At 39.5% G+C, this 72089-nt stretch overlaps 3 protein-coding genes and 1 long non-coding RNA gene across 4 annotated transcripts; all 4 read left to right on the forward strand.

Annotated features, from left to right (window-relative positions):
* Positions 1-11848: 11848 nt before the first annotated feature.
* LOC104085104 (uncharacterized) lies at positions 11849-18106 on the forward strand. Its single transcript, XR_683765.2, has 3 exons — positions 11849-12148; positions 14066-14134; positions 17670-18106. It is a non-coding gene; the product is annotated as an uncharacterized lncRNA (long non-coding RNA).
* Positions 18107-19744: 1638 nt separating this feature from the next.
* LOC138900326 (uncharacterized) lies at positions 19745-20299 on the forward strand. The gene has a single exon (XM_070187054.1). The coding sequence runs from the start codon at positions 19745-19747 to the stop codon at positions 20297-20299; it is 555 nt and encodes a 184-aa protein (XP_070043155.1).
* A 13100-nt stretch (positions 20300-33399) lies between these two features.
* On the forward strand, positions 33400-34140 carry LOC138900327 (uncharacterized). The gene has a single exon (XM_070187055.1). It carries the CDS (start codon positions 33400-33402, stop codon positions 34138-34140), a length of 741 nt encoding a protein of 246 aa, XP_070043156.1.
* Positions 34141-34250: 110 nt separating this feature from the next.
* On the forward strand, positions 34251-34817 carry LOC138900328 (uncharacterized). Its single transcript, XM_070187056.1, has one exon. It carries the CDS (start codon positions 34251-34253, stop codon positions 34815-34817), a length of 567 nt encoding a protein of 188 aa, XP_070043157.1.
* Positions 34818-72089: the final 37272 nt, after the last annotated feature.

The raw sequence follows: 72089 nt of genomic DNA on the forward strand, positions 1-72089 counted from the left end.
ATAGTTTTTAAGGAAAATCGTTCAATGAAAACGTATAACGCGTGAGAAATTCGTAAGAGGAACACCATTATTCCGTGGGAAATCATGAAACTTGCGAAATCTCTACAATAGCAAGTCTATCACTCTACGCATCTCTAGTCTCAAGTCGTATTGCGAAATAAAAGAACTTAACAAGCAAGGATAATCCCTATAGTACAAGTACAACATGGTGTGAACCTAAGTCTACCCGGACAATAACATAAATCTAACTACGTACGGACTCTCGTCACCTCATGCGTACGTAGCCCCGCAACAAGTAGCTAATATCAATTACAACACCTAGGGGTAGTTTCCCCCTGATAGAATTAGACAGGAGGCTTACCTCGCACTGAAGTTCCGTAACCGGCTCCAACGCCAATCTAACATATCAAACCGGTGCCCGTTGCTCCAAAACTAGTCAATCAATGTGCAAATCTATAAATATATACTCAAATGTTTGTTATAGATCAAATTATAACAATTTTCAACTCCGCTCGAAGAATCGATAAAGCAACCCTCGGGCCCACGTGCCCGAATTTCAAAAATTTTTGAAGAAAAACATTACCTATAACATTAGAACTTAAACATATAATTTGTTCTTAATCACGTGTCCAATTTCGTGATCAAAATCCAAAAATACCAATTTCAAGGTTTCTTTCAAAATCCCCAAATTTTTACCAATTTTCATGCTTGAATCCATGTGAAAACCATGTAGTAACAATGTGAAGAAATCACTTACCCCATTATAGTTGATGAAGATGGCACTCCAAAATCGGCTTCCATGGACCAAATGAAGTGAAATTGAGCCAAACCCTCATTTTAAAGAAGCACATTGCCCAACCCGACCTTTGTACTTGTGGTCCAATAGCCGCTTCTGCGTCTCCGCAACTGCAGAAATTCCATCGTAGGTGCGGCTCTAGCTCGGCCCAACAGTTCCTGCATATGTGCCCCATGTAGCGTATTTGCGCTTTTGCTTCTGTGGTCCTCAAGAGTTCCTAGCTCGCGCACCTGCGCGTTTATGCCCGCTTCTACGGCCCAGGCCTTTTGGCCAACTTGCGCTGTTTCTACGGCAGTCCTGTTTCTACGGCGAAATGATCGCATTAGTGATCCCAGCACTGCCCAGCCAGGGTCCACTCCTACGCTTGCTTTGCCTCTTTTGCGGCGTCGCACCTGCGACCCTTTTTCCACATGTGCGATTGCACCAGAACTCAGGCCCTTCAGCACTACAACCAAGCTCCAAATTATTCCGTTGACCATCCAAAACCACCCCGAGGCCCCCCGGGACCTTAACCAAACCTACCAAAGAGTATTAAAACACAATATGAACTTAGTTGAGCCTTCAATTCACATCAAACAATGCTAAAACTATAAATCGCAACACAATTCAAGCTTAATGAACTTTAGAACTTCAAACTTCCACTTTCGACGCTGAAATCTATCAAATCACGTCTGATTGACCTCAAATTTTGCACCCAAGTCCTAAATGACATTACAAAACTATTCCAACTTCCGGAATCGGGATCCAATGCCGTTATCAAAAAGTCCACTCCTGGTCAACCTTTTCAGAATCTTTTAACTTCCCAACTTCGCCAATAAATGCCGAAACGACCTACGGACCTCCATATCCACATCGAACGCGCTCCTAAGACTATAATCACCATACAGATCTATTCCCAGGCTCGGAATCCCAAACGGGTGTCGATAACATTGAAATTCCCTTCAACCCAAATTCATGAAATTCTCTCAAAATACCAACATTCCACAATAGGCGCCGAAACGCTCCCGGGTCATCCAAAACCCGATCCGAACAAACTCCCAAGTCCAAAATCATCATACAAACCTATTGGAACTTTTAAATCCCGATTCTGAGGTCATTTACTCAAAAGTTAAACCTTAGTCAAACTTTCCAACTTAAAGCTTCCAAAATTAGAATTTTCCATCCAAATCAACTTTGAACTTCCCGAAATTCAATTCCGACCATACGTGCAAGTCATAATACCTGAAGTGAAGCTACTCATGACCTCAAACCACCGAGCGACGTGCTAGGGCTCAAAACAACCGATCGGGTCGTTAAAAATTCCGAGTGGCAACTCTTAAAAAATAAATAAAATAATCTCATTTCAATAATGTCACTTAAAGTAAAAAAAACTCCTCCCCTTACACTTGACAAAAAGGAGGTGTGACAGCTCTGGCGACTCTGTTGGGGAACACCAGAATTTGAGCTCGTATATGTCGATTTTTATTTGGCTTTATTATTTTGTATATACTGTGATTTATTTGGACCTAATGTGCCACTTGTTTGCTTTTTACCACTTTGATATTGTTGAACTGTACATTATAAATTGTCTTCTCACGCATCCCTCTGAGTCTTTTTGAAATTAAAATTGGGCATTTGCTTGACATAGCCCGTGTTCTTTGAGATAGCCGAGGTGCTTGCCACCCGGTGAAGGATTTTAGTCACACATATTTTAGGCGGGGAGCACCACCAGCTAAGGCGGAAAGAAATGCTACCGGTACGCTGACCGGCTCGAGTTGTCCGCTCGGGTAAGCCAATCTAGGTACCTTCTCCATCATGATTTAAACCTAGAAGAACAAACCTCATGCCGATATCCCTAGCAAGTTCTCTTTATTTGCATCACGTGCATTTGACTTAGCGTGGCTCGGCACAGGGGCCGAGTTCTCTTTTAGGACAGGTACCTTGTTGAGACCATTATGTTCATGTTATGTGCTACTTGTTGCATTATTTGAGAGGCTTGCATGTTGGTCGACTTTAGCATAAACCAGTTGAATGAACAAAGAAACAAAAAAGAAGAAAAAAAATGATGTGGTCTAGTGCCTATAGTTTTTAAAGTTTAATTTTCATAAAAATTAAAAAAGAGAAAAATGGTTGGTTTTACCAAACTACGCAGGTCTGATTCTCACCGGATGTGAGATACGTAGGCAACCTTTACCGTGTTCGGCCCCCAATTTTCAAAAATCCAAAAATATTTTTCTTTAAATATATCTTTGAGACATCAAATCAAGAAATTTTAAAAAATAAATCCAAAAAAGATAGTTGAATTCCAAAATATTTTTTGTTCTGCTTCAAAAATATTTCTTTCTGAATTTAAAAAGAAAATTCAGAATCCAAAAATATTTTCGGAAATTCAAAGGAAAAAATTCAAAATATTTTATTTTTTCTTTAGAAGTCTTTCTTTCGAAAATTCCAAAAAAAACAAATCGAAATCCAAAAAAAATATTTTTTCTTTCTTCTTTAGAAATCTTTCTTTCAACAATTCCCAAAAAAATCCAAAAATGTTTTCCTTGTTAGGAGATATCATGGTCTAAATTGTATAAGAGTAAGAGTTAGTTTATTTACTTTATTCACGATCTTCCCTGAACTACGCAAGATCTGATTCATGTTCCCACATGATACGTAGGCAACCCACATTAGGTTTGATCGAATGATTTTGAAAAAAAATGTGAAAAAAGGAAAGAAAGAGAAAAAGAAGAAACATGAGAAGAGTGTGTTCATTCTAACATGCTTGTTATTTGAAACAAAAGCTAGTTAAAAGTGGTCGGTTTGTTGGTTTGCAATGGTGAATCACGAAAACAATCCAGGATCAGTCTATTATCTTTTCAATCAAGGGAATAAGCACTGCTATTGTTGATCCGACTAAGATCACGAAAAGGCAAGTACACAATTTGGTGGTGAAAGGTAGAGGCAAATGTTGGTTGACTTTTACAAGGTTTGAGCAATAAGACATGCTTTGTGTGAGACGATCTGTGATGATAAGGAGACATGCGAATTCTTCCAAGTCTTTTGAAAAATTTGTTGCGATAAAACTTCTCATTCCGCCAGTCCTGAAATCCAATAACCAATATTGGGAACCGTTTGATAAAAAAGTCAAAATTTGAATGTTGATTCCAAAGCAATCTTATTGAATTCCGTAGTAATGCTGATGTGCTAATGTGTAGCTAAGATGTCGAGCTTGGTAATTGAAAATTCACTCGCCTCCTTGTTGGGAAGGATTCTTGGTAACTTATTTTGTCATAATTTCTATCATCTGAATTACTTCGAGGTTGCGATCCAGATGTTGTTTGTTTGTCCAGTAATCAAACCTCTCTATCCTTTAATCAATAAAATGTAATTTTTCGCTTTGTGTCATTTTAATCCATTGTATTTAGTTCTTCTTGCATATATAGTTCTTTTCATGCCGATTTTAGTGACATGACATGCATGTGAAGTTTTCGGCTAGATTTTGAAAAGCCTGTCCAATCTTGATTTGAATCGAGGAAGAAGACTTGGAGTTCAAAGGTTGAAAAACTTTGATGATAATCCTGTGTCAAGATCACATGGAACCAAAACATTCTTATCCGTAGAGGTTAAAGCTGCTTATCTCAAACCATCATGAATACCGACTTAAGGATAATTGAAAGTTTTGAAGTCTGGTTGGACTAATCGATAAAACTGTTTGGGCCATAACCTACCATAATCTATTCATATTAGGGAAGAAAGCCAAAATCTCCAAAGAAGGTATATTCGAGGGAATTTTTGAATGGATTAGCTGGTACTGAAGTGCGTCCTTCCACATCAAGAAAAAGAACAAGAAAAGGTGGCTCCAAATTGTTAAAGGTCATTTGTTACAAATAAGATATTGACTACGGAGCTATGCAACTGCCAAAACCAATAAGACAATCATGTCCATCAATGCCGAACTTGAGAAGAGATAGAACTTTTGGCATTCTTGAGGCTGGGAGGCCTTTTTTCTGCTACCTAAATACTTTAACCCCCCTCCCCTAGAATAAAGTATAGAGTAAAAAAAAAAAGAAACGAAGATCCATTCTACCAAAAAATAGGAGCTAGGGCAATTTGATTTTTTTTTTTAAAAAAAAGAAAAAAAAAAGAAAGAGAGAAAAGAAAGAAAGAAAAAAAATGAAAAAGAAACAACGATCTTTCGTGTTAGTTTGAACTACATTTGATATGATTCCTTTAAAGGATACTTAGGCAGCTCTACATTAGGGTTCGGTCTAATCAAAAATAAAAAAATCCCTAGTATCTGAAAATGGGGCAGAAGTTTTCTTTATGAAGAGTCGATTCCAAGAGTTGTAAGTTACAACCCCCTCATCTTGAATCTATTTTGACCCTTTATGCAACCATTTCTTTCGAACCCTATCCAAAAGCCTTCCAAATAAAGACCTCCTAATTAGTCTTTAAGAATGCCAAGTGAAGCGTGTAATAAGCAACAGTTGTCACACGACATTGAACAATGTGAAGTTGCTCGCACAAAATAATAAATGGAAATGAGAGTCTTATTAGTGAAAACCTTCATGGGCATTGTAAGGTGATGGTAACTAAAGATAAATAAATGAGAGGCCGGTTGGTGAAAACCTTTCGAGGAACTACCAGTCGAAGGTGAGCTATGATTTGATACAAATGATTGACGCAAGGAGGCCAACTTCAAAGAAAGGGAATAGCAAGAAGAAGGAAGGGTAGATTTGTTGGATAGATTTGGTTCCTCAGTCCAAAATGCATGTCATGATCATTAGAGTTGGTTACCACATTCAAAACAACCCCCTTCTCCCCCCCCCCCCAAGAAGAGACATTTTTAGTTAAATACTATTCATTCTTACTTCTACATCCCGTAATTGTGTGAATTTGCATTATTATTTTGCGTCAGCCTTTGTTAAAACAAACAAGAAATGATTTCAAAATCTGTTACCAGCTTTCTCACTTTACAAAGCAAGTTCTATCCTAGCACATCAAAGAGAGCATACCCGGGAAGCAACATGCATAATAAGTTGTTGAAGTAAACACGATCTAAAGGATCATGCAGAAGGAAGTTTGTTTACTGGTCTATTTCTTTAGAATCAAACAAAGAAAGGGCTACAAAATTGACTACCGTTTCCCGAAAGTGCAAAACAAAAAATGTGGGGCATATGCGGCATTTTCAAAGGCACACATCCATCTGTGATCTCCTCTGATAAGCCTAACAAAGTGATTCAAAGAAATTGAAAAGCCGCTTAGCAAGACTTTCTTCATGGGAAAAATTGATAGCATTCTGGACACAAACCGATATCGGGTAAAAGATAATCAAGTTTGATTTTTAAAGGAAAAAACTGCCAAAGTAAAGACTTGCTTTATAGACAAGGTTAGCGGTACCATGGAGTATGAAATAGTTGAGGGCAATGTCGGAAAGCCAAGATCTCCAGAAAGCAATACAGAGTATCCGAGCGTCTCGGTACCACACTAACATAATCGGTTTTTCGACAATAGTGACCGTGAACTCAAGCTACTCAGGGCATCAAGGCCACTAACCAACCACCACTTTGAAAACTCACAATGTTTCTTTGTTTAAAGTAGTAACAAAGTAGTGTAGAATGGCGATTCATAAAGGACGAATGTCACTAAAAGTAAGTTTCCTCAAAATCTCCATTTTCTTTATTTTTAGCATGCATCACTACCATTCATACATCTCATTTACGTAGCTTAACCCAGGTAGAACCTTTTTACCCAGGGGAATCTAACTCATATTTTCGGGTAGAAGTACTCTTCGCTCAGACTGTTTTATGTAGCTTAACCCAGTTAGAACCTTTTCTCTTAGGGGGATCTAGCTCAGATTTTCGGGTAGAAGTACTCTTTGCTCAGGCTGTTTTACGTAGCTTAACCCAGGTAGAACCTTTTCTCCTAGGAGGATCCAGCTCATATTTCCTGGTAGAAGTACTCTTCGCTCAAGCTATTTTACGTAGCTTAACCCAGGTAGAACATTTTCTCCTAAGGGTATCCAACTCATATTTCCGGGTAGAAGAACTCTTCGCTCAGGCTGTTTTACGTAGTTGTGATAATCCGATAGGTCATATTTAATTTTAACCTTCACTTCTATGAGACCTCGAATAGCTCCATTCAGCCTTCCTTGATTAGCATGCACAGTTCGTATCTTTTTCCGGAAGGTTTTTATGAGAAAATTGATGAAAATGTGAAATCATGCCTTAAAAACTTATTTGAGTTGACTTCGGTCAATATTTTGTGTAAATAGACTCGGATCAGTATTTTGATGGTCCCGGTGGGTTTGTATCATAATTTGGTACTTGGGTGTATGCCCTGAATCAAATTCGGAAGTCTCTAGCTTGATTTAACGCCATTTCTCGAAAATTAGAAATTTAAATGTTTAAAGAATTCCTAAATTTAGCCATAATTGGATTTTGTTGATATCGGGTCCCGATTTGGATTCCGAGAGTTCGAGCAGCTTTGTAACAATATTTATGACTTATGTACAAAATTTGAAGTTATTCCGAGGTGCATAGGCACATTTTCCGTTAGTTTTTGAAAAACTAAAAGTTTTGATTTTATAAAGCCTGAATTTCTAAAGTTTGACCCAAGTTTGACTTTGTGGTTAACGACCCACAAGTTGAAAATTTTGAAGTTCTTGAAATTTCTTTGAAATCTATGCGTTTTGGCATTCAATTCTAAATTCTAGGTATTATATTGGTGTTTTGATCGCGCGAGAGTTCATATCATATTTTAGGACCTGTGTGTATATTTGGTTGAGATCCCGAGATGATCGGGTGAGTTTTGAATAAGTTTGAGCAATTTGACACTTTGGACCGCAAAACCTCGAATATGTAGGCTTGTTAGTCTGACTTCGGAAGTTATATCTTTTAATCTATAAGAAATTTGGAGATGATCCAAATTAAAAGTTGTAGCCCTTTTAGTCTAGTTTTCAGAAAGTTAAACCATTCATCATTTGGATATTTGTACAAAAAGTTATGATTGATTTATTGAAGATTAGTACTACTACAGTTTGCATTGCAGTTTCTGCTTGGAAAACTGTTGAAGCATGTCGCCTCTTTAAAATGCGACCACCCTGGAAATAAGGTGAAACATGTCGCATTTTAAAGGCGACATGCCTGGGAAACTTAAAAATACATTCCAACTTCATTTCTTCATTTTTGTTTTGAAAACTAGTCCGACAATGGCGATATTTTGAGGGTTCTTCAAGAAAATCATTGGGGTAAGTGATTCTAACATGGATTTGATTATATTTCATAATTCCATAATTATTTTTATTGATAAATTAGTGGAAATTGGGAAAATTATAAAATCTTTCAAAATTGTAAAATGAAGAGTTGAAGGGCGATTCGATATCGAAATTTGTGAATTTTGGTATGGTTGAACTCGTGTCGGAATGGGTATTCGGGTTTTGTAAATTTTATCAAATTTCGAGGTGCGGGCCTAGAGGGTTGACTTTCATTGACATTTTTGAAAATAATTACCTCTTTCGAATTGTGAGTAGTTTCTAAAGTTTAATTTGAATTGTTGGCCAATAAATTTCTAGATTTGGTTGGTTTGGAGGCTTGTTCGAAAGTAAAGGTTGTGGTCGAGTGATTTCTTGAGTTGCGAAGCAAGGTAAGTATCGTGGTTAACCTTGACTTGAGGAAAATGGACTTGTTTGCCTATTTTCTACATAATTAAATATGTGGGTACAACGTATATGTGAGGTGACGAGTACTTATGCGTTGTAGTTGAGTTAAAGCATGCGGGTGGAACTTGTTTCTTTGTGATTTATTGCCTATTTAATTACGATATCTATGCTTAGGTTAGGCTATTACTTATTTGATAATTCTTTATGTATTTATTGCTCATTAATAATTGTTGAATATTTGGAAGTTGAGGTTGGTACCCTGGTATCATATTAAACGATAAATACAAATCCCCGCATTTAAATTATATTTTCAAATTTATAGTATCCTTGCTCCACGGTAAGGAAGAGTGTAAAAGAACGAAGGGTGATGCCGTGCCCTTTTTATATTATCATCTATTGATTTATATAATGAGGAGGAGAGTTAAAGCACGAAAAGTGATGCCGTGCCATTTATATCATTTATTCATTATATTGTGGCAAAGAAGAGGGTTAAAGCACGAAGGGTAATACCGTTCCATTTCATGTTACTTATGACACCATTTTATGGTAAGAATGAGAGTAAAAGCACGAACAATGGTTCCGTGTTATTTTTATATTATCAGCTACATGTTTTCATTGTTTATGATGTAATTAGCTGCTATGTGATATTTCTCCTACCGTAATTATCGTATATTTTCCCTTTCACATGTTACCTCCCAATTTGTACATTGTTAATGACTATGTTCGTTACTGCTTCGTATATGTGTATACTTGCACATGTTGTTTACGTAGGTGTCCTGTCATAGTCTCGTCACTTCTTCGTCAAGGTTAGGCTCGACACTTATAGAGTACACGGGGTCGATTGTACTCATACTATACTCTGCACTTCTTGTGCAGATTTTGGAGTCGGTTATAGCGGGGGTCAGTAGATTGCTTGGATTGATTGCAAGTTCGGAGACTTGAGGTATAGTTGCACGACGTTCGCAGCCCTGAAGTCCTCTTCCACCTTATGCTAGCTGTTTATTTCATTGGGGGATAGTTTCTTTTTAATTCAGACCATTATTTGTAGAATTCTAGTCGCTCGTGCACTCGTGATACCAGTTCTGGGATAGTATTTAGACATTGCTGTTATTGTTTGTTTACTCACTCCATTTAAGATTTATTTTAGTTATGTTGGTTTCTTTATTATTATTGAATTTGAACGGTTAAAAATGGCAAAATTTATTCTAACGTTGGCTTGCCTAGCAAGTAAAATATTAAGCGCCATCACGGTCTCGAGGGTGGGAATTCCGGATCGTGACAAGTTGGTATCAGAGCACTAGTGATACATAGTACCAACCTCTGGTTGCATTCCTTCCTAGTAATAGGAGGCGCCAACCCATGGCTACAATTCTTTTTAGTGATACAGGGCGTCAACCTCTGGTTACATTTCTTTTTCAGTAATATAGGGTATCAACCCTTGGTTACAATCCTTTTCAGTAATACAGGGTACCAACCCCTGATTTTCTTCCTTCCTAGTAATATAGGGTACCAACCCCTGGTTACATTTGTTTTCAGTAATACAGGGCACCAACACTGGTTACATTTTCTTTCAGTAATATAGGGTATCATCCCCTGGTTACATTTCTTATCAGTAATACAGTGCACCAACCCCTGGTTATATTTTTTTTCAGTAATACAGGGTCTCAACCCTTGGTTACTTTCCTTTTCAGTAATACAGGGTACCAACCCTTGGTTACAGTCCTTACTAGTAATACAGGGCATCGACCCCTGGTTGCATTTACTTTTCAGTAATACAAGGTACCAACTCCTGGTTATATTTGTTTTCAGTAATACAGGGTACCAACCCTTGGTTGCATTCCTTCCTAGTGATACGGGACGCAACCCCTGGCTACATTTTCTTTTAGTGATACAGGGCGCCAATGCCTGGTTATATTTCTTTTTCAGTAATATAGGGTACCAACCCTTGGTTACATTCCTTTTCAGTAATATAGGATGCCATCCTCTAATTCCATTTCCTTTTGGTAACGCATGGTACTCTCCCGTGGTTGCATATCCTCACATAGCTAGTTTATATTGATATCTTCGTTTTTCTTTTAATAAATTAGATAATTTATAGCTTTCTCTAATAACTCACAAAAATTTTCTAGTGCAAACTTGTGGGCAGAAAATATTGTTCGTTTTGTTCGTCTTTGATGGCTTTGCATGACATTACTGTAAAACACAGATTGTAACGATTAAAGCTTGCAGTTTTAGTTATCTTTAGAAAATAAGAGGTCTTTCGATCACAAGATTGTCAGAGTTAGTTTTGATAATATGTGAGCAACCCAGCTTTCCAAGAATCAAGTTCCAAACTCTGATTAAAAAAAAGAAGATTTTTCTAGCACAAAGACGGTTGGGGTCGAGCTTTGACGTAATGCACACATCGACCGACTCTCAATATCTATGTTCTTGGCATCTAATTAAGAAGTCAACAAGCCCCAAGCTAAAGGCACTTACCTTCCAATGCGGGTTTACAAGGTTTCAAGTGAAGATGCACGATGCAAGACATGAAGAGTAGATAGGACCTTGTATTTTCCTTTTTTCTTCAATGTAATTTTACGTAATAACAGGATCGCGGTCCAGAACCTCGATGGAACTTCACTCGACTCTCCAACCCATCATTCTATCACTCTCTTTGAACTACACGCGACCTGATTCCCTTATGACCTGGAATATGTAGGCTAGCCGAAACTAGGAACCGGTTGCACTTTCGCACTCTTTTCTCTTATTTCTTCCCTTTTGAATAATGATATGGTCAAAAATTAGTCACATGTCTCACCTTGTCTTTGCCTGAAATTTTTTCATGTTTTCAAGCAAAGAGGAGCCTGCTGTGAGCACCTAATTTATTACCATACTTAACTTTTTATCACCTTCTACTATGTAAATATTTTTAGGGGTTTAATCTACAGTTTTTATCTTTGTTTCACCTATTTTATATGGTTAATAAAAATTAAAAATAATTTAAAAGGTTAATTATTATTATTAATATTATTTGTTTTTGTCTTTATTTTTTTTTTAAAAACCAAAAATATTAAATAAAAAATTCTTTTAAAAAAATAAAAATAAAATTCGGGTGGGAATATAAAAAAGAGGGAAAGGGAAAGTATGGAATTAAAAAATAAAATTAAAGGAGGTGGGAATTTAAAAAAATGAAAAGTAAAAGAAAGTGGAAATAAAAAAAGAAAAGTAAAGGTAGGTGGGAATTAAAGAAAAAAAATTAAAAGCTGGAAATTAAAAAGAAAAGTAAAGGAAGATGGAAATTAAAAAATAGAAGTAAAGGAAGGTGGGGAATTAAAAAGAAAAGAATGAAAATGGAAATGTTTTTAAAAAAACTGAAAAAATTCCGAAATTTTCTCTATAAATAGAAGAGAAAAATGTGAGAAGAAAGGGAGAGGAAAGAGAGGAGGGATTCTTTTCTTTCTTCTCCTAAGATCTACATCTAGTAGCAAAAGACATAAGAATAACATCAATTTCTTCTAAAAAAAATTCCAGCAACTTTACCCATTCTTCTCCACCTCAAACAACCCTTCTTTTTTTTAACACAAAATAACCCATTTGATATCTGTAACTATCGCCCAACTCATTAGATTTTAATCCTTCGAGGTTGTTGATTCCGGTTTGAGTTTTCGGGTCCATAGCTCGACTGAAAATCGGTGTGTGTGGAGTTTCCCTTTCTCTGTAATCGTTTGCAATTTCGAGCAATAAAGGTTTATTTTTTTATTCTTATTCTCCTAACTATTTGATTACATTGAAATTATTTGGAAGATTTGTTTCTATTTTTTTTTTTCTTTCGCTCTTGTGTTTCTTCGTGAAAATGGCCCACTGTTTTGGTTGGTTTAGTTGATGTCTTGTTGCTTGAATCTATTATTCACCTTCCTTCTTTTTGTTTTGTTTGAGGAGCATGAGATTTAAGTTTAATAATCTGTTAGTTTTGTTTAATGAACGCTAGAAATATGAATAGAGATACATGTTAAATTATTGCCCATTAGATAAACCATTTAAGCTGTAGTACTAATACGTAATTAATTAGGAAGATCTAATTTTCTGTGAGTACTTTATTGTTGTATTCTTGTTCTTTTAGTGACGAATCAATGTATTGTGATATTGTTTTATTTCGTTGGAGTGACCCCAATTTTGAGACGATAAGTGTAATGACACGACCGGTCGTTTTAAGTATTACAGTCCTGTTCCCCCATTTACTGCTTATTGTATGCTGAACTGTTGTTATGTAACTTGTCGGGGTAGTTGGATTAGTGGTGGGGATGTTTCGCAATGAATAGTGGCACTTAGTCCCAAGGTTGGAAGATTAAGTTAAAAGAGTTGACCGGATATTGACTTATATGTAAACGACTCCGGAATAAAATTTTGATAGTTTCGGTAGCTCTGTATGGTGATTTAGTACTTAGGAGTGTGTCCAGATATTTATTTGGAAGTCCGTAGTTGATTTTGGCTTGAAATGTCAAAAGTTGAAAAATTTGAAGTTTGAAAAGTTAAGAAGTTTGTCTGAGGGTTGACTTTGTGGTTATCGGGCTCAGATTTTGGTTCCAAAAATTGGAATAGGTCCATCGTATCATTTATTACTTGTGTGTAAAATTTGAGGCAATTGGAATTGATCTGATAGGTTTCGACATCGATTGTAGAAGTTGGAATTTCTTAGTTCTCATTAGGCTTGAATTGGGGTGCGATTCATTTTTTTGATGTTGTTTAATGTGATTTAAGATCTCAACTAAGCTCGTATCATGTTTTAGCATGTGTTGACATAATTGGTTGAGGTCCCGGGGGCCTCGGGTGGATTCTGGATGATTAACGGATTGAAATTTGGACTTAGAAGGCCACTAATATGCTAAGTCTGGTTTCCTTCTTCGCATTCGCGAGGGAGGTATCGCGTTCGCGAAGGGCATCTACAAGCAGGTAAGAATTTATTCTTCGCGTGCGCGAAGAGGGCAACACGTTCGCGAAGATTTGGGTGAGTTGTGCATCGCGAACGTGTGAGGGCAGTCGCGTTCGCAAAGGAGAAAGGCAGCCTGGGATGGGACTCATGCGATTGGTCTAGGCATTCATGTGAATGACTTCACGATCTCGAAGCTTGGGAACATTTTTTGTCATCGCGTTCGCGAGTGGATCCTCGCGTTCACGAAGAGGAAATTTTGGGCAGTAGAATTTTGTGTTTCACCAACGCGAGGCACCTTCCGCGTTCGCGAAGGGTAATTTCCTGGGTATCAGAACTTAAGTTTCCATTTTTGGGATTTTCAGCTCGGTGTGAGGCGATTTTTCGGGAGATTTTCAAGGAATACAATGAGGTAAGAATTCCTAACTCGGATTTTGTTAAATTACACGAATCCATTATCATTAAATTAGTAAATTGGATTAAAAATGGTAGAAGTTTTCTAGACTTTAAATTAAAGATTTGGATGTCGAGTTGATGTTAGAATTTGGTAAATTTGATATGGTTGGACTCGTGGTTGAATGGGCCTTCAAATTTTGTAACTTTTATCGGGTTCTAGGACGTAGGCCCACATTGACTTTTGAGTTGACTTTTCGGATTTTAATTTGGAAACTTAGCATTTTCATATGGAATTGATTCCTATAGCTTGTGTTGATTGTATTGAATTGTTTGTGGCTAGATTCGAGACGTATGGAAGTCGAATCGCGAGGAAAATATTTATTGGAGTAGAGAATTTGCATGGTTAGAGGTAAGTAATACTTCTAAATTTAGTTTTGAGGATATGAATCCCTGAATTACGTGTTATATAATTGGTATGGAGGCGACACACATGCTAGGTGACGGGTGTGTGGACGTGCACCATAGAAATTGTGACTTAATTGATTCCGTGGAGTTGTGAAGTCAAATAATATTGTCATTTTCCATATATTCTCCACTTTGTTTGAGAAATTAAGTTAAGACTCAAGATAAAATCATGCTGAGGTTATATGCCGGTATTATTGGGACCCATAGAGGTCGTGTTGCTATTGAATTATTTGCTTAATTTGCAATTATGTACTCAGTCACATTCATCATTTGCATATCATATCTCAGTCTATGTTTTCATTCATTGATATATCATATCATCACGTTGGGCTGATATTTATGACATTGTGAGCCTGGTAGATGGAGGTATTGATGACTGAGTGAGGCCAAGGGCCTAGTTGTGAGGATAATTATGAGATCGGGCTACAGGCCGCCACATGTATTATTGATCCATGCCATGATTGGCTTATTATAGCACTTAGGATGGATCTGCTGCTCCGAATCTTTCACACCCACAGTGAGCGCAGGTGTGCAACTGCCGAGCGATTGGGAAGATTGACTAACTGTGAGGAATGAGTGACTCTGAGGATTGAGTGACTGTGAGGATTGAATGGCTAGGAGGATTAAATGCATTGATACTCTGAGTGCATACATATGATTTTTCCACCGTGGGGCATTACAATTGGCATGTATAATTGACATGTAGAGGTAGAGATGTATCATCTCTCATTTCAGCCATACTTGGCATATTTTACATGTATTGATCTTGACTGTTGAACTTGAAAGCATGTCTACATTTCTATACTGTTATTTTCTATATTTGGATTGTACCTATTGAGCTCGTCACTACTTTCAGCGTAAAGGTTAGTCCTGTTACTTATTGACTACATTGGGTCGGTTGTACTTATATTACACTTTGCACTTCGTGTGCATATCCGGGTACTTTCGGATACGGCGAATGCTAGATCTCCGAAGTTTTATCAGTTGGAGATTATCAAGGTAGCTGCCTAGGCGTCCGCAGACCTTGACTCTCTTTCCTTTTAGTTATTTGTAATGTTCTACATTTCTAGACAATGCTTTTATCAATCAGACTATGTTGTCATTTAGATGCTCTTGTACTCAGTTGCACTCGAGTTTTGGGAATGTATTTTATTGAGTCACGATATTTTGTATCAGTATTTATGAGATTTCACTCTTAAGTTTAATTTATTATGTTTCCAAACTTAAAAATACGTGGTTTATTGTGATTTTCGGCTTGCCTAGTATTGCAATTGTTGATACTCAATTTATATATATATATATATATATACACTTTCAAAATAGTATATATGCATCATCATTTAGTTTATAAGCATATACAAGTATTTTTCATAATTTTTCATAATTTTTAAAGGCTTTAAATCGATTTATTTCCGTATTGTTATACCTAGTAATTATCATTCAAATTATTTTTATGATGATTTAATCATCTAAACTTATCATTTACACCAACATGATGTTTTAAATATTTTTAGTGCATTTTTTAATTACATTTGCATTTCTAAGGCTAATTGCACATTTTTGCAATAATAGCCCATATTCATGTAAATATTTTTTTAATGTTAAGTAATTATTTTTAATCATTTTAGTGAACAACTAATATTATGTTATTTATTAATTACTTTTATAAATTATTATTTTTATTAAATATTAGGTATTTAAAAACTAGCCTAAAATCCTACCTATTTTTGGACCAATTACTGGCCCAAAATCTAACACCCTAGCCCAAATAACCCCCAGCCCAAATCAATTAACCCAACCCCACAACCCGGTCGCGACCCGTTTTAACCACCCGACCCAGTTCCCCTCTAATCGTGGCCGTTGATCTCTGAGATCAACGACCCACATTAAACCTTCCCTTTTAATTATCACCCTCATCCCTAACCCTAATCATTTCCCACCATCCGTCGCCCCTATATCCCACCTCCCTTCTCCCTCCTAAGAACCGTAGCCGCCGCCCCCCTAAAATCTCTCCTGATCCCACACGATATGGGATTCTATGGCTACCCTTTCACATATACGGCCTCTCTTTGTTACGGGTTGTTCTTCTATACAGCTTGCCTAAACATGGCAAGCAGATCTCATAAAGATCGAATCAAAATCGGTTTAAATCCTTGACTTTTCTGATATTCTGTCTACATTCATCATCTTGCTCTTTGTAAGTACGAATATTTGTGTATCTCTTATGGATTCTTACTTACCCTAAAATTAGGGTTTTCAGATCTCTTTTAATCGAACCAAAATAGGTTTGATTCTCTGATTTTAAGTATTATTATGTCCATATTCGTCCTATATTCTACTATGGTCTGTTTTTATTATATTTTTGTCGATATTTGTCTTACTCTAAAATTAGGATTTTCAGATTTTCTTAAATCGGACCAAAATTAGTTTGACCCTATGATTTTTAGTGCTATTTGGGTCTATATTCATCATATGTTATTATTTTTGTGTATATTCTGGTAATATTTATTTTCCTAAAAACTAGGGCTTCTTGACTTCTCCTAAATTGATGAATCAATTTTGTATGTTATTCTTTCCTTTTCTTTTGAGGTTGATTGATTGTTTTCCCTGTCTATGTGTTTAATTTTTACCACTATATAAACCCATCCCCTTTCCCCCCTTTAGACAGAACTGGAATCACTATTCTCTCACTAAAAATTGAAGTTTTCTACTCTATACTTGTTCACTATTCTATTCTATTTGGTTCTTGGCCGGCTGAAAGCCAAGGCCACCGGACTTCTAGTTTCTAACTTTTGCAATGTTTATTATGTTCTAATTAGCATGTTTTCTGAATTGCATGATCTAATGCATTTCTTTGACTCTTTTCTGCCCAATTCTGCTTGTAATTGCTTGCTTAATAATGCTTTGCACCTAGCCTAATTAATTTAGAAAAAAATGAAGCATGCTTAGTTTAGTTTGTGATAACCTGAAAATCTATTTTGACTATATGGTTCAATCTATGTTTTCTGCCTAATTCTGAACTTCTAACGACCAATTTGATGATTTAATATGCCCTTACTTGTTTAAGACCTTTACTCTGAATGTTATATGCTCTTATGACTATGGTTATCACCCTATGTATTCTTGCCATATCCAATCTATACCTCTGACAACTTGTGATCCTTTAAAAAACCAGTCTGCCTTAACTGACACTCTCTATGTTACCTGATCCTGTTTGTATTATAATGCTTAACTCCTATGTTTGGTATAATATGATCCCTTAAGTCCTAAATTAGTTGCATTACTTGGTTTTAATAGTCTAATACCATTGCCTGTTAACTTGGAATCCCAGGCTCCTTGTTCCTTATCATACGTCACCCTGCCCAGTGTGTTAATTTGCTTTTGGAGTTCATTATGTGATTATCTTACAAGTTTGCAAATGTTTTCCAATCCTATTACCCTACTACTATTTTAACTGGTTGTTTCTTGTTTAATTCTAGGGCTGGCTGAAAGCTAAAGCCCTTCCCCTAAGTTTCCTCTATCAACAACCTCCCTAGTGTGAGTACTGCCATGGGTTCTTGAAGCCCTTGAAAACTCTGACACACTAGGGCTCAAGGTTCTTTGCCACCTTTTTCCTAATTGCTCAACTTTGCCCCCTCTTCTCACATACTGAATAAACCAATTGGTTTGTGTAAATGTCTATACCTCTGGGACTTGATGGCTACTGGATGAGGGCTATTTTATGTGAATGGAGATTGTTTCTAGGCTGTTGTGAAACTGTGTTGAAGGCCTAGCTAGGCTAGGTATACATTGGGCCTGCCTTAGGCCCACTATAGCTATTCTATAATTCTGTAATTTATTTCACTGAATGGGCTTGTAATAATGTTATAATAACAATTTGGGTGTTAGTCAAATTGGAAAAAGGGGTTTATTTTAATATTTGCATCAAACGGGTAGAAATCCTGCCTATAGGTGTTTACTTTGCTCGAACATGTTCTGCTATTGTGTGTGTTAGATAACCTGCCTATAGGTATTTAATTCATTTAACATATTCTATTTCTACATGCTAGATGTCATGCCTATAGAAAATAAAATGACCAATGTCTCAATGTGCATTACAGCATATTCATTAGGTGCTATGAACATAGGGTTCTGTTAATTTATGTTCTACCAAATCTGCATTTTAGAAATCATGTCTATATGGTTTAATTGGTTAATGTGTTGTTGTTATAATTGCTCATTTAGGAAACATGCCTATAGGAGCTAAAATCAGTTTCAATCGCTAATCGTAGAAATCTTGCTTTAAGTGCTAAAATTTAACTTTCAACACTATTTTATTGCTTAACTCTGCCGCTATTAGAAATCATGCCTATAGGATCAAACTGGGAATTCTAAATATCTCCTGTTATTATCACTGCCAATTAGTGCGTAAATCATCTAGATAGCATGTCTATAGGTTTAATCGCTTATAACCTGTAATTAGTAGGCAACTGTGTAGTCACTTAGAAATTATACTTTGCATACAAAACTGTCTGCACGTTCAAAATCCAGGTCACATAGAAACCATGTCTATAGGGCCTAATGGCTTTAATTTGCCCCAATCCTGAAATTGTCTAACGTTTAATGTGAAAATATGTTTGCGTGTATTTGTTGTCTAAGTGTGGAGGCTAACTTGAGCCCTTAGTTGCTTTTACATGAAGTCCAACTTATTTTGTATGTCGCCTAGTTTTATCATTTCAGAGCAGCCTAAGCTAAGTCTAGAAACCATCCAAAATAGAGGTCTAAACGCCTCCTGTGCAATAGGCATGGGACGAGTAGTGCACGCATAGGGCACAGTTTAGAATCAACTAGTGCGCTTTAGGTAAAAACTTAAAGATAGTAATTGGGTAGCAGGAGATGATAGTCTGTGCCTGCTGAATAATACGAGTAACACCCCATCTCGACGGAGTTACGAAGTATTATTTATATTGCACGGGGTGATCCTTTAGGCTAAAAAACTTAGGACCCCCCATCTTGTCTTTAAACCAATTATCTGTGTTTACTCAAGGACTTTCTAATAATGATTTTTTTTTCAAACTTCTTATTTTTCTTTCTGACTATTTGACTAATTCATATAATTCAAGTTCGGTCGGGACCCACAGTTATGGACCTCTCGAAACTTCAGATGGTCGAAGTACTCCGGCGCAGAATGATTTGGTTTTACGGTTAGAGCAAAAGATACTGGAGTTACAAGGGGAACTTGTGCAGGTCCGTAACTTGGCAAACTTTTCCCTTACCCTAAATATTCCGGACATCAACCAACAAAACGCCCAAAACCCAACACCTCCTCAAAACACACAAAACCAGCACCCGCAAAATCCTCCCATACCTCATCAATACGCCACGCCTCACCAAAATCCTAATCCTCCACTAGTTTCAACTCCTCCACAGCATCATCATCATCCGACCCAGCACCCACAAATTATCACCTACCACACTCCTCAAAATGCACCACAACCTACTCCTGATCCCCAAAACTCAACCAATGATTACCACTACACCCAAATCCCTAGAGTCCACCAAAGTAATCCCATATATGTGGAAACCTTACCCCACAATTCACAACAAACCTCGTATATACCGGAATCCGCCGAGAAGGACCTGCTCATCAAGAACATGGAGGGAAGAACTTAAGAAGCTTACAAGTAAAGTCCAAGGTATTGAAGGTGCTAAAGGCATCGAAGGCTTGAACTATGAGGATTTATGTATTCAACTGGACGTAGAACTGCCAGAGGGTTACAAACCTCCTAAGTTCAAAATGTTCGACGGGACAGGTGATCCAAAGGTACATTTAAGGACGTATTGCCAAAAGCTCATAGAGGTTGGTAAAGATGAAAGAATTCGCATGAAGCTGTTCATGAGGAGCCTCACTGGAGATGCCCTATCCTGGTACATCAATCAAAATCCAAAGAAGTGGATTAATTGGGTAAGCATGGCGTCAGAATTTATGGATCGGTTCACATTCAACACAGAGAATGTACCAGACATCTTCTATATCCAGAATCTTAAGAAGAAGCCGACAAAAACTTTCCGCGAGTATGCTACTCAGTGGACATCAGAGGCTGCAAAAGTAAGGCCAGCATTGGAATAAGAACAAATGAACAAATTCTTTGTCCGGGCCTAGGATCCGCAATATTATGAGAGGTTGATGATTATTGAAAATCATAAATTCTCCGACATCATCAAATTGGGAGAAAGAATAGAAGAGGGAATCAAAAGCGGGATGGTAACAAATTTTGAAGCATTCTAGGCTACGAACAAAGCCTTGCAGTCGGGGGTTATATCTAAAAAGAAGGAAGTAGGGAATATGATGGTAGCCCAAGGTCCGAAGTCACCTCTCACATACCAAACACCTCCACCCATATTTCAGCCTTCACCTCCTAGATATCAACAACCTCTACTGCCTACCACACTTACAACACTCAGCCAGCATATTACCACTCACTACTAGCCTGCCAAAACTACCAAAAACCCAGGCCAAATTTCGACCATAGGCCGCCCAGACAATACACTCATATTGCCGAACCTATTGACCAGTTGTATGAGATATTGAAAGCTACCGGTTATGTTACTCCCATTCCTGCTGTCACCATGGAAAATTCCTCTCAATGGGTCAATCCGAATAAGACATGTGCCTACCATTCGGGCATAAAGGGTCACACTATTGATGAATGCCGCACTCTGAAGGATAAGATCCAGACGCTGATTGATACCAAAGTTATACAGGAAAAGGAGACTGCACCTAATGTCCGCAATAATCCCCTCCCGGATCACAGGGGCGAGGGGGTAAATGTGATAGAAACTGATGAAGAATGGGACCCGGAGGGGTCAATTGGGCTTATTCGAGAAGAGGATGATCCCAAAATGCCTCCTGTCACTCTCATGCCTATTGCGGTACAGATACAGTCACCGATTAAAGTTGAGGTAGCCGCACCGACTCCGTTCGAGGTTGAAATAACAACTCCCTCAGCCACGCCAACTCCGTTCGAAGTAGACGTGACCACACCATTCGCCGTAACGGTAGAACCCACACCATCCTTTAATTCCAATGCTGTGACCTGGGACTATACTGCAGAAGAGAGAAGGAAAGGAAATAGGAAAGTGGAAGAAACCGGTGCAGCACAAGGTATGACCAGAACTGGTAGGGTTTACACGCCCGAGCATTTGGGGGGAACAAGTAAAGAATTCGCTTCCAGGTATCCTATCATTGAAATTGGCCCGAATGATCTTTGGATAAAGGTGCAAGCAAGGGAGTATTCAGTGGTTGATCATTTGAACAAAACCCTGCCCAGATATCCATTCTATCACTACTGCAGAATTCTCAGGCACATAGGAATGCGTTGATGAAAGTGTTGAATGAGGCTTATGTACCCAACAACATTACCAGTGGAGAGATGGCCAACATGGTAGGATAAGTATTGGAAAGCCATAAGATCACTTTCCACGAAGATGAATTTCCAACAGAAGGGTTGAGCCATAACAGGGCGTTGCATATCACAGTACAGTACGAAGATAAATTCATTGCTAGGGTCTTGATAGATGGGGGTTCAAGTCTCAACATCTGCCCGTTGACTACTTTGAAGAGGTTAGATAAAGGTTTGAATGAGATACGAGTAGGAACTATGAACGTAAAAGAGTTCGATGGTCTCAAAGGGCCACATCGGAGAAACCAACCTCTGCTTACAAATGGGTCTAACTTGGTTTGATGTTGAATTCCGAGTGCTTGACATATCTGCCTCATACGATCTGCTATTGGGACGACCTTGGATACACGCCGCTGGGGCTGTAGCGTCTACTCTGCATCAGGCTGTGAAGTTCGAATGGAATCATCAGGAGATGATTATTCATAGAGACGGGAGTAACCTTTTTACACCAACCAGACTGTCCCAGTTGTGGAGAATAGGAGGAAGTTAGGGGGAGAGACTTACCATCGCATTAAGCATGTTAACGCGATCGAGAAGGACAAATGGTGGAGTAGCAAAATAGAAATCATATTGGCATGGACAACGTATGAACCCGGCAAGGGTCTCGGCATGAATCTCCAAGGGATCACAAAATTAATACAGTTAAAACGTCACGACACGACCTTTGGATTGGGATATCAGTACACATGGCACGAGTATCAGAATTGGTCACCACCATGGAATGGTCCTTATTACCATCTCGAGCAGTCGATACCACATTTGAGCCAAACCTTCCATCAGGCTGATATGATGTAGGGATCTGAAGAAGATGAAGCACTAGCTGGTTTAAGGAATCTATTCTTGGAAGATGAAGACATGGACTGCAATGTAATAGTTGAGGAGGAGGAGGAAGAAGGCCTCATCATCCAGACAGTGGAGAAGGGAGCTGTTCTCGGGAACTGGAATGCCACACCATCAAGGGCTCGCCGAGTTTCGAGGTAGCCTGGCTGCTAGTGTTATTTATTTTGAAAACAATTCTTATGAGCATTTTTAAAACATTTTTAGTATTTTGTTTTGAAACATTTGTTTGAATCATTAAAAATCGCTTTTGTTTGACATCTTGATAATTATCAATGGTTTGCTATTTTATTATTTATTACTATTCTCTACATTTTTCTCTCTACATCATTACTATTTCTTATAGTGTTGAACCAACAACTGTGATATGTAATGAGACAACACAACATAAGAATAGTGACTCAAAAGAAATTGAAGAAGAGGATATAATACCCGAGGAAATTATTATAGAAGTTGAAGATTTTGAGAACAAGCCTAAGTCCAACCTGGACGAAACTGAAATAGTCAACTTGGGAGATTCCGAAATAGTCAAAGAAACTCGCATAAGCATTCACCTATCACCATCATAGAAAGTAGAATACAACCATTTGCTAAAAGAATATGAAGACATTTTCGCATGGTCTTATGATGATATGACTGGTTTGAGCACGTCCATAGTGGCTCATAAACTACCCACCAATCCAATGTGTCCGCCAGTAAAGCAGAAACTCAGAAAGTTCAACCCAGATATGAGTCTAAAAATCAAATAAGAAGTCACCAAGAAGATCAAAGCTAAGGTTCTTAGAGTGGTTGAATATCTAACTTAGTTGGCTAACATCGTGCCAGTTCCAAAGAAGGATGGGAAAGTCAGAGTATGCGTCGATTATCAGGACCTAAACGGAGCAAGTCCCAAAGATGATTTCTCGTTACCCAACATACATATACTGATCGACAACTGTGCCAAGCATGAACTCCAATCCTTTGTGGATTGCTTCGCGAGATATCATCAGATCTGGATGGATGAAGAGGTTGCCGAAAAGACAACTTTTATTACACCGTGGGGGGTGTACTGCTATAAAATGATGTCGTTTGGTCTGAAGAATGCTGGGGCCACTTATATGAGGGCCATGGCAACTAGTTTCCACGGTATGATACACAAAGAGATAGAGGTATATGTGGATGACGTCGTCATCAAATCCAAGAAGAGTACAAATCACATAACAGACTTGAGGAAATTCTTTGAATGGCTTCGGAGGTACAATTTGAAATTGAATCCCGCAAAATGTGCCTTCGAGGTCCCCGCAAGAAAGTTGTTAGGATTCATCGTCAGCCGCCGAGGAATTGAGCTAGACCCATCAAAGAACAATGCTATCCAGGATTTGCCACCTCCAAAGAATAAGAAAGACGTGATGAGCTTCTTAGGATGTCTTAATTACATCAGCCGCTTCATAGCAAAATCAACCGTGATCTGTGAGCCGATTTGCAAAATGTTAAAGAAGGATGCCACAACCAGTTGGATTGAAGACTGCCAGAAAGCTTTTGACAGAATCAAAGAATATTTGTCCACACCGCCAGCCCTGGTCCTGCCAGAACCTGGTAGACCACTCCTACTCTATCTCTCTGTAGTAGATTGGGCTTTCGGTTGTGTCTTGGGACAACATGATGAGACGGGAAGGAAAGAACAGGCCATATACTATCTGAGTAAGAAATTCACACCCTGCGAAGTACGGTATTCTTTGCTGGAATGCACCTGCTGTGCTTTGACCTGGATAGCCCAGAAACTGAGGCACTACTTCTGTGCCTATACCACATATCTCACATCAAGGATGGATCCTCTGAAGTACATCTTCCAGAAACCCATGCCTACAGGGAAGCTGGCAAAATGGCACATATTGTTGAGTGAATTCTACATCGTCTATATGACTCGGAAGGCGGTTAAGGGACAAGCATTAGTGGGTCATCTTGCAGAAAATCCTGTAGGAGGAGAATACGAACCACTAAAAATGTATTTTCCTGATGAAGAAGTATCATTCGTAGGAGAAGATATCGCTTAAGCCTACGACAGATGGAGAATGTTTTTTTATGGAGCCGCAAACTTCAAAGGAGTGGGTATTGGAGCCGTTTTGGTGTCAGAAACAGGTCAACATTATCTGGTATCCGCGAAACTCAGATTTTCGTGCACCAATAATATAGCAGAATATGAGGCTTGCTTATTGGGGCTCAATTTGGCCGTTGACATGAATATCCAGGAATTACTGGTAATTGGTGATTTAGATCTTCCGGTACATCAGGTGCAGGAAGAATGGGCTACAAAGAATACCAAGATATTACCATATCTATATCATGTGCAAGAGATGATGAAGAGGTTCACGAAGATAGAGTTTAGACATGTCCCGAGAATCCAAAATGAGTTCGCAGACGCATTGGCCACTTTGTCCTCCATGATACAGCATCCGGACAAGAATTTTATCGACCCCATTCCGGTAAGGATTCATAATCAGCTAGCTTACTGCGCTCATATTGAAGAAGAAGCAGACGAGAATCCATGGTTCCATGATATCAAGGAGTACTTGGCAAAAGGAGAGTACCCGGAGCATGCAAATCATACTAAAAAATGCACGCTCCGACGATTGTCCAACCATTTCTTCTAAAGTGGAGGAATTCTGTACAGAAGGACTCCAGACCTAGGGTTATTATGGTGTGTTGACGCCAAAGAAGCTTCCAAACTGCTCGAAGAGATGAACTCTGGAACTTGCAGACCACCCATGAATGGTTTTGTTTTAGCCAAGAATACACTGAGGGCAGGTTATGTTTGGATGACTATGGAAACAGACTACATCAGGTATGTCCAAAAATGTCATCAATGCCAAATACACGTAGATATGGTACGGGTGCCTCCAAATGAACTCAATGCAACGAGTGCACCTTGGCCTTTTGCTCTTGGGGAATGGACATCATTGGACCAATCGAGCCTGCCGCTTCAAACTTGCACAAGTTCATTTTACTGGCCATAGATTACTTCACAAAATGGGTCGAAGCTGCATCCTACAAAGCTGTAACAAAGAAAGTCATCGCAGATTTTGTTAGAGATATTGTTTGCCGATTCGGGGTTCTAGAGTCCATCATCACCGACAACACCGCCAATATTAATAGTGACCTAATGAAAGCTATGTACGAGACCTTCAAAATCAAGCACAAGAATTCCACAGCATATAGGCCTCAAATGAATGGAGTCGTGGAGGCCGCAAACAATAATATTAAGAAAATATTAAGGAAGATGGTAGACAACCACAAGCAATGGCACGAGAAGTTACCATTTGCCTTATTGGGGTACCGTACCACAATCCGCACATCAACCGGGGCAACTCCCTATTTGCTGGTCTACGGTACCGAAGCTGTCATTCCTGCCGAGGTTGAAATTCTTTCTTTAAAAATTATACAAGAAGCTGAACTCAGTGATGCAGAATGGATAAGAAGCCTCTATAAACAATTAGCTCTCATTGACGGAAAAGAATGAATGCAGTGTGTCATAGTCAACTCTATCAGAATAGGATGTCCAGAGCTTTTAACAAAAGGGCTAAACCTAGACCATTCGCACCGGGGCAGCTGGTACTGAAACGGATCTTTCCGCATCAAAATGAAACCAAAGGGAAATTTTTGCCTAATTGGCAAGGGCCCTACATGGTTCATAGAATACTAATAGAGAAGCACTCATACTCGCAGAAATGGACAGAGAGGTTTAGCCAAAGCCTATCAATTCAGACGCAGTCAAAAGATATTATGTTTAGAATGTTCGCATTTTTTCATCTGATGTAATTGAACTACGCTCGACCTGATTCCCGTTTAAGAGGGGATACGTAGGCAACCTTGTGGTTTCAGTCATAATTCAATAAAATTTTCATTTTCCCCACAACCAGAAACTGGGGCAGAATTTTGAGGAGGTCCCTCAAAATTACGGAGCAAGTTCAGCCAACGTCATCATATGCAGAACGGTCAGAGAATCGCCTAAGTAAATTGGGGCAGAATTTTGCGGAGGACCCTCAAAATTCTAAGGAAGTCGCAATGTCTCTAAAGTGTCACAGTCATTGGTTCATTGAATTTATCTGATATTGCATACTAATATATTTTAAATAACTACATTCATCATATGCACGCACATTTTCGAAAACTTTATTTTTATGAAACAACCAGATGCTACCCGTGGTAACTAAGGCATGACTTCGATACAGAGCAAAGCAAAGCAGGTAGGCGGAGGCACGAACCAACCTTCCCCCGTAAAACTCACGATTGTCCTTTGGATGCAAGAACAAGAAATATTCTCAAATTTGGGTACACCTCAGAATCACTATATTCATAACGACAAAACTGCCAAGCGCAAACATATTTCCAGCTAAGAAATACTCTGTTTCTACTTATTATCTGTTCATTGCATGAGAATAATCATTGTCTCCATCTTGCATGAGGCTAAGCCCCGCCTTCTTAATTGCAAAAGGCTAATCACTGCCTTCCCCTGCATGAGACTAAGCATTGTCTCTATTTTGCATGAGGCTAAGACCTGCCTCCTTAATTACATAAGGCTAAGCACTGCCTTCCCCTGCATGAGACTAAGCATTGTCTCTATTTTGCATGAGGCTAAGCCCTACCTCTTTAATTGCATAAGGCTAAGCACTGCCTTCCCCTGCATGAGACTAAGCATTGTCTCTATTTTGAATGAGTCTAAGCCCTGCCTCCTCAATTGCATAAGGCTAAGCACTGCCTTCCCCTGTACGAGACTAAGCTTTGTCTCCACCTTTGCATGAGGCTAAGCCCCGCCTCCTTAATTGCATAAGCCTAAGCATTGCCTTCCCCTGCATGAGACTACGCATTGTCTCCCGCTTGTATGAGGCTAAGCCATGCCTCCTCAATTGCATAAGTCTAAGCATTGACTTCCCCTGCATGAGACTAAGCATTGTCTCCCACTTGTATGAGGCTTAGCCCTGTCTCCTCTTGTATGAGACTAAGCATTGTCTCCCTCTTGTATAAGGCTAAGCCCTGCTTCCTCCTTGCATGAGGCTAAGCATTGTCTCCCATTTCGCATGAGGCTAAGCATTGCCTTCCTAGTCACATAAGGCTAAGCTCTGCCTTTCCTTGCGTAACCCCAAATTCTATGCTACTTGAAATCTAGCACTATTCTCTACCTCGGGGCTAAGCTCTGCCCCCGATCATACACAAGACTAAGCTTTGTCTTGTTTCGCTTCGCATAACCAAACTTCATGTCTTTGCATCTCATGGGCTGAAATACCACCATTTTTGTCCAAAGGCGTCATAGTCCGAAGGCATCATCCTCATAGCTGGAAGACACCATGCCATGGCCTGAGGATCTCTCAATATTGCACATCATCATTCAAAGGCGTCATAGTTCGGAGGCACCATTTTCATGGATCGAGAACATCTTTTCATGGCTTGCGAATCCCTTATCACGCAATTCATGGCCCAGGACATCATGGTCTAAGGACATCATCCCCATCATCCAAAAACAGCTTTCATGGTCGAAAGAGAATTTGCATCATGTTTAAATTATCGCAATATACACCTGCATGCATTGTATTTAAGTTTTGCAGGTAATCCAGGAGGTAACCGTTCTCCCAACGGGAGCAATCTTCGCTCCAGTTTCCGTTCAATATTCACACCCTGTAACTACCTCAAATACAGCCAACCTCCATCCGTTACCCATTTCCACTTGATGACCATTCGAATACCCATAACCGTTCCAAGGTACATCCATTCACAATTCCGATATCGTCCTATCCAGAAGAGCTTGTCCGTTCCTATAACAACTCCATCGGCTTATTCCACCGTTGGATCCAGAACTACACACGACCTGATTCCTGTTAAACCAGGGATATGTTGGAAACTGAGAAACCGGAGTTCGGCCTATATTTTTCCAAATCACCCCATTCGGTCAAAATCGATCATCATTTCTTTACCCGAAAACTCTTTCATCATTCCCGAGTAAAGAGGGCCAACTGTTGATACCTAATTTTTCCCTCATATTTTAAATATATATATATATATATATATATATATATATATATATATATATATATATATATATATATATAAATACTTTCAAAATAGTACATATGCATCATCATTTAGTTTATAATCATATACATGTATTTTTCATAATTTTCCATAATTTTTAAAGGCTTTAAATCGATTTATTTTCGCATTTTTATACCTAGTAATTATCCTTCAAATTATTTTATGATGATTTAATCATCTAAACTTAGCATTTACACCAACATGATGTTTTAAATTTTTTGAGTGCATTTTGTAATTACATTTGCATTTCTAGGGCTAATTGCACATTTTTACAATAATAGCCCATATTCATGTATAATTACATTATTTATGCGAAAATGACTCTTTATATTTTTATAATGTTAAGTAATTATTTTTAATCATTTTAGTACATAAATAATATTTTGTTATTTATTAATTACTTTTATAAATTATTTTTTATTAAATATTGTTTATTTAAAAACTCGCCTAAAATACTACCTATTTTCGGAACAATTACTGGACCAAAATCTAATACCCTAGACCAAATAACCCCGAGCCCAAATCAATTAACCCAACCCCACAACCCGGTCGCGACCCGTTTTAACCACCCGACCCAGTTTCCCTCTAATCGTGGCCATTCATCTCTGAGATCAACGGCCCACATTAAACCTTCCCTTTTAATTACCACCCTCATCCCTAACCCTAATCATTTCCCACCATCCGCCGCCCCCATATCCCACCTCCCTTCTCCCACCTAAGAACCTAGCCGCCGCCCCCCTAAAGTCTCTCCTAATCCCACACGATATGTGATTCTATGGCTACCCTTTACCATATACGGCCTCTCTTTGCTACTGGTTCTTCTTCTATACTGCTTGCCTAAACATGGCAAGCAGATCTCATAAGGATCGAACCAAAATTGGTTCAAATCCTTGACTTTTTCGATATTCTGTCTACATTCATCATCTTGCTCTTTGTAAGTACGAATATTTGTGTATCTCTTATGGATTCTTACTTACCCTAAAATTAGGGTTTTTATATCTCTTTTAATCGAAGAAAAATAGGTTCGATTCTATGATTTTAAGTATTATTATGTCCATATTCGTCCTATATTCTACTATGGCCTGTTTTTATTATATGTTTGTCAATATTTGTCTTACCCTAAAATTAGAATTTTTAGATTTTCTTAAATCAGATCAAAATTAGTTTGACCCTCTTATATTTAGTGCTATTTGGGTCTATATTCATCCTATGTTATTAGTTTTGTGTATATTCTGGTAATATTTATTTTCCTGAAAATTAGGCTTTCTTGACTTCTCCTAAATTGATTCTGAATCAATTTCGCATGTTATTCTTTCCTTTTCTTTTGAGGTTGATTGATTATTTTCCTTGTCTGTGTGTTTAATTTTTACCACTATATAAACCCATCCCCTTTCCCCTTTAGACAGAACTGGAATTCTCTCACTAAAAACTGAAGTTTTCTACTCTATACTTATTCACTATTCTATTCTATTTGGTTCTTCGTCGGCTGAAAGCCAAGGCCACCAGACTTCTACTTGTTCTCACCTCTCTTGGGTGTGAGCACTGCCTGGGTTCTTGAAACCCTTGGAACTTGACACATTCAAGACTCTGGGTCCTTACAGCAATCTTTTTCTTGTTTATCGAACAGTCACTGGTTAGTTTCTAACTTTCGCAATGTTTATTATGTTCTAATTAGCATGTTCTCTGAATTGCATGATCTAATGCATTTCTTTGACTCTTTTCTGCCTAATTCTGGTTGTGATTTCTAGCTTAATAATGCTTGGCCCTAGCCTAATTAATTTAGACAAAATGAAGCATGCTTAGTTTAGTTTGTGATAACCTAAAAATCTGTTTTGACTATATGGTTCAATCTATGTTCTCTGCCTAATTCTGAACTTCTAATGACCAATTTGATGTTATTAGTATGCCCTAACTTGTTTAAGACCTTTATTCTGAAAGTTATATGCTCTTATGACTATGGTTATCACCCCATGTATTCTTGCCATATCCAATCTATACCTCTGACAACTTGTGATCCTTTAAAAAACCAGTCTGCCTTAACTGACACTCTCTATGTTACCTGATCCTGTTTGTATTATAATGCTTAACTCCTGTGTTTGGTATAATATGATCCCTTAAGTCCTAAATTAGTTGCATTACTTGATTTTAATAGTCTAATACTATTGCCTGTTAACTTGCAATCCCAGGCTCCTTGTTCCTTATCATATGTCACCCTGCCCAATGTGTTAATTTGCTTTTGGAGTTCATTATGTGATTATCTTACAAGTTTGCAAATGTTTTCCAAACCTATTACCCTACTACTATTTTCACTGGTTGTTTCTTGTTTAATTCTGGGGCTTACTGAAAGCCAAAGCCCTTCCCCTAAGTCTCCTCTATCAACCTCCCTAGTATGAGCACTGCCCTGGGTTCTTGAAGCCCTTGGGAACTCTGACACACTAGGGTCCAAGGTTCTTTGCCACCTTTTTCCTAATTGCTAAACTTTGCCCCCTCTTCTCACCTACTGGATAAACCAGTTGGTTTGTGTAAATGGCTATACCTCTGGGACTTTTGATGGCTACTGGATGTGGGCTATTTTATGTGAATAGAGATTATTTCTGTGATGTTGTGAAACTGTGTTGAAGGCCTAGTTAGGCTAGGTATACATTGGGCCTGCCTTAGGCCCACTATAGCTATTCTATAATTCTGTAATTTATTTCACTCATTGGGCTTGTAATAATGTTATCATAATAATTGGGGTGTTAGTAAAATTGAGAAAAGAGGGTTTATTTTAATATTTGCATGAAACGGGTAGAAATCCTGCCTATAGGTGTTTACTTTGCTCGAACATGTTCTGCTATTGTGTGTGTTAGAAAACCTACCTATAGATATTTAATTCGTTTAACATATTCTATTTCTACATGCTAGATGCCATGCCTATAAAATAAAATGACCAATGTCTCAATGTGCATTATAGCATATTCATTAGGTGCTACGACTATAGGGTTCTGTTAATTTATCTTCTACCAAATCTGCATTTTAGAAATCATGCCTATAGGGTTTAATTAGTTAATGTGTTGTTGTTATAATTGCTCATTTAGGAAACCTGCCTATAGGAGCTAAAATCTGTTTCAATCGCGAATTGTAGAAATCTTGCTTTAAGTGCTAAAATTGAACTTTCAATACCGTTTCATTGCTTAGCTTTTCCGCTATTAGAAAGCATGTCTATAGGATCAAACTGGGTAATTCTGAATATCTCCTGTTATTATCACTGACAATTAGTGCGTAAATCATCTAGATAGCATGTCTATAGGTTTAATCACTTACAACCTGTAATTAGTAGGCAACTGTGTAGTCACTTAGAAATTATACTTTGCATACAAAACTGTATGCACGTTCAAAATCCAGGTCACATAAAAACCATGTCTATAGGGCCTAATGGCTTTAATTTGCCTAAATCCTAAAATTGTTTAACGTTTAATGTGAAAATTTATTCGCGTGCATTTGTTATCTAAGTGTTGAGGCTAACTTGAGCCCTTAATTGCTTTTACATGAAGTCCAAGTTATTTTGTATGTTGCCTAGTTTTATCATTTCAGAGCAGCCTAAGCTAAGTTTAGAAACCATCCAAAATGGAGGTCCAAATGCCTCCTGGGCCATAGGCATGGGTCGGGTAGAGCACGCATAGGGCACGGTTTAGAATCAATTAGTGCCCTTTAGGTAAAAACGTAAAGATAGTAATCGGGTAGCAGGAGATGATAGTCTGTGTCCGATGAATAATACGAGTAACTTCCCATCTCGAGGGAGTTACGAAGTATTATTTACGTTGCACGGGGTGATCCTTTAGGCTAAAAAACTTAGGACCCCCATCTTATCTTTAAACCAATTATCCGTGTTTACTCAAGGACTTTCTAATAATGATTTTTTTTCAAACTTCTTGTTTTTCTCTCTGACTATTTGACTAATTCATATAATTCAAGTTCGGTCGGGACCCACAGTCGTGGACCTCGAAGAGTGCCTAACACCTTCTCTTAGAGGTAATTTGAGTCCTTACCCGATCTTTGGTGACGAAACTGGTTAAACCATAGTTATTTGCAAATAGGTTCCCTAACGCACCTCAAACCTGTTAGGTGGCGATTCTCTCTTTTAACACCTTCCTTTAAAAGAGTTCTCGCGTGTCAAAACCCGATTTCACAAGAAATAGGGACGCGACAGCAATAGGCGCCATCAGGACATATGAGATTTAGGTCGTGACAAGTTGGTATTAGAGCCTAGGTTACATAGTTCTCACGAGTCATGAGCAGGTTTAGTAGATTCTTGTGGATCGGTATGGAGACATCTGTACTTATCTTCGAGAGGCAGTTGAACCCTTAGGAAAATTTCACTTTCTTGTATTCTGGTCGTGCGAATTTGTTGATTCCTGGAAATAAACTTATGTTATTCTATTCTCTCACAGATTGTGAGAATGCGTGCTACCGGATTGGGTGGATAGACACCAATGCCGCCAGCTAGAGCCACGAGAGGTCGGGGCCGCGGTAGAGAACAAGGCAGCGGTAGAGGCCGAGGTGTAGCTCGTACAACAGCTAGAGCAGCACCTGTAGACCCACCAGTTGCTCCAGCTCAGGAGCGAATTCTAGATATAGTTGAACTGGTAGGACCAGCTCAGGCACTAGCTGTGCCTATTATGATTCTAGGCCTTCAGGAGGCTTTGACCCAGATATTGATTGTTTGCACTGGCTTTGCTCAGGCAGTTTCAGCTCAGGCGCACCACTGACTTCTCTGGCCGAGGGAGGTATTCATACCTCAGTCGCCCGTATTCCAGAGCATATGGTGTAGGGACTTCATATACCAGGGGTACTACCATCCCAGTCAATTGCAATTGCTAAGACCCAGATGGGTCCCGTTATGAGTGATGAGGAGCAGAAGAGACTAGAGAGAATTGGGAGGCTCCAGCCTCCATCATTCAGTGGGGATGAGTCAAAGAATGCTCAAGATTTCTTGGATAGATACCAGCGGATTATTCGAACGGCGGGTATTCTAGAGACTAGTGGGGTTTCATTTACTACTTTTCAGCTGATGGGGGCAGCCTTCAAATGGTGGGAGACCTATGAGAGAAGCAAGCAAATTAGTGATGCACCACTTTTATGGCATGAATTCTCCGTTCTATTCTTGGAAACGTTTGTGCCACAAACCCGCAGGGAGGAGCTACACAGACAGTTCGAGTTGCTATGTCAGAAAGGCATATGTGTTACCCAATATGAGATGAGGTTTTCAGAGTTGGCTTTCCACGTAGGTTGGTTGGTTCCCACAGACAGGGAGAATATTAGGAAGTTCATTGATGGCCTCAACTATCAGTTGTGTTTTGTTATGACTCTGAAGAACGTAGCAGGTGCTAATTTTGACAAGGTGGCTAATATTGCTCGGTGGCTTGAGTTGGTCTGTAGTCAGGAGCATGAGGAGAGGGAGGTCAAGAGGCCTCATGTTTTAGGCGGTTCCAACGGTGTTCCTTCTGGGGAACAACCCTACCACAGCAGGGGTTGTCACTTTACGCCCTCTCAGATGGCTCATCCAGTTCATCATGGCACATTATCTAGGCATGGTTCATACAGTGCTCGACTGGTTCTCAGGGCTTGACTCAGTCCCCACCACCACCGTGGAGTTGCTTCGAGTGCGGGGAGTTTGGACATATGTAGAGATAGTGTCCGAGTAGTCTTGGATGTTCAGTTCAGTAGAGGGGTCAGGCTATGACCTCCGCACCAGTTACTTCACAACTCGCTCAGCCAGCTCGGGGAGGGGCTCTGGCAGCTAGAGGGTGCCCTAGAGGGGGAGGCCGATCAGGTGAAGGACATGTTCGATTCTATGCTATTCCTTCCAGGCCAGAGACCGTTGCTTCAGATGTAGTGGTTACAAGTAATGTTTCAGTGTGCCACAGAGATGCTTTCACATTGTTTGAACCTGGTTCTACTTACTCGTATGTATCATCATATTTTGCTCGTTATTTAGATATGCCCCGTGAGCCCTTAGTTTTACCTGTTCATGTACCTACGCCTGTGGGTGATACTATTATTGTGGACCATGTATATCGGTTGTGTGTAGTGACTATTGGGGGATTGGAGACTAGAGTTGATGTCTTATTACTTAGTATGGTTGATTTGGACGTGATTTTGGGAATGGATTGGTTGTCATGTCATGCTATTCTGGATTGTCATGCTAAGACAATGACGTTGACGATGCCGGAGTTGCCAAGGATCGAGTGGAGAGGTTCTCCATATTATGTTCCCAGCGGGGTAATTTCATATTTGAAGGCCTAACAGATGGTTGGGAAGGGTTGTCTGTCATATTTGGCCTTTGTGAGAGATGTTGGTGATGATACTCATACTATTGATTTTGTTTCGGTAGTGCGAGACTTTCTGAATGTGTTTCCTGCTGACCTGCCGGGTATGCCATCCGATAGGGATATTGATTTTGTTATTGACTTAGTGCCAGGCACTTTGCCCATTTCTATTCCTCCGTATCGTATGGCACCAGCTGAGTTGAAGGAATTGAAAGAGAAAATTCAGGAGCTTCTTGATAAAGGGTTTATTAGGCCTAGTGTATCGCCTTGAGGTACACCAGTTCTGTTTGTGAAAAAGAAGAATGGTACTATGCGGATGTGTATAGACTACAGACAGCCGAACAAAGTTACAATCAAGAACAAGTATCCTTTGCCACACATTGATGATTTATTTGACTAGCTTCAGGGAGCTAGAATATTCTCTAAGATTGATTTGAGGTCCGAGTATCACCAGTTGAAGATTCGGGACTCGGATATTCTGAAGACAACATTCAGGACCCGTTATGGTAACTATGAGTTCCCTATAATATCTTTTGGACTGACCAATGCCCCAACAACATTCATGCACCTGATGAATAGTGTATTCTAGTTGTATCTTGATTTATTTGTCGTAGTATTTATTGATGATATCCTGGTATACTCACAAAGCTAGGAAGATCATGCACAACATTTTAGGATTGTACTACAGAGGCTGAGGGAGAAGAAATTGTATGCCAAATTCTCCAAATGTCAATTCTATCTTAGTTCGGTGGCATTCTTGGGGCACATATTGTCCAGTGAGGGGATTAGTGTGGATCCGAGGAAGATAAATACAGTTCAGAGTTGTCCCAGACCATCTTTAGCTACTGAGATTTGGAGTTTCCTTGGCTTGCCGGATATTATCGTCGCTTCGTGGAGGATATCTCGTCCATTGCGGTGCCTTTGACCAAATTGACACAGAAGGGTGCTCCATTGTCGGATGAGTATGAGGAGAGCTTTCAAAAGCTCAAGACTACCTTGACCACAACTCCAGTTCTAGTTTTTCCTTCAATGTTATGTTCTTATACAGTGTATTGTGATGTTTCTCAGATTGGTATTGGGTGTGTATTGATGTAGGAGGGTAGAGTGATTTCTTATGCTTCCCGCCAATTGAAGCCCCATGAGAAGAACTACTTTGTTCATGATTTAGAGTTGGCAGCCATCGTTCACGCATTGAAGATTTGGAGGCGCTATCTCTATGGTATGTCTTGTGAGGTGTTTACGAATCATCGGAGTCTTCAAGACTTGTTCAAACAAAATGATCTAAATTTGAGGCAGCGGAGATGGTTGGAACTGCTATAAGACTATGATATTACTATTCTGTATCATCCCGAAAAGGTCAATGTGGTGTCTGATGCCTTGAGTAGGAAGGTAGTGAGTATGGATAGCCTTGCTTTTATTCATGTTGGTGAGTGACCGCTTGCATCAGATGTTCGGGCCTTGGCCAATCAGTTCATGAGAATAGATGTTTCACATCTGAAAGCGTCAGTGTGATGATTCCTATTTGCTCATCCTTAAGGACACAGTTCTGAATGCTGATGCGAAGGGTGTTACTATTGGAGATGATGGGTTGTTGAGGATGTAGGTCCGGATTTGTGTACCTAATGTAGATGGGCTGCGTGAGTAGATTTTTGAGGAGGCTCACAGTTCATAGTATTTCATTCATCCGTGTGCCACAAAGATGTATTAGGACTTGAGGTAGCACTCCTCGTGGAAGAGGATGAAGAAGGATATAGTGGGATTTGTAGATCGTTGCCTAAATTGACAGCAGGTGAAGTATGAGCATCATAGATTAGGCGGATTACTTTAGAGGCTTGAGATTATGGAGTGGAAATGGGAGGGTATCACAATGGACTTCGTAGTTGGGCTCCACAGACTTCGAGGAAGTTTGATGCTATTTGGGTGATTGTGGATCGGTTGACCAAGTCCGTGTATTTTATTCCAGTCGGGACTACTTATTCTTTGGAGCGGTTGGTGGAGATATATATCCGTGAGATTGTTTGCCTTAATGGTGTGCCAATGTCCATCATTTCAGATCGAGGCACGCAATTTATATTGTAGTTTTGGAGAGCAGTACAACGAGAGTTAGGCACACGGATTGAGTTGAGTACAATATTTCACCCTCAGACGGACAAACAGTCTGAGCGCACTATTTAGATATTAGAAGATATGCTACGCGTATGTGTTATAGATTTCGGGGGTTCTTGGGATCTGTTTCTTCCGCTTGTAGAATTTGCCTACAATAACAACTACGAATCGAGCATTCAGATGGCTCCGTATGAGGCTTTATATGGGAGACAGTGTCGGTCTCCAGTGGGTTGGTTTGAACTAGTGTAATGATCCGGCCTGTCATTTTGAGAGTTATAGCCCCGTTCCCCACATTTACTGCTCATTTTATGCTATACAATTGTTATATGACTTGCTGTGGTAGTTGGTTCGGGTCCGGAGAGGTTTCAGAATGAGTTGAGACACTTAGTCTCAAGGTTGAAAGCTTAAGTTGAAATGGTTGACCGGATGTTGACCTATGTGTAAACAGCTCTGAAATAGAGTTTTGATGGTTCCGTTAGCTTCGTCGGGTTATTTTGGACTTAGGAGTTTGTTCGGATTGTGATTTGGAGATCCGTAGTTGAATTAGGGTTAAAATGGCGAAAGTTGGAAATTTAGAAGTTTGACAGAGAGTAGACTTTGTGGTTACCGGGGTCGGATTGGGGTTCCGGAAGTTGTAGTAGGTCCGTGGTGTCATTTGTGACTTGTGTGCAAAATTTTAGGTCAATCATATGTGATTTGATAGGTTTCGGCATCGAATATTGAAGTCCATTAGGCTTGAATCGATGAACGATTCATGGTTTTACCGTTGTTTGATGTGATTAGCTCGACTAAGTTCGTATGATATTTTGGGACTTGTTGGTATGATTAGTTGAGGTCCCGAGGGCCTCGTGTGAGATTCAGATGGTTAATGGATCAATTTTTGGACTAGAAGACTGTTGAAGAATTTGTGGTGTCCAGTTCTGGTTTCCTTCTTCGCGTTTGCGATGGGAATCCCGCATTCGCGAAGGGTAGCTGGAGGCAGGTGAGGATTTGTTCTTCATGTTCGCGAAGGGGGAGCCATGTTCGCAAAGGTCTGGGTAGATGGTGCATCGCAAACAGGAAAAGGGGAACGCGTTCGCGAAGAGGAGGCAGCTAGGACCCCACACGTTTGGTCTACGAATTCGCGTAAGGGGGATAGTGTTTGCGAATCATGGGGTCGGCAAGGCACCGCATTAGTGAGTGGTTCAACTCGTTCACATAGAAAACTTTGGGCAGCATATTTATATGTGCTACGCGAACGCGAGAAGAGGGTCGCGTTCGCGAAGAAGGGTCACCTGGGCAGACTTAAATATTTCAAAAATGAGGGTTTGAGTTCATGACACAAATTTGATTTTGGGAGCTCAATGGGAGGCGATTCTTGGAGAGATTTTCAAGTGGGTAACTAGGGTAAGTGATTCTTACCTAGTTTTGGTTAATTTTCATGTTTATGTCTTTGATTTAATAATTTTTTAAAGCAAATATACCACTTGGCAGGCTGCCTCGTGGCTAATATATATATAAAATCACAAAATTGGGTCCAAAGCTTACAAGATGTCCATAACCAAATACAATATGTATAAAGCTACTAGCTACTAGAAAGATCAAATAACTAAGTACTAAGGAACTAGCTATTACAAAAAGATATGATGAATGCTTCACTCTCCAGTCAGTGTATGTGAATCCAAAATCCAGGGGCAAATACCTATCAATCTCTCACCAGGTGCCAGGGTATGCATTCCATTGAGAATGGACAAGGCCAACATGAATTCCAAACATCTACACCACTGAATTAAAGCAAACAAAATCTTCCAACCATCAATGTAGCTCCATAATGCACAACTCCATATAGTTTTCCATTTCAAACCAAGGCAGTATACTGAATTTGCCCAAATCATCTAATCATTCACCTGCTCACTTAGCAAACATAACATGTATACTGCATTATCACCTCCAGAATGAGTGTGTCCACGCACTAATACCACTGGAAAGTAACAACACAATACACTAAGAAGAAATAGCAGCAAGTGATTGCCTGAGTCGTAAAACTGCATTGCATTGAATAATATGTGCCAACACTGTCTAAACTTACGCATAAAGATAGTCCAAGGTGCAACTGTAGCATCATGAATGAATTTGAACCAAACAAGTGTAGTAAGCAAAGTAATAACTTGTAAGCTTATAGTACCTACTACCTGAACCTTTGAAGAGGAAACCATTCTGAACACTGCTAAACCACCCCAGGTTGAGCATGATAACATGATAATACCACTGGGAAGCCATTCAACAATATCCAGAAATACAAACATGAGGTAGGTTCAGGCGGTATATAGCAAGATATGCTCATCAGTCAGGGTCTTTTTTCTTGGCAACCCTAACCCTAAGGTTAGGAATTTGAGATTTGTCCATGTTGATCAATGTTTTTCCTTCAGTTTGCAGTTTATGAAATGAATAAAATGTGATTGTACCTGCAAAAGAGAAAACTAGGTTAGCTACAAAATCAGCAACAATGTTGCCCTCCCTTGGAATATGCTGAAAGAGCACATTATAAGTACTCTTTATCTCCTTAATATTTCTCGCTTCTGCCCCTATGCACCATAGAGTTTCCCATTCATCATCAATAATCTTCCTCATCACCAAGGAAGTAGTCTCCATAATCAAAGGATGCATCTTACTTTCCACACAAAATGACAATCCCTCATCAATAGCTTTAGCTTCAACTATTATATTAGTTGCCTCCCTTATCTCCTTTACCTTAGCAAACACCAAGTTCCCATCATGATCTCATACACAAAATCCATATGAACTAGGACCAGGATTGCCCCTAGATGCTCCATCAGTATTACACTTGAATCACCCTTTATAAGGAATCTACCATGTCACTCTCTTAGTTACTACATATGGCTTGTAATCCTCAAACAATCTGATTATTTATGGCAACAATAGAGGAATTTTGGACAACCATGGATATCTCACCTTTGCAAGATAGTATAAAGTCTTATTCACTTCATGTATCACCCTATTGCAAGACACTGCACCACCATGCTTCATTGTGTTCCTTCTCTTCCAAAGCTCCCAAATAATCACTACTGGAGCAGCCTGAAACAATGGCTTTAGCTTAGGACAACACTTTGCATTCCACCATGCTCTTATTACTTGATATACCTGTACCAAATTGATCACCAAACCTGCTGCTTGTATGAAGGTTTTCCACACTTTGATTGCAGTATCACTTGTCAAGAACAAATATTGAAATGAGTCTTCATGTGGTTGTGAGCAACACCAACATTTAGACACCACCATGTACCCCCATCTCCTCCACAAATCATCAGTAGGCACCTTCCCCTTCTATACTCTCCAGAAGAAGAAGGAAATTTTAAAAGGTAATCCCTTAGTCCATAACTTGGCAAATTCAGGATTGATTAGCTCCCTATGTCTCAACATTCTCCATGCACTACTAACAGTAAACCTACCTAAAGATGTAGACATCTATCTTGGAGTGTTCCAGTAGTCATTAGCAAAGTGCAGTTCTTGTCTAATATAATCTGCAATGTCTTATGGGTAAGATTGATCCAGAAGTTGATCATTCCGGTTTTCATCATCTCTCAAATCAGCCACCTCTTGCAATTCTTCATTGATTGGGAATTCTGGAGGTACTACATGATATAAAGCCCCTAATCCAATCTAATTTTCATGCCACACATTGGTCGGCCCCCTATTCATTTCCCACAAGTTTCATATTCAACTTCTTCCCTTGCCTCCAACATTTTTTTCCAAACATGTGATCCTTCCCTAAACTGAACCACAATTGGTAGTTCTTTTTTACAATACTTGTTCCACATAAAATTGGACCATAAAGACTTGGTAGTTCTAAATCTCTACCACAACATAGCAAAGAAGGCCTTCGAAACATCAACCAAAGATCTAAAACCTACTCCCCCCTCCTCCTTAGGAAGACATAAGTTCTGCCACTTTGTCCAATGCCTGCTCCTTCCTTCTTCCTTAGTGCTCCAGAAAAATCTTGCAAAGGTTTTATGTAAATGTTCAAGAACATTATCAGGTGGATCAGGGATAGAACGAATGTGTGTAGGCATGCTTTGCAACACACTAGAGATAAGTGTGGTTTCCCCCATAGGATAGTAACTTCCCCTTCCAAGAGTGCAGTTTTGCCTTCACTTTTTGAATCAAATCATTGTAGTACTCCTTTCTCCTTCTTGTATAAAATATTGGGCAACCAGGATAAGTAAAAGGGATTTCATCCTTTGAGAATCCAATGATGTTTCCTACAGTGTTCACCAAAGCTCCAGCCACATTAGCATGCATGTAATATGAGCTTTTTGCTTTGTTGATTAACTGGCCAGAAGTGTGTTCATATTGAGCCAAAATCTCAACAATCTTTTGTAATGAATATGGATCGGCAGAGGCAAAGATGATAGTGTCATCATCATAGGCTAAGTGGTTCAAAAGATCAGTCTACTTAGGAATGCCAAATCCTTTAAACTGCTTGTCATCAAATAATTTGTTCAATGATCTTGACAATACCTCTGCTGAAAGGATGAACAAAGTTGGAGATAGAAGATCCCCTTGTTTTACCCCTCTTGTTGAATGAAAGAAGTATGAAGCTTGCCCATTAACCATGATAGAATACCAATTGTTAGCAATCAAATTCCATACCATGTTGATGAAAAATTCTGCAAATCCCATCTTCCTTAACAGATGCATCATATATTTCCAGGACACTCTATCATAAGCCTTTGCCATGTCCAGCTTTATAACCACATTGACAGGCTTCCCTCTCAATCTTATATCTGTAACAATCTCTTGTGTCAGTAGTATATTCTCAAAAATACTTCTTATCTTGACAAAGCCAGATTGATTTGAAGATATCAAAGAAGGCAATATCTTTTCCAGTCTATCATGAACCACCCTTGAGAACACCTTATTAATAAAGTTACTCAAACTTATAGGTCTAAGATCAGAGAATGTTTGGACTCTTGGTTTTTTAGGCAACAAAACAAGATTTGTGTGAGTTATAGACTTAGGCAAAGAACTTCCTTCATAGAATAATGTCAGCATATTATGAATGTCTTCCCCTACAATATCCCAACATGCTTGAAAGAACAATCCAAAAAAACTATATGGACCACTTGCACTCTCACTACTCAAGGAAAAAACTGCTTCCTTCACCTCCTCTCTAGTAGGCAATCTACATAGCTCTAGGTTCTGCTCCCTTTTCACCACTGAAGGTGCATTGTTTAACAAATCAAAGCATGTAGGATCATCCTCCTTAGTGAACTGCTTCTAGAAAAACTCAACTGCAACATTAGCCAATAAATCTTGTGACTCAATCCATGCACCATCACTATTCTAGATCCTTTTCAATTGAAGTTTTTGCCTCTTACCATTGACATGGTGATAAGTTGGTATTTTACCAACTTATCTCCTCTTGATACTCAGGCTTTTGTATGATTTTGTTGAGAAACTAAGGCATTTATTGAGGTTTGTTGTCATATTTCAGGTATCAAGTGATTTAGAAGTGATGGTAAAGAAACCATGTGAAAACGAGTCAAAAAGGAGCTAAATGCAAAGAAAAGTACTGCCCAATGAATTACCCTTCACGAACGTGAAGTGCTACACGTGAATGCGATGCTGGAGGAAGTAAACCTTCACGAACACGAAGGTACAATCGCGAACGCGATGCTGAAGGAAACAAGCCTTTGCGAACGCGAAGAACAACTGGGTGGAAAGATTGGGCAGTTCTGGCTTATTTGTATATACGACCTAGCTCATTTGTATATATCTTTGGCTTATTTTCAGTCCTTAGACTAGAGAGAACAAGTATTGGAATCTAAGGTTCTTGCACACACACTTGGGTCTTGAAGATTTGAAGCTTTTGGTTGAGAATTTCTTATTCATTTATGCTCATTTCTTCATTTTCTTTCTTTGTATTGAATATTTAAGTGTGTAGTATTTATTTTCAATACTTGAATCTTGTTTATGAAAATATTCATATTTAAAGTGTGGATTAAATATCTTGTTATGCTTATGTATTGAACGAGTTTTAGTTATATTGAAGTGAGTTATTGTTTCTTTAATTATTCTTATTCTTTAATGTTTTCAATTGGATTAGCTAACCCTAGGACTCGCCCATTAACTTCGAATTAATTTTGGGAAAGATTATTTGGGGTTGGGGAAGATTAATTAAAAAGAACTTGAGGCTTTAACCCTCATTTTATAGATTCTACCTAGGGATAGGATTGAACTACTTGTAGCTGTATTCGGGTGTGCTTAATCTCTTAATTGTTTTAGGGATAATTCAATTAGGAATTCTTATTAGTCTTCGGAAGAAACTAATATAGAATTATTACCCGAGGCTAATTAACATAAACTCGCTCATATTTGTAAAATTGTGAAATACATTGGATCGTTACTTGAGTGTAATTCCCGATGCATCCATGCTTGTAGCCATTGATCATTTTACTTGCTTTCTACATTAGTTTACATTTTTGCATTTAGCTATATTATTTTCACAACCCAATATTAAGTGTTTGGCATTTCATAATAAGTGATAATTCTCTTATACGCCTAATCGCCTACATATTATTCTCTGTGGGATTCGACCCCGACTCATAGTTGAGTAAATTATATTGCATGCAACCGTGTCCATTTACTTATTAGTAGTGGATTTTGACATCATCAAAATCGGCGCCATTGCCGGGGAACAACTTAGCGTATTTAGGTTGTTTGAGAAGTAAGCGTAAGTGCTTTGGTCCAAACTTATGAATATTTGTATAATTATTATTTTTTTACCTTTGTGTGTCTTCTTGTTTGTTTCTTGTTTATTTTCTTAGTTTTTGAAAAATGGCATCATATAATGAAAATTGGCCGGATTGTTGTTCATACTTTGATAACCCTTGTCCTTATTATGGAGGACCACACTCGTGGAAAAATTATTTACATTCTCTCGGGGGTGGATGTACGCACAATCTCAAACCCATGAGTGGAGTATTTGTGATAAGTGTGGTCATCAAAATGGTCATTGGGATAATTGTGATTATTTGTCCTTCCCTTCCCCAAGCCCCCGCTATGATAATTTTACTTTTTGTGATGAAAATTATAGGGATTTGGAAATAGGAGAAATTGAGCATGGTCAAAGTGGAGAGTTCAAGCACATGTTAGAATGCCTAATTGAAGGAGGAAACAAAGAGCAAAATGCCTTGGAGGAGCTTTTAGAAAATAGCCTCCAAACCGATTTGGCGCTTGAAAGGATGAACTCACAAATGAAAGAAATGTTTGACGCTTTAGAGGTCCAAAAGGCCTCGGAAGGGAATGATAGCCAAGAACCTTCCTTGAATGTAGAAGCCGAAAATTGTCCATTGGCACTTGATTAAAACCAAGAAGAACTCTCAAATGCTCAAAATGAGAGGATGATGCTCATGTCAGAGGCCATTCTTGAAAATGAGGAGAAGCAAAACTTGGCACTTGAGGACTTAAAATAAGCACTATATCAAAATGATGAGACTATCCGCACTTTGGAAGATCGAATAAAAATATTGGTTGAGGCTCACTATGCCCACCAACTTGATAGTGTGAAAAGAGGTCAAGAAGAGTCCGACTTTGAGGAAGAAAGTGAGCTTTATTTTGAGGAATCAAGAATTGAACATCCTCCAACCGACTCCATGAGTGTTAGCGTTACCAATAAAAATATGGAACTAGAGTCAACCGGTGTAATTGAAAAAGAGGATGTCAAAATCCGGAAAGAATTGCCATTTGGAGGCTTGAGGTCTCATTCCAAGCATTTCTCAACATTAGAATTGTGTGGTGATATGGGAATTGAACTACATGAGTCAATGAGGGATTGCGAGGAGGAAAGGTAAAAGCCATACATCTTACAATTTGAGGGAACAAGGAAGCAAAATGACATTCCTCACATGAAAACCATGAAGTGCAAAATGAAGAAATTAATGCTTGTCTTGATCATCTACTTACCAACCCCGTGGTCACAAACTTGATTCCAAGATAGGTGCCCAATTCATATCATCCAAGTTAAGAGAAAAGTGGTAAAGTTGATCTGCGTCGTGCCACGACATTAAATGATGCGCTTGGTTGGAGGCAACCCATCGTTTTCTAAATTTTTAATCGTTTTTGAAATTTGTTTTTTAGAATAGCTTAGTACATTGTTTTTGACTAATCTGCCAAGTTTCACATTTCTTGGAGTAGTTTTGAGCAGGTTGCATGGTCCGGGCAGTCCAAATCAGTAGCTGCTGGAAATTGCAGAAACAGAGCTTCGCGTTCGCGACAGCTCCTCGCGTTCGCGATGAATGTCCTTTTCTAAAGCCTCACGTTCGCGACAAGTCGGTCAGTTTTACTCTTCGAGTAGGCGACACGGCCGTCGTGAACGTGACACGTCAGGTAAGTTTTAAAGTCTAGACACTGGAAAAGGACGTTTAAATCCCCTTTTGGCTCAAGAACAGTTCCTCCTACTCCTTAAATCCCAAAAATCACATTCTCCATAATCTTCAAGTCCATTACAATTCCCCCTTGCCATTCTCAAGGTATGTAACTTCCTCTTTTGTCTCTTTAATCTTTCTTCTCTTTCTTGGTGTGAAACAATAGAAGAGCAACCATGGTTGATTGGTGCTTAGGGTTCAAAATTAGAAGTCTTAAATGTCAAATTCGTGTGTTAAATTTGTTTTGCTTGCTGGGTAAGATTGGTTGAGTGAAAGTGTGTGATTATTAGTGTAAAATTTTGGGCAAGATGTGTGCTAAAGTTGATTGAAAAACGAGAAGGAAAAGAGGGCACACACACTGTTTGACAAAATTCCTGAAAGAAAAATTGGGTTGGGTGATGAAAATGACCTTCGCAAATGTGATAATCTGCTCGCGAACGCGAAGGCCAAATCTATGCAAAAAACAATTTTGACCTCCGCGAACGCGATGGTCTGCTCGCGAACACGAAAGTCTAAACCTGGGCAAAAAAACTTTTTTTTTGCTCTTCGCGAATGCGGTAGCCCTCACGCGAACGCGAAGAGCAATCACTGGCAGTCCCAAAATGGCTAAAAATAGTAGCTTTGCACAACTCTGCCCGGGACCAGTTTTGCCCATTTCTTTGGACTAAATACTTCCTAATACATTATTTTAAGTGTCTATATGAGATTTTAACATTGTTGGTCTATTTCGTAGGTACTTTGGGCATAAAATGGTTCCAAAACACAATGAAATTGAGCAAGAACATGTCCCCGAAGCTGAACAAGAGGAACCCTTTGATCATGACTGGTTCTTATCTGAGGAATGTGAACAAAAATGATGACGAACTCTTGTAAAAAACCATCGTCAGGGAAAGAGGCATTAACATGGAAAAAGTTGAAGCTAAAATGCCGGGCTTCTACATAAGATTGGTTGAAAGCGGGTGAATTTGTTTTGCCGATCAACCAAATGATGCCAACCACACAGTAGTGTTGGAATTTTATACAAACGCCTTGAGGACCGACTTCTAAGGAACCTTAGTTACTACTGTGCGGGGTGTCCAAGTTCATTTCAGCCCTGAGGTGATCAATGAAATTTATGGCCTTGCCAATGCTGATAATGAGGGTTACAAAGGCAGAGCAAAAGCAGGGGAACCCAATGGTTGGTGGACAAATTGCATGATAGGGTGACCCCAATGTGGTTGACAGCGCACAAGGGATTTGATTCACATGACTTCACTGTTGAGGCAAATATGTGGCTCTCTATCATCTGTGCAAGAGTCATGCCTTCTACAAATGACACTGATGTGACACTAGAGAGGGCACTGATCATTGCTGCTATCATGGATGAACTACCTGTGAACATGGGGGAGCACATTGTTAGAGAAATCGAGGAAGCCACCCATGGGAGGTCCAAGAGCCTATTCTTCCCATCCTTGATCACTCGGTTATGCTATGATGTTGGGGGTGTCAAAACGCCCAAATGATGTTGAGAAAGGTCCGGGAAAGCCGATAATCCATCCTTTGATGAAAAGGGGACCCAACGACAACAGAAAAATAAGATGATTAATGTTGCATCCTTTTCATTTGGGAAGTTCTCTGAGACCACCACTGATCCCACCGTATCCCTTGCACCTATACCAGGGTCATTTGACCCCATGGGACAACTCCCAATGCATACACTATGCGTCACCTATCCAGTCAGATACATGGAGTAGATGCACACATTAGGCAGCTTGTAGCTGGCCTTCCTACTGGCCCACCAGGGGCTAGCACATCTACTGGCACTGCTGCCCCACTATCCCTGGATGACGTGGTCAAAGAACAAAAAGCAATAACGAGCAAGAAGGAGTCGATGAACAACAAGTTGGAAAATATGAGCCGCCGGCAAGGGAAGATTGAAAAGCGGTAGAGAAAGTTCAGGGAGCACGAAAAGAAAAAGAGTACATTCCTGAACAAGATGATGGCTAAGCTGAGGTCATTTTGCAGTTCAAATGACTCGGATGATGATGAGGAGGAGGAGGACCTCCAGCTCCAGCTCCAGCTCCAGCTCCAGCTCCGAGTGATGCATTTTCAAGGAGCACGTCCTTCATTTTATCTTGTTTTGTTTAGTTGCATTGAGGACAGTGCAACACTTTAGGTTGAGGGTGACTTATTTACATGTGATTGATATAGTTGGAGCATGATTATATTTTTTTTGTGACAACTTGTGTAGATTGGTTGACATTATAGTTTATTAGTGATAATTTGAAGTTTAAGTCTAGCATGTTAGCATTAGTTTTTATTTTAATTTTTTTTTATTTTTTCTTATTTTGCTACTTTAGTTACTTGTAGTAGTATTAATTAAAATATTTGGTTTTTCTTTATGCCTCAGTCCTTTTCTAAGGAAATAATTTGTGTCGAACCGGGTGACTTTTCCCTATGATGGATGGCGTGACAACTTTCTTAAGGGGTTAGTCTTGTCTAGTTTTTTATTTTATTTTTAGGTAATTGTTTTTTCTTTTTTAGTTAGTAGCTAGTAGTGAATAAATTGGTTGTTCGGTGTGATCTTTTATCCATAAACTAACGTGTGGCTTGTTTGGTACCAACATGATTTAAACCTTGGCTTATGAAGTTTTGATTTTTAAAATAAAAAATGATTGAAGAGATAATCCTTATTGTGACTTTTAGGTGCTATTTTGGCTCTTTGATTCATTAAATAGTCTTTTAGGCTATATATGATTTTCTTTGGGTTCATTGGTCTTAATTGGATTTTGGATTTATATGTCACTCGAGTTTGCATGTGCCATGTGTGGTGAGATTTGTTGTGAGTTCTGTTGCATTATTTATAGTCTAGAACTTACTCAGAATGTGCTTCAAGGCGAAATCCTAGACTAACCTGATTTGAAAAATGATGTTAGGCCTTCCTTGGACAGTTTTTATGCCTTAAATTTCCTAGCCTTGCATATATTCCCTAGTCAACCCCTTTTGAGCTTTTAAAATTTCTGTTTGGCAACCATGTTACAATCTTTAACCCTTCATTCTTTATTGATCTATCTTTTGGTACCCTACCTCCCTATATACTTTGAAAGTGTAAACATAGGCTAAAAGCCTAAGTTTGGGGGTGAAGGTTGAAAAAGTTGTGATGTGGAAGGTGCTTAAAAGGTGAAAGGTAATAAAAAATAATGGAACCTTCCTTGAAAAAAAGGGAGAAAGAAGTAAAAGGAAGAAAAAATAAAGAGTTGTGAATAAAGGGAAGATTAGGTGTAGAATGAAAAGTGAAGAAAGGATGGTAAAAGGTTTTGAAAGAAGTGTGCTTTAATTGTTTCGAATTGTAGTGCTTAGGGAGGTTTTGAGTCACTCTTATCTAAATTATGCCCTACCTTAGCCAAAAACCTACATTACAACCCTTTAAGTCCTACTTGATTTTGAACCAAGTGCATCTACATTAGTGGAGAAATACATAAAGAGTAAGCCTATGGCACTACTTTTGTGCATTTGAATATTTTTGTGTGTGTGAGAGAGTTATTCTTTCATTTGACATCCCATTTGTGTTTAAATTACAATTTATAAGTTGGGATTCTCTCTCAAGTGTGAGGGCACCTGAAATTTTGAGTTGTGAACTTAATCCAATCTCCAATTGGGAGGAATGAACAAAAGATTATTGTTTGTGATAATGAGGCAAATTTTGAAGCTTAAGTGTCATGACTTGGTTGCTACTTTGATTAATATAGTGTTTGAGCACTTGAACTGAAATAAAATTTGTGAGAAGTTGGTGATTCATATGCTTTGGATTAATTGTTGGTACCAACTGAAGTCATTAGATTGTGTTTAAGTTGAACTCTTTTGACTTGGAATGATGTTTGGTATGCCATTGAGCTTGATTGGTGATTTTATTGAAGGATGTTCTTAGTTGTTGAATTGCTTGAGGACAAGCAATAGTTTAAGTTTGGGGGTTTGATTAGTTGGTATTTTACCAACTTATCTCCTCTTAATACTTAGGCTTCTGTATGATTTTGTTGAGAAACTAAGGCATTTATTGAGTTTTATTGGCATATTTCAGGTATCAAGTGATTTAGAAGTGATGGTGAAGAAACCATGTGAAAATGAGTCAAAAAGGAGCTAAATGCAAAGAAAGGTACTACCCAGTGAATTACCCTTCGTGAACGCGAAGGGTTAGACGCGAACGCGGAGCATCAGGCAACAAGTCTTCGCGAACACGAAGTGCTATACGTGAACATGATGCTGGAGGAAGTAAACCTTCACAAACATGAAGGTACAATCATGAACGCGATGCTGAAGGAAACAAGCCTTCGCGAACGCAAAGATATAGTCGCGAACACGAAGAACAACTAAGCGGAAATACTGGGTAGTTCTGAAATTTCACGTTTTTGACCACCAAGCCGTTTAGTACACGACCTAGCTCATTTGTAAATATCTTTGGCTTATTTTCAGTCCTTAGACTAGATAGAACATGTTTTGGAAGCTAGGGTTCTTGCACACACTTGGGTCTTGAAGATTTGAATCTTTTGGTTGAGAATTTCTTACTCATTTATGCTCATTTCTTCATTTCCTTATTTTGTATTGAATATTTAAGTGTGTAGTATTTATTTCCAACACTAGAATCTTGTTTATGGAAATATTCATATTTAAAGTGTAGATTAAATATCTTGTTATGCTTATGTATTGAACGATTTTTAGTTATATTGAAGTGAGTTATTGTGTTTTTAATTATTCTTGTTCTTTAATGTTTCCAAAGGGATTAGCTAACCCTAGGACTCACCCATTAACTTCGAATTAATTTTGGGAAACATTATTTGGGGTTGGAAAAGATTAATTAACAAGAACTTGAGGCTTTAACCCTCATTTTATAGATTCTACCTAGGGATAAGATTGAACTACTTGTAGTCGTATTCGGGTGTGCTTAATCTCTTAATTGTTTTAGAGATAATTCAGTTAGAAAGTCTTGTTAGTCTTCAGAAGAAGCTAATATAGAATTATTACCCGAGGCTAATTAACATAAACTCGCTCATATTTGTAAAATCATGAAATACATTGGATGGTTACTTGAGTGTAATTCCCGATGCATCCATGCTTGTAGCCATTGATCATTTTACTTGCTTTCTAGGTTAGTTTACATTTTCACATTTAGCTATAATATTTTCACAACCACATCTTTAGTGTTTAGCATTGCATAATAAGTGATAATTCTCTTACACGCCTAATCGCCTACATATTATTCTCTGTGGGATTCGACTTGACTCATAGTTGGGTAAATTATATTGCATGCGACCGTATCCATTTACCTTTTAGTAATGGATTTGGACGTCATCACATGGTTATGAAAGAATCTAGTATTTCTGTCCCCTTCTTCAAACCAATTCATACCTGCTTTTTGCTTCTAGTACTGCTCTTCAATGCTCAGGTACTTCTTCAACTCAGCTTGAGCTTGTTGAAGTACAATTCTATTCTCCACGGTTGGATCTTCTTCAAATAGCATCTCCTTGATTCTAAACACATCTTTCCTAATAGCCAATTGCTTGAATATATCTCCATAGGTCAGTTTGCTCCATTTATTTAGAAAGAGCCATCTTAACTCTCTTTAATTTCTGCTTGAACATCAAGAATGGATCCCCTATGAAATCAGCCATCCAATTCTTCCTCAGAACCTCCATAAAGGTTTCATGTTTTGCCCAAAAGTTCAAGAACTTGAAAGGTTTAACAAACTTCATTGCCTCCTCTCCACAACTCATCAAGTGTGGAGCATGATCAAATCCAGTTCTAATTAGATGCTCCACCTCTATATTTAGAAACAATATTTGGAAAGGTAAGTTCACAAGGATTATGTCTAGACTTTTGAAGATGAATTCCTCATTTGGCTTTCCATTCCACCAAGTGAAAGGACTACCCTTGTAGCCAAGATTAAACAGTCCACAAGAGTTGATACAAAAGGCAAAGTGTTCATATTCTGGGGGATATACTGGCAAACCACCTATCTTTTCCTCCTCACCAAGAACAACATTGAAATCCCCCCAACCAACCAAGGCAACTCCATATCACTAGCCAAGTAGTATAGATTGTCCCACAATTCCGGTCGTTCCAAAGCACAACACTTTGCATACACAAAAGTCATCATAATGTGCTTACCTATATCTTTATTATACACCCTGATGGTCATCTGCTGCTCAGTATCAATCAATAGATCCCATTCTACCATAGCATCAAAGAATAGCCGTATCTTCCTATTGACATTTGAAATTGCAGCTTCCATTCCCAATCTCCTTCTATAATTTTGTATATACCTCTTCTTTTGAAATGTCTCCATAAGTGCAAAAATGAAAAATCCATGTTCCATTTGCATATTTATAACCCTCTGAAAGGCTTGTTGAGTCTTAACAGACCTTATGTTCCATATCAATATTTTGATCATCATCTTGTTATTGAGGCTGCCCTTTTGGGCAAAATTCTAGTAGGTGGTTGTGGCTCTTTTGGTTGTGATTTCTTCTTTCTTTTCTTTCCACTTTTAGCATTTTCCCTACGTGACAAATCCCCTTCCTTTGCAACTGGCTTAACATTCCCAGCAGTGGATTCATCATCTCCCTCGTCTTCATGTTGTTGTTGATCCACCAAGGCATTTTGAATATCAACTGGCAGCTCTTTTTGAGTGACAATATCATGTAAGATCTGATTAGGAGACTTCAATGGCATATTGACTTGAATCTGCATAGGTGATCCAGTCCCAGAAGAACATCCCATAGGCATTGTTTCAAGTTCCCCAAGCTCCCTAGGAGCTATATCTTGTTCAAATGGTTCTTGAGGTCTCACAGATACATCATTTAGCTCTCAATTCCTCTCCATAATCCCCAGTTTCTCCTGCATCATCTTAAATGAAGCTCATACACTAAACCCAAATTAGGGTTTACTGTTGCAAAATTGCCAGAAATTACTTTTCCATTAAGATCACCAACCTTCCCATGGATTGTTTGGTGGTATGACCCCAATGTATCTTTCTCTAACTCCATATTGACATCCCCAACTTGTTCACTCCTCAATGCATACATCGGAACCCCATCAACTTAGGCCAAAATCTCCCCAGAATTACTAGGTTTACTGTTCCACTAGCCTGGTTCTTGGCTAATGGTGCAGTAGCTGAAACCCCTTTATTTCCTGGTCCTTTTAATGTCCCTCTATCACCTCCAGCTGATGGAATTGATTGTTTCACCTTTGAGCTCGAATTATTAAGAACCCTAGTTTTTGGAATGCTAGGGTTTACTGTAGCTACCTCCACATTGCCAGTGTTTTGTAACTGTGTGCTATCCCTTTTTTCTTTGCCTCTTGTTGCATTTGTTGTGCCCATCTGAGCTTCCCTATATTCTACTTCATCACTCCATAGAGCTTTTCCAGAATTAACCTCATTGAAGTTCTCCAATTACCCAGAATAATCATAGGTTTGAGATGGTATATCATGACACGAATCATTTGTTGTCACATTGAGTTACCTTAGCTCCTCCTTGCTTGTACCAAACCTTCTAAGCACCCACTCAATTGTGGATTCTTTTCTAGCCATTTCCTCAATACCTGCCTTAATAGGAATATGAGAACTAGCTTTAGCTAATTCTAGAGCACCCTTTGTACCTGGAGATTGAATCCCAGTTGGAGTAGCATTCAAGCTATTACCCTTTAAAGCTGCCTCCCTCTTATTTGCAAACTCCACTGCCTCTTTTTTAACTCGTCTAGCATCAAATTCTTCTTTATTTAAAGAAATTTCCTCAACATTAATAGCCCTAGACTCTTTGTAATGTAAACAGGACTATTTACCTTCTCCAAAATCTTCCCGGAGTTCCCAACCTGAATCTAGTAGACTTAGGATTTAAGGTGGAATCCCCAGCTTTCTTCATCTACTCCTGCTCTTGCACCTTCTTGGAATATTTAGTAGCTTGTTCCTTCATATTATTCCTGCTTTTATCTTCTACTTTTCCATCCATAATCCTCAAAATTGGCTGAGCATTTTCTTTCACCTCCAAAGCATCAAATTTGTTGTTGGTAATCACTGACTCAATTTTGTTCTTTCCCTTTCCATTGTTCCCTTATTTTTCCTTTGTGTGGTCAATAATATGGCCCCTTTTATCACGTTGATAATTGTTTTTCCTTGCATGCATCCACTTCTGCCTAGCTTGATTAGCAATAGGTTTCCCCACAACCTTTCCACTAGTTAACACCTTTGTAGATGTAGAAGTAGTACCAATTACCTCTTGTTCAATCTTCTTGTCATTGCCTTGATCCTCAAACTGCCTCAATTATGGGTTAATAACCCAACACTCCTCATCTTTGTGACCTTGTTTCTTGCATGATTTACAATACTTAGGCATATAATCATACCTAATTTTGATCCATTTAAACTCCTCAGGTCCAAACCCATCCTCCTCCTCTACAATTTTGATCCTTTGAGGAAAATTTGATAACAAATTCACCTCAACCTTCACCTTAGCACAGCTTGGACGAGTTCCATTTTGAGTAGCCAAGTCCACATGAAGTGGTATTCCTACTGCCCTAGCTAGAGAAAAAACAAACTCCTTTCCAAAGAAGTTTGGTGGTAAATCTTGAAAGGAAATCCAAGCTATAGCAAATGGAGTTTCCTCACTAGGTTTCCACCAAGGATTCCACTTAGTACATCGCATCTGTCACATCTCATTTTGAATTTTCAAATAAAAAGCAGGCTTCGATAAAATATGAATATAATCCTCCATTAATAAAAGCTTGATTAAAACATGACTTTCTTAAATTAATCCAACTAAGCACTGCCCTTTAAGCTCACATCGGATTGGAATTGTTTTACGTAAATCTTGAATCCCAGGCTTACCATATGAAAATTTTCCCAGCAATGCCATATTTAGACCTTATTGCGCAATTAATTGATGGACTTCCTGCTTCTTCCAACGAACCATAAGCTCTCCATGGAAGTATTCTACTAGTTTTAGGGTTACGTGAGAGGTTTGCCCCATTGGGGCATTTAATGAACTGGTTGCAAAACCTTTGCATAGGTTTTGACTGGATTAGGGTTTGGATTAGGGTTTATATTGGTTGTTAATGGCTAGGGGTGGGAAGAACGACTGGCCAACCTTAGGAGGTGACTGGCCAGCGGCCGGAGAAGCCATTAAAGGCTTCGGGCAAGCTTCGAAGGCATTCTTCGCAATCGCCTGTTGCCAGAGCTTCTCTCTCCTCATGCGTTGGGTTTAGGTTTTTTTGATTTGATTTCATCATTAAATTAGTGATTTGGAGTGGAAAATTAGGGGAAATGGAGGAATGTTCTTAGACTGAAGTTTGAGGTTTTGATCTAGATTTTGGTATCAGATTTGAGTGATTTTGGTATGGGTAGACTCGTGGTCGAATGGATGTTCAGATTTTGTGACTTTTAACCGATTCAGAGACGTGGGTTCGGGGGCCGCTTTTGAGTTGACTTTTTAATTTTTGATTAAGAGCTTAGTATTTTCTTATGGAATTGATTCCTTTAGCTAGTGTTAATTATATTGAATTGTTTGCGGCTAGATTCGAGGCATTTAGAGACCGTTTCGCGAGGCAAAGGTGTGTTGAAGTAGAGATTTGCACGGTTTGAGGTAAGTTTTAGTTCTAAATTTTGTTCTGAGACTATGAAACTCCGTACTACATGTCATGTGATTGGTGTTGAAGTGACGCACATGCTAGGTGACGGATGTGTGGGAGTGCACTGTAAGATTGTGACTTGGTCAATTCCATGGAACTGTATAGTTGAATAATCTGTTGTTATCTGTATATTCTCCATGTGTTATAGAAATTGAACTGCAAAACATTTTAGGAATCATGTTTAGGCTATGTGTTGTCACTATATGGACCCACAGAGGTCGTGTTACATGTTGAATTATCTACTAAATTATTGTTTTATACTCACTCACCAATTTACTTACATATTATATCTCAGTCTCTATTGTTCTTTAATGATGCATTATATTGCCACTATTTGGGCTGATTATCATGATTATTGAGAGCCGGAGAGACTGGAGAGATTGATGACTCAGTGAGGCCGCGAGCCTGATGGTTAGGATATTTATGGTATCGGGGTGCATGCCGCATCATGTTTTATTAATTTATGCCATGATTGGCTTATTATAGAACTTGGGCTGAAGGAGCCCCTCTGGAATCTGTACACCCCCAGTGAACGCAGGTACCTACTAAATGCGAGTGCCGAGCGACTGGGCGAATTGAGAGACTGTGAGGAATGAGTGATTGTGAGGTTGGAGTGAATGGGAGGACTGCGTGACTGTTACTCTGAGACTATGCACTTGATTTCATTACTGTTGTAATTCAGCTAGCATATATCACTGTCACTTCGTCTCTGAGAGATACTATATCCTATTTCAATTGAACTTGACATGAATTAGCTTTTTTGGATTTAAATGTCAAAATTGAAAGCATGCCTATTTTTCGGTATTATATTTTCTGTAATTGAACTGTATTTGTGAAGCTCGTCACTACTTTAAGTCCAAATAGTTAGTCTTATTACTTACTGAGTTGGTTTTACTCACGCTACACCATGCACTTCATGTGCAGATCCAGGTGTTTCTAGACATGGTGGGAGTTGATTATCTACGCAACTTGATTATTTGGAGATTTCAAGGTAGCTGCCCGGCATTCGCGGACCTTGACTCTCCTTTCATATCTTTTAGCTTTATGTATTTAATTTCAGTCTTTTGTAGATAGCATTCTTAGACTTGTGTTGTGTAGACGCTCATGTACTCAGTGACACCCTGATTTTGGAAATTTCCGTATTCAGTTTTGACTTTCTATCCAGTTTATAAGAGTTTTTAATGATTTAAACCTGTGTTATTTCATACATCATTTAAAAGTGTTAGAAATGTTTTGAGGTGTCGGCTTGCCTAGTACCACGTTAGGAGCCATCACGACAGGCAAAGTTTTGGGTCCTGTCAAGTTGGTATCAGAGCCTAGGTTACGTAAGTGTCATGAGTCATGAGCAAGTCTAGTAGAGTACTTATCTTCGAGAGGCTATCGAACCCTTAGAAACCTTCACATTCTTGTATTCTTGTCATGCGAATTTGTTGATTTCATTAACTAAACTTCTGTTATTCTATTTTCTCACAGATAGTGACTAGCGAACAAGACGGACATCCATCAGCACCACCGGCTAAGGCCGCGAGAGGCCGAGGTAGCGATAGGGGCTATGCTAGGGGCAGAGGTGCAGCTCGTATAATAGCTACAGCAGTGCCTACAGACCCACCAGTTTATCCAGCTCAGGAGCAGGTACCAGATACAGTTGTGTCAGTGGGGCCAGCTCAGGCACCAGCTGTGCCCATTGTGATTCCAGGCCTTCAGGAGGCTTTGGCTCAAATTCTGACTGTGTGCACCAGCCTTGCTCAGGCGGTCTCTATTCGGACCGCATCAGCCACTTGTCAGGCCGGGTAGGTACTCAGACTCCCGCCGCCCGTACGCTAGAGCAGGTGATGCATGGGCTTCAGACACCGAGGGTACTACCGGCCCAGCTGGTTGTAGTTGCTTAGGACCGGGTAGGTCCCGTTATGACAGATGATGAGCAAATGAGACTAGAGAGATTTGGTAGGCTTCAGCCTCCATCATTTAGCGGGGCTGAGTTCAGAGGATGCCTAGGGCTTATTAGATAAGTGCCACCAAATCCTTTGCACGACGAGTATTCTGGAGACTAGTGGGATCTCGTTCACTACTTTTCAGTTTACTGGGGCTGCCTTTAGATTATGGGAGGCTTATGAGAGGCGTTGGCCGATTGGTGAAGCACCACTTACATGGCATGAGTTCTCCGTTCTCTTCTTAGAGAGGTTCGTGCTGCAGTCTTGCAGGGGGGAGCTGCGTAGACAGTTTGAGCAGCTACATCAGGATGGCATGTCTGTGACCTAGTACGAGATGATATTTTAAGAGTTTTCTCGTCACGCAGTTTGGTTGGTTACCACTAATAGGGAGAGGATTAGAAGGTTCATTGATGGCCTCACATATCAGCTGTGGTTGCTTATGACAGGGTATCTGGTGCTACTTTCGATGAGGTGGTTTATATTGCTCGGTAGATAGTGATGGTCCGTAGTCGGGAGCGTAAGGAGAGGGAGGCCAAGAGGCCTCAAGGTTCGGGTGGTTTCGGTGGTGTTCCTTTTGAGCTGTAGTCTTACCATTGCAGGGGTCGTCCTTATAGGTGCACTCAGATGGCTCGTTTAGTTCACCGTGGCGCATCATCCAGTCATGGTTCATACAGTGCTCGTCAGGGTCAGTCATCTCTAAGTACCCTTCCAGCTCAGAGTTCGTCCCGTGCTCCATCGATTCAGGGTTCATCTATGCCAGGTCCTTCTAACGGTTATCCCGGTACTCGGGGACCCCTTCAGTCCCCACCACCGTCACCGGGGAGTTGCTCGAGTGCGGAGAGTTTCGGCATATATGGAGCTAGTGTCCTCGTTGCACGGGAGGTCTAGTGTAGCAGAGGAGTAAGGTTGCGAGTTGTGCACCAGTTACTTCACCACCCGCCCAGCCAGCTCAGGGTGGGGCCCGGGTAGCTAAATGTCTCCCTAGATGGAGAGGCCGATCATGTGGCGATCAGACCCGATTCTATGCCATCCCTGCCAGGCCAGATACGGTTGCTTTAAATGCGGTGATCACAGGTATTGTCTCAGTATGCCATAAGGATGCTTCTATATTAATTGACCCTGGTTCCACTTATTCGTATGTATCGTCGTATTTTGCTCATTATCTGTATATGTCACGTGAGTCTTTATTTGTATTTGTTCATGTATCTACACTGCTGGGCGATACTATTGTTATGGACCGTGTATATTGGTCATGTGTAGTGACTATTGGGGGATTGGAGACTAGAGTTGATCTCTTATTGCTTAGTATGGTTGATTTCAACAGGATCTTGGGTATGGATTGGTTGTCTCCATGTCATGCTAAGACCATGACATTGTCGATGCTAGGGTTGCCAAGGATAGAGTGGAGTGTCTCTCTAGATTATGTTCCCAACAGAGTGATTTCATATTTGAAGGCCCAACGGATGGTTGGGGAGGGTTGTTTGTCTTTTTTGGCCAATATGAGGGATGTAGGTGCTGATACCCCTACTATTTATTCTGTTCCGGTGGTGCGAGATTTCCCGGATGTGTTTTCGGCAGACCTGCTAGGCATGCCGCTCGATAGGGATATTAACTTTAGTATTGACTTGATGTCGGGCACTCAGTCCATTTATATTCCTCTTTATCGTATGGAACCGGTTGAGTTGAAGGAATTGAACGAGCAGCTTCAGGAACATCTTGATAAGGGGTTTATTAGGCCTAGCGTGTCGCCTTGGGGTGCATCGGTTCTGTTTGTGAAGAAGAAGGATGGTACAATACGTATGTACATCGATTTTAGGTAGTTGAACAAAGTTACAATCAAGAACAATTATCCTCTGTCGCGCGTTGATGATCTATTTGACCAGCTTCAGGGAGCGATGGTGTTCTCTAAGATTGAGTTGAGGTCTAGGTATCACCAATTGAAGATTCTGGACTTAGATATTCTAAGGATAGCATTCAGCAGCCGTTATGGTCATTATGAGTTCCTTGTGATGTCTTTTGGGCTGACCAATGCCCCAACAACATTCATACATATGATGAATAATGTATTTCAGTGTAACGACCCGACCGGTCATTTTAAGCATTTGCACTTTGCTCGGTAGTTTGAGGGCATGAGTAGCTCTGTATAATGTATTATGACTTGTGTGAATCACCGATTTTGGTTTTCAGGTTATTCGAAATCGATTTAGAAGAATGAATTTCATGATTGAAGCTTTAATTTGGAAGAGTTAATCAAGTTTTACTTTTTAGCATTTACCTCAGATTTTAGTTTTGATGGTTTCGTTAGGTTCGAATAGTGATTTTGGACTTGGGCGTATGCCTGGATTTGCATTTTGATATTTCCAAAAGGATTCAGCATTAATTAGCGAAAGTTAGAAATTTGAAGGTTTGAAAAATCCATAAGTTTGACCAGAAGTTGGCTTTGAGGATATCAGATTTTGATTGTGGTTTCGGGAATTGGAATAGCTTTGTTATTTCATTTGGGACTTGTTGAAAAATTTGAGTTTATTCCGAGTTGATTTGATATGTTTCGACACGAGTTTTGAAAGTTGAAAAGTTCAAAGTTCATTAAGTTTGATTTGAGGTGTGATTCGTCATTTCGATGTTGTTATGTGTGATTTGAGGCCTCGAGTAGGTCTGTGTTATGTTTTGGGATTTGTTGGTATATTCGGACAGGGTCCCAAGGGGCCCAGGGTGAGTTTTGGACTCGGTTCGGATCATTTTTGTCTCATGTTGCATTGTTGAAGAAGTGCTTGTTCTGGTGTTGCGCACCTACAGTTATTTTGCGCATGTGCAGTGGTCCTAGAAGTGGTAATGTGATCATACTTGCAGAAAGTGTCTGTGTTTGGTCACATCAGAGATGCGGAGCTTGGGGCGTAAGGGTGGCAAGTGGGCCAATCCCGAGCCTAAACGGGCTAAGTGGGCCGGTCCAAACGGTCCCGGTCCCGGTCCCAAATTAAACGGGCCAAACGGTCCCGGGCTAAACGGTCTTTTTGTAGGGACCGGCCCGGGACCGGGACTGGGAACGTTTGGTCCCGGGCGAAACGGTCCCGGCCCGCGGGCTAAATGGGCTAAGTGGGCCAAACGGATTTTTTTTAAAAAAAATTAAATAGATATTAGAGACAAAAGGATGTTAAAAAAAATATCTAAAGCAATGCTTTGTAAATTTTATTATAGAATTGTAACCTAAATTTTATTAAATATATATATACACTATACTATATATACATCTTATATCGAATATAACTTATATATATATATATATATATATATATATATATATATACACACACACACACACACACTCTTTTTAGTAGTAACATGAAAGGACCAAAGTATGGTACTTCTTAGCTGGTATAAATATGAATGATAGAAGATCAAGTTTTAGTTCAACTCAGATTACAGTTTCAACTAAAACTGAGTTGAGCTAAAACTTGATCTTCTATCATTTCATATTTATACTAGCTAAAAAGTACCATACTTTGGTCATTTCATGTTACTACTAAAAAGTATATATACTAAGTGTATAGTATATAAGCTATATAAGATGTACATATAGTATAGTATATATATATATATATATATATATATACTATATGTACATCTTATATAGTTTATATACTATATATATACATCGATATATATTATACATTTAGTATATATGCTATACTATACTATATGTACATCTTATATAGCTTATATACTATATATATATATATATATATATATATATATATATACATAAAAGCTATACATACATCTTATATAGCTTATATAAGTTGTATATATAGTATAGTATAGTATATATACTAAACGTATAATATATAAGCTATATATATATATATATCGAATATAGCTTATATATTATACACTTAGTAACAATAAAGTAAATAGTAGTAGCAATTATAGAAGAAAATTAGAGAGAGATTGTGATAGATTGATGATTTTGAAAGAAAAAATGAAAGAATGATGGGGTATTTATAGTTGAAAATAGGGAAAAAATATAATTATAAAGAGTTTGGGATTAAAACAAAGTTGGGGGGGTTAAATGGCTATTTTTGACAGCCCAACGACAAAAAAAAACTTTATTTTATTTTATTTTAAAAATAGCCGTTGGGACCGTTTGGCCCGCTAAGGGACAGATCTGGTCCCGGTCCCTGGCAGGCTAAATGGTCCCGGGCCTGGCAGGCCCAAATCATAGGACCGGCCCACGAGATCGGCTCAGGCCCACTAAAACCGGGCCAAACGGTCCTGGCCCGTTTAACCCATTTGGCCCGCGGTCCCAGGCCGGTCCCGGGCCAGGACCGGCCCATTTGTCACCCTTATTGGGGCGTATCTGCGGCCTCGCAGAAGCGATGGTCTGTGGCACAGAAGCGGAACAAGACTCGCACCTGCGCTGTTGCAAAAGAGGAAAATGGTTCCGCATGTGCTAGGGGTCTGTGCTTAGTGTATTTCTGCAGAAGCGGATGTCTTCTCGCAGAAGCGACGCCGCAGAAGAGGCTCATTTATTGCAGATGCTTAAAGGTCTGGGCAGAACAATGTTAAATCAGATTTTTTGGTTTTTTACCATATTTTGGGATTTTGGAGCTCGGTTTGGGCGACTTTGGAGAGGAAATTTACCATATGGCTTGGGGCAAGCATTCTTGACTCACTTGTGATTATATTTGATAAATCTATTATCGTTTTTGGCATTTGGTTGATGATTTCAAAAAAGAAATTGGAGGGTTTTTGTCTAAAATTTCATAAATCAAAATTTTGACTTTTGAACATCGGTGCAGAGTCGGATTTGAGTGAAACAAGTATGGATGCTAGTAATTGAATTGGTTGTCGGATTTTATATGTTTCGTCGGGTTCAGAGGTGTGGGCCCTGGTTTTGCTTTTTGGTCGATTTTGGGTTTTTGATTAAGGATTCAACTTTTATCATTTGGAATTGTTTCCTTAGGCTTTATTTGATGTTCTTGAGTTGCTTTTGGCAAGTTTCGAACCATTCAGAGGTTGGTACGCGCGGGATGGCATTTTGGAGCATTGTTTGGCTTGCTCGATATTGGATTTGGCATGTTCGAGGTAAGTAACACTTCTAAAACTTGGTGTTATAGGTATGAAATCCCAAATTACGTGTTATGTGATTGATGTTGAGGTGGCATGCATTCTAGGTAACGAGCGTGTGGGCATGCACCGTAGTAATTGTGATTTAGTCGATTCCATGGAACTCTGTAGCTATCTTATCTGAACATTTTTATTGTACTCTATGTGATAGAGCATTTGATCTGTGATCCATGTTAGGGACCATGTCTAGGCTACATGCTTATCTTGTTGGGACCCACTGAGGTCATTTATGCTGTTGAGTTATTTGCTTACATTGCAATTACATACTCAGTCAAACGCATTCATATGCATATCATATCTCAGTCTTTGTTATCCTTTATTGATACATCACATCATTATTGTTGGGCTGATTTCATGACATTGTGAGCCCAAGAGACTGGAGAGATTGATGACTGAGTGACACCAACGGCCTAATTGTTAGGATAATGATTTATGATGAGAGTGGGTTGCAAGCCACAATAGATGTTATTGACTTACGCCTGATTGGTTGATTATAGAGCTTGGGCTGAAGGAGCCCTTTTGGAGTCTGTACACACCCCTAGTGATCGCAGGTACCTACTGAGTGTGAGTACCGAGTGCCGAGTGACACTAAGGATTGAGTGATTGGGAGGACAGAGTGCATCGATGCACCGAGAGTATGCATATGGTTATATCACTGCATGGTGTTACAGTTGGTATGCATGCATTGACATGTAGGCATAGAGATGTATTTTCCTCATGCAATTTGAAAATGAAACATTTATCTATTGAAAGCTTTTGGGAAAGATCGCAGTTTTACAAACTTACTCATATTTTTGGTGATTTTGATAAAAGATTTGGGTTTTCACTGGGATACTTAAAAATTATGCCTATTTTCCGGAACGGTGAAAGGGTTGAGCATGCTATGTCTTGGTCACTTCTTTTGGCACTATAATTATGTTATGAACTGTTATTGGATATTGGTGTTGGGACCTTTGCTCTAGCTCGTCACTACTTTGAACCTAAGGTTAGGTTTGTTATTTATTGAGTACATGGGGTCGGTTGTACTCATACTACACTTCTTCACCTTGCATGCATATGTTGGATGCTGATATTGCTGTGTACGACAGGAGATGGATTTGAAGATGTACCTATGTTCTGGTCATAGCTGCCTCTTGTCCATGGTAGCTTTAGCATTTTAATCTGTTCATGTATATTTCAAACAGATGATGTATTTACTTCATACTAGCCTTGTAAACTCTAAATCTTAAAAGCTCGTGATTTGTACTACTTGTCCTTGTGGAATGTATAAGATTCAGATATTTTCTTTTACTTAATTGTCTTATTAAATTTCATTGGAATTGGATAATTGTTAATTGGATTACCTTACGGGTTGGGTTAGGTGCAATCACGACTAGTTGGATTTTGGGTCATGACAAGTTGGTATTAGAGCTCTAGGTTCATAGGTTCTACAAGTCATGAGCAAGTGTCTAGTAAAGTCTACATGGCATTTAGGATAAACCTCCCATTTTCCTTCCTTATCGTGCGACATTGTATCAACTTAAAGCGTAACTCTTTGAATTCCTTCCACGCATTCGTATGGGATGTGCATTGACGGATTGTGATTTCATGGATGATGTGCGAGGTGTGATTTCTTTATGCTGATGATTGGCCAGTCTGGAAAACTTGAGGCCGGGTTTTAGTTGTAGTTTGAGCACGAGGATTTTGGTTGTGTGAGCACGTGCTTTTGGATTTATATGTCCGGTAGTGTCCCTATGAGTGGAATTTGCGGCTCGATGAGTTGTTGGATGGCTATATGATGAAGTATTATGTGACTGCAGAATTTGTTCAGATGGATTAAATATGATGAGAAGAGTTTGCTTGAGATGTAAAAGGACTAGTGGGTGCTTGATTTATGTCTTGATATGACGTATAGTCTCGAGTCATGAGTGTGTTGAAGGATCTTTCATATTATTTAATTATGGACGAATTAGGCTCTCATGCCTTGTTGGTGAGTTCGGACCCAGGAAGATAAAGTGATTGCATAGTAGTGGTGGTTGTGAAAGGGTATAAAGAGATGTCAGTGTGGGGGCTAAGTAGGTGTGTTATAACCTGCGAGGTAATCTACGAAGGTATGAATTTTACGATGTTGTGTGGAGGCTTTCTTTTTTACCAGCGGGTTATACACATGCGATATGAGTTTGGATCGGTTGTAAGAGTTGACCTGACCATCACGAGGACGAATGCGAGATTTGCAGATGATTTGAGGTATTAGATGGTTTGTGTTACATGAGCTTAGGAATGATTTAGTATAATCTCACTGCGATATTATGGCAGTAATGGAGTATGGTTATTGTAAGTCATCAGATATTTATTACCATGGCTTTGAGCCAAGTGGGGGGGGGTCTATTATCGACATTTTGGTTGCATGGTTATGTGTTGTGTTGGTTTCGGTTTGAGGCATGCTTGTGAATCAGATGTGACATGTAGAGGTTGAGATCGGGAATGACTCGAGTAAAGGAATTTCTAGATACGAGTTATGTTACACTTTATGGGTATATGGGAATCATGGTATAATTGAGTTGTTATTCGTAAAAGATGTAGTGCACGTGGAGTAGGAAATTGCTCGGTTGCTTAAAGGTGTGGATTACTTCTTTGGGTGTTGTCGTGCTATTTGGGCACAAGTCATTCGGCCCGTTTTGGCAGTGTAATTGAGATTTGAGTGGAGTGGATGACTCTCGAGAATGGTTCTAATAGGTTCAAGATTTATATGTAGCAATTGAGAGTTTTCCGGATTTATATGTGGCTAGAACCTGAGATTTACATTGGATGGTGTCGAGACTCGCGGTATTTCTATATCCATATGGATTCTACATTTCATTATCAATAAGGTAAAGGAAACAGCTTTAGATTCGCACAAGATCTCTTAAGAGTGGGTATCTCGGTTGTGGTAGTTTTGGGGTACTTAAGAGGGAATTCAGCAGCTTATAGGCCTTAGGGCGGTGTGGTTTTATGCTAGAGTTCGTGGGGTGAGTTTTGGTTAAGGATCGTGGTGTTATAGCAAGGAGAAGTATCAATTCGAAAGCAATTCAGAAGGAACTCGGAGAAATAAGACAGTTTAGCAGTAGATTGGATCAACACCGTAATGAATATGATCGGTTCTTTGGGTACTTATGATGTAGTGAGTTTCTACAGGTGTTTTGTGGCGATATTTTTGGTTTGGCAACCTGCGTGGCTTGGTTGAGCTTGAGAGATTCAATTCTATCAGCTTGGTTATGTACAAATGGGTTTCGAAGAGTTTTCGATGGTTTCTACCACGGGTTGAGATGGATATTTCCTACCGGCATGGGAAACATGTTGCGTATTAGTATTTTCTCCTGGATGAGATAAAATGGAAGGTTTCTAACTTATCGGGTATTTATTCTACTTGTGACTCAGAGTTGATTATGAGATTCATGTACTCTTCACGTGATGGCATGATTGATGTAGCGTGTTGTGTGGGATTAAGATTTGCGTATGCAAGGTCACAATTAAGTTTTGAAGGGAAGGTCATGAAATCTTAGACAACATGGACGGTTCCTAATGTACAGACGAATGCTATTACTAGTTGGTATTTCCTGAGATGGGTGTGCATTTCAGAAAGGGTCATTGTGTTTTGACCTACAGATGCTTCATTGGTATTGCGGTACTCTCATGGTTGATCGACTGTTGATATTCAGATATTACTATGTGGCACGGAAGAATTATAGAAGTATTCCTCTCAGGATGATCGTGTATAAGAGATGTGTTAGACATTCGGGCAGTGGAGTTGAGATCATATACGGTGATTCGTGTGTTCAATGGATTTGGAGACCGAAAATTCTCATAAGCGGATTATTTTGTGGTTGTGGACTGTGAAGTTATGGCCAAAGCTAGCCAGCTGATAGTATGTGTTATGATTCAGTCATTGTGGACCTTCGGAGGGTTAATTATCTATTTGTGGATGACCAGGGTTAATTTAGGGGCCCATTGGTAGGCCCAATGAGGGTTTGTATTCTACACCGGGTCAGATTTGTTGACTCCGAACTGCTATTATTGAGGGATTGACACTCGGTTAGAATTGATTTTATTCGTATCAGATATGTTCTATCTGTTACTCTTCCATACCACGAGGGGTTGTGATTCATTGGTTATATGCACAAATGGTGCGGTTCTATTAGGGCCTTATAGCAAAATGTGAGCGAGATGGGTATTTGGGGGTTGCTTGATAAATTGCACATTGGTTATGTTCTTCCGGGTTTGTATGGCATTGTGTCATTTGCTTCTCCGTGGCTATGGTCATACACCTTGGGAACTTGATGTCGAATTGCGCGTGGTTATTAATTTTGAGCAGGGTGGCTTGAGGTATTTCATACAGACCAGTGTTTGGATAGGGTCACGCATTGCAATAGAGTTATGTTAAGATTTGATCCTTTGTGTTAGATTCGTGTGTTATGGTTCTACGGTGTGTGATGGGTTTTTGGCATTGTGCTGGGGCGGTACTTGTTGAGCTTGAGGGACGGCTCTATTGCTTGAGTCAATTTCCAAGTTTGAGTACATTTGAATTGTTGCGTATTGGTGCATGGATTGCACGGTTTGTGGTTCTGGGTCGTACTGGTGTTGCACGTCAATAAGAATGGTTGTGTTTGACGAGATGAGGTCATTAGAATGAGTGCTATCATATCTAATTGCGGTATATTTGAAAGGATAACATCGAAAGTCGGCTTAGAAATTGGCTATAGTTCTTGATGAAGGAGGGAGAGTTCCATGATTGTTGGTCTGGTGAATGGTTATGAGTTCTGTGTGTGTCTTTCATCATCCAGTGTACAAAGGTTTTAGAATGAGGTTATGTTTAATATGAGGTTTATTACCAGAATTGGGTTGTTTTGAGTAGCTACTGTCATCGGAAGTTATTGCTATGAGTATTTGAGTTATATGGTTATGGCTTGATACAGCTTGTTCAGGCTTATACAGTGTGTAGATGCAAAGTTCGGGTCTTGTAAGAAATTTCGGACGTTGGAAGTTGGATTATGTGGTTTACGAGATAAGGTCGGAGTAGTGATCTTCAGTATATTGTGTTGTCGAGCCTATATAGAATAGGGTGACGTGGGATCACCCTCGGGTATTTGCATGGTAAGTTACATGGTGATTTGACGGCTTAAGAACAACTATTGGCACGTTCTAGGATGAATGTTTGTTTAAGTGGGGGAGGAAGTAACGACCCGACCGGTCGTTCTGAGCATTTGCACTTGGCTCGATAGTTTGAAGGCATGAGTAGCTCCGTATGATGTATTATGACTCATGTGAATCATCGATTTTGATTATCAGGTTATTCGCAATCGATTTGGAAGAATGAATTTCATGATTGAAGCTTTAAGTTGGACGAGTTGACCAAGTTTGACTTTTCAGCATTTGACCTCGAATTTGGATTTTGATGGTTCCGTTAGGTCCAGATGGTGATTTTGGACTTGGGCATATGCCCGGATTCGCATTTGGATATTTCCAGAAGGATTCAGTACTAATTAGCGAAAGTTGTAAATTTGAAGGTTTGGAAAAATTATAAGTTTGACCAGACATTGACTTCAAGGATATAGGATTCGGATTTTGGTTCCGGGAATTGGAATAGCTTCGTTATGTCATTTGGGACTTGTGTGCAAAATTTGAATTAATTCCGAGTTGATTTGATATGTTTCGACACGAGTTTTGGAAGTTAAAAAGTTCAAAGTTCAGTAAGTTCGATTTGAGGTGCGATTCATCGTTTCGATGTTGTTATGTGTGATTTGAGGCCTTGAGTAGGTCCATGTTATGTTTTGGTATTTGTTGGTATATTCCGACGGGGTCCCGAGGGGCCCTGGGTGAGTTTCGGATGCGGTTCGGATCACTTTTGTCTCATGTTGCATTGCTGAAGAAGTGCTAGTTCTGGTGTTGCGCACCTGCTGTTTGTATGCACAGGTGTGGTGGTCGCAGAAGCAGATATGTGATCGCACCTGCGAAAAGGGTTTGAGTTTGGAGTCATCGTAGATACGGAGCTTGGGGCGCATCTGCGGCCTCGCAAAAGTGATGGCCTGTGGCGCAGTAGCGGTATTTGGCGCAGGAGCAGAACAAGACTCGCGCTTGCGATGTCGCTTAAGCAGAATATAGTTCCGCAGGTGCGAGGGGTCTGTGCTTAGTGTAATTCCACAGAAGCGAAGTCTTGTCGTAGAAGCGACGCCGCAGAAGCGGCTCATTTATCGCATATGCGTTAAGATCTGGGCAGAACAATATTAAGTCGGGTTTTTTTGGTTCTTTTACCATATTTTGGGATTTTTGAGGTAGGTTTGGGCGACTTTGGAGAGGAAATTTACCATATAGCTTGGGGTAAGCATTCTTGACTCACTTGTGTTGATATTTCATGAATCTATTCTCGTTTTTGGTACATGGTTGATTATTTTAAAAGAGAAATTTGGGTTTTTCTTTAAAATTTCATAAAGCGAATTTTTGAGTTTTAAACATCGATTCAGAGTCGTATTTTAGTGAAACTAGTATGGATGGACTCATAATTGAATGGGTTGTCGGAGTTTATAAGTTTCGTCGGGTTCCGAGTCACGGGCCCGGGTTTGGCGTTTTGGTCGATTTTGGGCTTTTGATAAAGGATTCGACTTTTATCAATTGGAATTGTTTCCTTATGCATGATTTGATGTTCTTGAGTTGCTTTTGACTAGTTTCGAACTGTTCGGAGGTCGGTATGCGTGGGATGGCATTTGGAGAATCGTTTAGCTTGTTCGGTATTTGATTTGGCTTGTTCGAGGTAAGTAACACTTCTAAACTTGGTGCTGAGGATATGAAACCATAAATTACATGTTATGTGATTGATGTTGAGGTAACGCTCATGCTAAGTGATGGGAGAGTGGGCATTCACTGTAGTAACTGTGATTTAGTCGATTCCATGGAACTGTGTAGCTATCTTATCTGAACATTTTTACTGTACTCTATGTGATAGAACATTTTAGTTGTGATCAATGCTAGAGACCATGTCTAGGCAACATATTTATCCTGTTGGGTTATATACTTTCATTAGAATTACATAATCAGTCATACGCATTCATATTCATATCATATCTTAGTCTCTATTACCCTTTATTGATACATCACATCATTATTGTTGGGCTGATTTCATGACATTTTGAGCCCAAGAGACTAGAGAGATTGATGACTGAGCGAGGCCAAGGGCCTGATTGCGAGGATATTAATTTATGATTGGAGCAGGCTACATGCCGCAACAGATGTTATTGATTTACGCCATGATTGGCTGATTTTAGCGCTTGGGCTGAAGGGGCCCCTCCGAAGTCAGTACACACCCCAAGTGAGCGCAAGTACCTACTGAGTGCGAGTGCCGAGTGATTAGGAGGACTAAATGACTGTGAGGGCTGGGTAGTTATGAGGACCGAGTGACTGTGAGGATTAAATGATTGGGAGGACTGAGTGCATCGATGCACTGAGAGTATACATATGGTTATATCACTGCATGGTACAGTTGACATGCATGCATTGACATGTAGGCATAGAGATGTATTTTCCTCATGCCTTTTGAAAATGAAACATTTACCTGTTGAAAGCTTTTGGGAAAAAATGCAGTTTTACAAACTTACTCATATTTTTGGTGATTTCGATAAACGATTTGGGTTTTCACTGGGACACCTGAAAAGTATGTCTATTTTCCGAAACTGTGAAAAAGTTGAGCCTTTTATCTCTAAGTTACTACTTTTAGCACTATTATTATGTTATGAATTGTTGTTGGCTATTGGTGTTTGACTCCGACCTTTGCTCTAGCACGTCACTACTTTCAACCTAAGGTTAGGTTTGTTACTTATTTAGTACATGGGGTCGGTTGTACTCGTACTACACTTTTGCATCTTGCGTGCAGATGTTGGATGTTAATGTTGCTCTATACGGCGGGAGCTGGATTTGAAGATGTACATGTGTTCCGGTCATAGCTGCCTATTATCCTTGGTAGCTTTGGCATTTTAATGTGTTCATATATATTTCAAACATATGATGCATTTACTTCATACCAGCTTTGTAAACTCTAATCTTAGATGCTCATGATTTGTACTACTAGTCCTTGGGGAATGTATAAGATTCAGATATTTTCTTTTACTTAATTGTCTTATTAAATTTAATTGGAAATGGATAGTTGTTAATTGGCTTACCTAGCGGGTTGGGTTAGGTACCATCACGACTAGTTGGATTTTGGGTCATGACATTCAGCCTTATCTCGACTTATTTATCATAGTATTCATTGATGATATCCCGGTGTACTCTCGTAGCCAGGAGGAGCATGCCCAATATTTGAGGATTGTGTTGCAGCGGTTGAGGGAGGAGAAGCTTTATGCCAAGTTCTTTAAGTGTGAGATTTGGCTTAGTTCAGTAGCATTCCTGGGGCACGTGGTGTCCAGTGAGGGGATTCAGGTAGATCCAAAGAAGATAGAGGCAATTCAGAGTTGGCCCAGACCGTCCTCAACTACGTAGATTCGGAGCTTTCTCGGCTTGGCCGGCTATTATCATCGCTTCGTGGAGGGTTTCTCATCTAATGTATTGCCTTTGACCAAATTGACCCAAAAGGGTGCTACTTTCAGGTGGTCAGATTAGTATGAGGAGAGCTTTCTGAAACTCAAGACTGTCTCGACCACATCTCCAGATCTATTTTTGCTTTCAGCTTCAGGCTCTTATACAATGTATTGTGATGCTTCTCGGATCGGTATTGTGTGTGTGTCTTGATGCAGAAGGGTAGAGTGATTGCTTATGCTTCGCGAAAGTTGAAGTCTCATGAGAAGAAATACCATGTTCATGATTTGGAGTTTGCTGCCATCGTTCATGCATTGATGATTTGGAGGAATTATCTCTACAGTGTGTCTTGTGAGGTATTTACGATCATCGGAGCCTCCGACACTTATTCAAACAAAATGATCTAAATTTGATGCAGCGGAGATGGTTGGAGCTGCTAAAAGACTATGATATTACTATTTTATATCATCCCGGGAAGGCTAATGTGGTGGTTGATGCCTTGAGTAGGAAGGCGGCGAGTATGGGTAGCCTTACATTCATTCTTGTTGGTGAGAGACCACTTGCAGTTGATTTTTAGGCCTTGGCCAACCAGTTCATGAAATTAGATGTTTCAGAGCCTAGTCCAGGTCTCGCTTGTGTTGTTTCTCGATCTTCCATATATGATCGCATCAGAGAGCGCTAGTATGATGAACCCCATTTGCTTGTCCTTAAGGACACGATTCAGCACGATGATGCTAGGGATATTACTATTGTGGATGACGGGGTGTTGAGGATGCATGGTCGGATTTGTGTGCCCAATGTAGATGGGCTACCTGAGTTGATTCTTGGGGAGGCCCACAGTTCGCAGTATTCCATTCATCTGTGTGCCGTGAAGACGTACCAGGACTTGAGGCAGCATTATTGGTGGAGAAGAATGAAGAAGAACATAGTGGGGTTTGTAGCTCAGTGCCTAAACTGTCAGCAGGTGAAGTATGAGCATCAGAGACCATGTGGATTTCTTCAATGGCTTGAGATCCCGGAGTGGAAATGGGAGCGTATCAGCATGGATTATGTAGTTTGGCTTCCACGGACTTCGAGAAAGTTCGATGCTATTTGGGTGATTGTGGATCGGCTGACTAAGTTCGCGCACTTCATTCCAGTTAGGACTAGTTATTCTTTAGAGCGGTTGACTAAAATTTACATTCGCGAGATTTGTCGCCTTCACGGTATGCCGGTGTCCATCATTTCAGATCGGGGCACGCAATTTATATCACAGTTTTGGAGGGCAGTGCAACATGAGTTGGGCACCCATATTGAGTTGAGTATAGCATTTCACCCTCAGACGAACGGACAGTCCTAGCGCACTATTCAGATATTAGATGATATGCTACGCGCCTATGTCATAGATTTCGGGGGTTCATGGGATCAGTTTCTTCCGGTTGCAGAGTTTGCCTATAACAAGAGCTACAAGTTGAGCATTCAGATATCTCCATATGAGGCTTTGTATGG

The sequence above is a fragment of the Nicotiana tomentosiformis genome, chromosome 10 (assembly GCF_000390325.3).
Source record: "Nicotiana tomentosiformis chromosome 10, ASM39032v3, whole genome shotgun sequence".
Classification (NCBI taxonomy): Eukaryota; Viridiplantae; Streptophyta; class Magnoliopsida; order Solanales; family Solanaceae; genus Nicotiana; species Nicotiana tomentosiformis.

Excerpts from the sequence above, each read along its gene's own strand:
- LOC138900326 (XM_070187054.1), top strand. The coding sequence starts at position 19,745 with ATGTGGAAACCTTACCCCACAATTCACAACAAACCTCGTATATACCGG.
- LOC138900327 (XM_070187055.1), top strand. The coding sequence starts at position 33,400 with ATGGGTCCCGTTATGAGTGATGAGGAGCAGAAGAGACTAGAGAGAATT.
- LOC138900328 (XM_070187056.1), top strand. The coding sequence starts at position 34,251 with ATGACCTCCGCACCAGTTACTTCACAACTCGCTCAGCCAGCTCGGGGA.